Source organism: Mycetomoellerius zeteki, unplaced genomic scaffold, assembly GCF_001594055.1.
Source record: "Mycetomoellerius zeteki isolate Tzet28-1 unplaced genomic scaffold, Tzet1.0 scaffold198, whole genome shotgun sequence".
Lineage (NCBI taxonomy): Eukaryota > Metazoa > Arthropoda > Insecta > Hymenoptera > Formicidae > Mycetomoellerius > Mycetomoellerius zeteki.
In genome coordinates this window covers 90,578-162,666 of record NW_017256936.1, presented here as the reverse complement: position 1 = coordinate 162,666, position 72,089 = coordinate 90,578, and the positions used below count along the sequence as shown (strand labels likewise).

The window sequence follows — 72,089 nt, the reverse complement described above, 5'->3', positions numbered from 1 at the left end:
ACAGGATTACGTGCGGCGATTTAATCCGCTTCGACGGCATCATACCCCTTCCGCCGACGTGCGAAATGCAGTCTGACAATTGGCGATCGTAAAAAAAACTCAGTGGGTGCTTGCGAGTCGAGGATTATGAACAATACCACAGCGATGGAAGGAGCATCCTACTGGACAAAGGAGCGACGATTCTTCCGAACGAAGCCGGTGATCCCCGTTGCTTCGTTTGCAATTATTTTTTTTCTTTCCCTTCCGCCCTTTTCCCTTCCCCGCTGTATAAATGGACGTCGCGATTAAACGGGCGGACGGGAATTGTTCGGACTCATCGCGGCCAAACAAAAGCCGCGTCTCGTATTTTTATTTTCACTCGATGCTCGGCACGTTGTTATCAGGTGGTGGCAGCGATGGCGGGTTCAGTTCGGCGCCGCTATAGAAATGAGCTTGAGCGGTAACGAGAATGTGTAAAGTTGGAGCTGCGTAGCTTCGTAGAATTTTGTAAACCATTGACCTCTTTTTTATAGCTCTGTGTTATATTTAATTTGAATTTTCCTTTTGATGTAAAAAAGTAAAAAATAGAAACAAACGGTGAGGTTATATAAGGTAAATGTCCCAGTAGCCAGACGTTTAAGCGTTAGGTTCTCATAAATAATACAATTTATAATATCAAAAAGGTTTTTAATATAATTTTGTATTCATCTGAAAACTCAAGACTCCCTTAAGCAAGGAAAAATTATTTAAATCCACTTATAACAATTATTAATTAAAATATTTAAATAAATAATAGAATGCGTCAATGTATCAGTGATCGGACAAGCCGGTCGGACACCGAGACGTAATTGTCCCAGTGTCCGACCACAATTGGAAAATTAATATACTGACGAAAAATAATAATATAAATAGATGTTTAATGACAAAAGACAACTAATTCAAATTGATCTTTAAGGTAAAAAAAATATTTGAGATTAATATTAATTTAAATAAATAAAGTTTTGTGTAACTGTCCAAACATAGGTAGGTACTGTCTGATTCCAGTGACTAGACATGTACCTATGTCCGGACATAACCTATGTCCATTTACATGACACTTTATTTATTTAAGTTAATATTTGTCTCAAATACGCTTTTTAAAATGTAATATTATAATTTAATTGTAATCTTTAAATTAAATTAAATTATAATACTGTAATAAAAAAAGCATTTGAAATTAATAATAATAAATTTTATGTAAATGTCCGGACACTGGGACGTTTACCTTATATATATTATAGTAGAGAAAATTCATTAGTGAGAGAAGAAAATTACATAGCACGCATATATGAATTATTTGTCTTCGTGAAATCTTGATTGTACGATTTTTTGTTTTCTCAGATTCTCAAACTATTCTCTAATTCGAGAATATATAATGTTTTCCACTTTTTGATATTAAATAATTTCGTAATTAATTTAAATTTATGAATGCCCAAATTATCTTCATGTTTTCTAATGCGTTTCGTATAAATCCTTTACCTCGTCGACTTTATGGCACCATGCTTTTGAGATCCACGATTTAGGAACGAAATTAAGGTCAATGTAAAAATGGAACTCGATTCAATTCCTTTCATCGTGCGACTCTCTCGCCTGCGCGTAGAGTCACCCGCGTCGCTTATCTACTACGACTTAATCCTTGAGCGACGAGCTGTATTAATCATTAAAACCGACAGCCGCGCAGATACGAGGCTTTTAGCGATGAATGGCGTCGACTCGACCTTAAATCTCAAATCGCTCGTAAGTATCGCCAGAAACTTGCAGACTGTGCGAGGCTTTTAACTGCCGCATCCCGCCTTTCTGGCTGAATACCGGACTCTCTGTTCACTGTACCTCACTCCGTCCTTCACTAAAGCTCGATCCTATCCCTTTCTTCATCCTTTCGCGCGATCGCGAGATCGGTAACTTTGGACTGAAACACCTGACCTCGATATCTCACTTCTTTCTCTGCCGATTCGCCATTTTGCTGCCAGCGGTAGCTAAAAGGGATTAAGTTACAAAGAAACCGCGAGAGAAATTTGAATCTTCATCCTCTTAACAAGAAGTCACAAGCGAGCATTAGCTTCGTTGCGCCTGGAGGCTTTCATATGAAATATGTTTATACATTATTGAAGATTATCTGCTTATACCGAAGGAGTAACCACTAGCTGAAATATTGTCCCATAGATTACATGATTCCATATGATTTCATCTAATTACAAATAATTTTTTTCACTGTATATGAAGTCATTTGGTAAAATATACGATTTTATTTAATATTATACAATTATTTTTCGTAGTTGCACATATAATTATCGGATTGTACATAGATATTTCATATGAATTTTATAATGATTTTGAGGACTCGGTCCTACGATTACATTAAGTGGTTACATGGAGAGAAACTATTTTTATAGTACAGCTCACTTAGACGAGTACTCTCTAAGGCTATATTCCAAGATTGACTGCCTGTACTGAAAATCTATAGTGCACGTAATGTAAACTGTCGCATTTTTAGTGCTGACAGTAAATTTGGAATACACCTAAATCTGAATCAGTGGATAATCACTGATATCAGTGCCAAGTATGCTACTGGTAATCAGTGAATTAAATGTGAGATTTCTAACCTAGCTAATCTTTATTATGTGATCTAACTAACCTTGTTTCAGTGCTTAAATTCAATGAATATGGTATTGGAAGATTGAAATTAACAATGCAAATATCAGTAGTAACCTTGTTTTAGTTATATAATGCTCAAACATTTTGTCTTTTTAGTTGAACTTCACTGATTATCAGTGCCAAGTATGCCACTGGGTAATTAGTGACTATACCTACTAATTCAGATTTAGAGAGTATAAAATGTGCAATCGTAATATTTACAACGCTCACACATTTATAGAAGAAAACAAAACATTACATTGTGAATGAAATAGAATTATATATGTATTGTAGAATAATCTCATTCGGGGAAAAACTTTTAACTCTGTGAACAAAAAGAGATCAATCTTTTTAGATAGAATACATTTCGAACTGGTTGAAGTGCTTGCTAACAGTGATATAAACAAAGGCTCGATTTCATTCAAAAACGGTGAGCTATGCCGAGAGACTCATTCTGATCGAAATCGGAAAGTCGAATTCGCGGTATCATCTGATTGATGTGGAAGATTAAGCCGCGCTATGTATGTCAATATATCTATGCGATAGTTTTGCCATCGAATGAAGACACGAAAGAAATCACCAATTCCTCTGAATAATCTCTTTTTATTAAATATAAAATATACACAATATAATATATAATAGATATTATAAAATTTAATTATAATTTAATCTTTTCATTTTAAATAGTATAAAAAATTTATAAATATAAAATTTTATCTCTTTTAAAATCTTACTACTATTACTATATAATCTGTAATATGAGTTAAAACGTGAGTAAATTAATAACTTTTAGCAGACTCTTTACTACAGACTTTTAAAGACTCCCATCTTTCGCAACTCGCAAATCCAAACTTAAAACTTTAAAACAATCAGACATGAAGGCGCTTTCAATAGTCGCTCCAAGTGTTTAAAATAAAGATGTACCTTGAGGTAGACGTTGGACAGAAATAAAATAATTGGTTTTCTGCGCAGTGTACAGCATGACAAGAATATTCGGTTCGGTGCTCTGTGAAGACTTAGGTCGGCAAGAGTCACAAGCATTACAGTTTATAAGCCCTGTTTCTCCGTGCCTCTAGTTAGCACGAAGCTTACAGAAGTTCGTAACAACTCGCTTAAATGGCGTCCTCGCAGCTAATTCTTTCGGTATCGGCTTATAGGTATTTCTTCTGTTCCTCGCCTCGTGACAGGGATCGCTTATTTCCGCCTGTTACTCTTCGTCAAGTTCGCGTTACGCCTTGCACAAAGGATTAGTGTCGCCGTGCGGTGATCTTTTCGCCGGATATCCCGTTATTGTCATAGCGTAACCTTCGATTTCTCGTAAAGGAGTAAAGCAGGAGTTGCTGCTGGTACAACGGCAACGTTTCGTAAATATTTTGCCAACGTAAAATTGTGTTATTATTCAAGCAGGAAGTTTATGGCAAGTGTACCTACTACACAAACGAGTATCGATCTAAATTGTTGTAATAATGATGTTGTGCCCGTAGCGAATATACTTAATTTAATTCTTACGATAATATGTTGCAATAATAGGGAGTTTTTGTAATAACGTGAATCCAGGTACGGTGAACGCTAAAGTCACGTTATCCTTTTCTTCATTAGTTCTTAAGAAGAAGATAATTTAGCGTTCTCTCTCTCTTTCACCGTATCTGGATAAATGGTATTGCAAAAACTTTCTAATAATAATAAAAACCAACCGTACTACTCTAGTTTACCTTTCATTGTTTCCTTTTCGTTGTTGCAGATCGATGGGCCAACAAGGAGATAAGGACCAGGCCATCCTTGAAGGTAAGGATCTCGTTCTTGTTTCAAGTCCTTTCAAGTCGAAATTCAAATTTCTAACTAACTCTGCAAGAGCTAGATATCTTGGTAAACTAGCAAGCCGCATTGGAACTCGAAATTACTATTGTTCTCCGGTCTTCACCGATTCTCGGCACACCGATTATTATAATTAATTATCGCTACGGTGAAAATTCGCGTTCTGTCGACAATTCGCGTAAATCGTGTACATTCGGTGCGCAGCGCGAGAAATCGCATGAACGCACAGATCGCATTAGATTCGCTCACTCACGAAAAGCTGCGAGGAACGACAAAAAGCCTGAGAATTAAGCTCGCGAGACGTGGAAACGCAAGCTTTGTTGACATCGTCTGAAATGTTGATGTGAATGCGGGTGCAACCTAGCACAATTTATTTCAATGCAGCTTTAATTTGAAATTTGCAAGGGCTTCTATATCAAAAGTCGTAACAGTGACAATAACCGTCATTGCGTGAATAATTATTCGTTCTAGTTTGCGTTGTCAGATAAGTCGGTGAATATACTTCGGTTTCAATTTTTACAGTTTTAGAACGGAGAATCGACATCTGTCAAGGAAAAACGCGTTATTGTACACGACTCGAGATGTCCCAAGCGTATATCAAAGATTGCTTGTTCGACCGTAAAATTGAGTAAGAAAGATTAGAGTAGTTATTAATATAGAAACTTTTTACTCAACTATATGACACGATGTGGTTACCGACCCTTTTTATCTATTATAAACGTTGTTGTGTTAAATGTAATAATATTAGCACATTTTATTCGTATCAAAAATAAGTATCATCACTGTGATAATTAACAGAATTTAATAGGAATTCAGACTGATTGCATTTAGACTGTGCTTTTTTCGGAATTGACAAATAATTTAATGATCTGCGGAATCGCAGTCGAATTATATTCTTTGTCCCTTGTGTTCTTTGTTTTGTCTCTGATATATAAATACAAAAAGTATTTAAATATTTGGCAATATTAGATTAACAAATCAATAGTCTATGAAATAGTTAATAAATTACACTGAAAATATATGTCCAAAGGTCTTTAATTTGTGAAACCATTTTACGTTACACTTGATATAATTATCTATTTTTAATATTCATTTCCATATCTGTGTTAACACCCCTGTCCGCTAATCCAATTAATTACTTCATAATCCGTAATTGTATATGAATGAAAACCGCACTAAAGTAATTATTATTAATTATATTTCAGTTATGTATAACATTATTCAAAATTGAATCTCTTATTATAGATACAAATATCTAAAAATGAATGTCCAAGCTCAAATATTATTTGCATCTGGTAATGTGTGCACAACTTTATTCAAATATAGGAATTTCAGTCAATCATCGAATATTTAGATACTAAACAGATGACAGCAAATTTGAATTAACAGATCCTCATATTCGACTAAATGAGGTTATCTAATTCTAATATTTATAACATTTATAAAACACATACCTGTATATTAAATATTCGATTAAAATTATAATTGTTATGATGGAAGTTTGACGGAATATTTACATTATTCTCTTCAGCTACTAATTATTGTATCTCTCATCCATTTATTTCCTTCCATATTTTTATCTCTTCGCGAAAATTGATATAGCTGATGCAATTCTTTCAAGTATTAAGTTTTCTAATCTGATAAATATTTTTGTAATAATCTGATAAATGTAATTGCAATAAACGCAATTTGTCTGATGATATTTTACTTCGAATAAGCCGAATAAATCGTGTATAAAGAAGTATGTTCTGCTCGTACATTAATTCGTACGAGACACGATCGTAATCGTATCTCTTGAATAAAATTCAATATTTCGATAATGTATTTTCAATTTGATATCGAAATTTGCCAAGATATTTCAAAAGTGACTACACTTTTATATTTTACGCATTTCAAATTATATATTGGGTGTACAAATAAGTTTTAAAGCGTTTTTAATGAAATTTAATATTTATTTAGAAACGAAAACACATTCAATTATCAAAATAATCTCCATCATTATCTATGACTTTTAGCCATCTTTCGGGCAGCTTGCGAATTCCAGAAGAGAAGAAGGTTTCGTCTTTCGATGCGATAAAATTATCCATTTTCGCAATTCTTCAAATGCTCGAAAGTGTACACCGGACAAGGCGTTTTGCATTGACCGGAATAAATGATAATCAGAAGGGGCTATGTCTGGGCTATACGCCGGGTACGGCAAAACTTCCCAACCAAGAGCTAGCAACGTTTCCTTTACAGATTTGCTAACATGAGGCCTGGCGTTGTCATGAAGCAAATGCAAACTTAATGCATGCGGCACCCACTTTCCTTCCTTCAGAATCTTTCCCATCTGCCGTAAACGAATTGAAATATCTTGTTGCGTTACTCCAAGTTGCTGTGCAAGTTCGTTTTGTGTTTGACATGAGTTTTGATCGAGTAATACTTGCAATTCATTGTCTGTAACTTTCCGAGGAGCACCACTACGTTCTCTATCGCTAACATCAAAATCATCCTCTTTAAATCGCCTAAACCAAAATTCACGTACTTTTGAATACAACTGACTCCAAGAACAGAACAAATTGATTCACATGCTTTAGCAGCGCTTTTTCCTTGATGAAATTCGTATCGAATGCAGTGTCGAATAAATTGCTTGTCGCTCGTCATTTTAAAACCATTTAATTTTGAGGTTAAATTTCCAATTTTGTGAAGTCAATTGTGTTTTTTAATAGTACACATTAAGCGCCACTACATATCAAAAGAGCGCGAAAATATTTGAATTCTAAATTTAAATTATACGTTACACAAAAAAACGCTTTAAAACTTATTTGTACACCCAATATATTTAGAAAAGAGAAAAGTGATAGAGCGGTATTATAGACAATATAGATAGCTAAACAATTTAATTTAACACAGAACAACCGTACATATATGATGTATGTGGAGTATTAATAAAAGCCTCGTGATTTTTATTAAATCAAGATCATTAGGATATGGAGTCTGCCGACTTTTGATTCTGCCTAAAATGGAAACGCAGTCGGGCACAGATACCCCGTATATCTGCACATAATCTCCAAGTTACAAACTCTATTAAACGAGAGAATGGAAGAGCGACTGAAGGATTAAAATTACCGAGTGTCTTATTAAAAGAAGAGATTGCGCTCTCACGCTTTTCCCTCGATCAAATAATACGGCCGTTTGCTGAGAAAAACTTTTGGGCTTCATCACTGTCTCTAATTAGGTCGATCTTTTTGATAGATCTTCGAAAATTTTCATAGATATTTAAAACATATGGTATTTACTATTTATTTTTATAAAGTGATTTAACGAGTTAATTAACATTGCCGATGTTTCACTCAACAAAACAGTAAAACTTTTTTTTGTTAAAGTAAAATGTTGATTTAATTGCGATATGACGCGTATGTAGCTACATCACTTGAGCATGACAAGTACATCTGCACACAGTTTTTGCGCTTCGGTCCTGGCTTTAATTCGTGCATTCTCCTTTTTGTTACACTCGGTGGAGAAGCGACCCTTAATTACAGCTGACCGAGCGGCGATTAAACTCTGCTAATTGTCGACACCGATGACGCCGGACTCTGATAAGCGCTGCGCCACTTTGCGTGCCTGCATTGGTCCGGATACCATTCTACCTAGCGTTTCATTTAGTCGCTAAACGGAATGTGCGTTTTTTTGATTAATAGGGTAATATCTCTCTGAAAAAAATAGGCTAAAACTATTAGATTTAAATCTTTCTATCGTAAGAACACACACACAGAAAAAAAATTTGTAAAACCAATAGTAACGAGATATTTACTAAATGTAACATAACGTCGCTTGACATCGTTGAGTTTAAATGTTACATCCAATTGTATCATGGCTTATTTTTTATTAAATACAACTTTGTTATTTGCGTTTTCCTATCGGCGTCTACTTTACATCATTAAGACAATATAAGAATTATGAAAAGTGAGATGTGATCTCTTTTGATATTTTTACGTATGGACCGCATTTTATGAATACAACCGAACTTTTTACTGGACATTATAATTTGACCGAATTTTCCGATAATTTATGTAAGAGTGTTTGTTGTTTTACATTGAAAATGACCCGATTGGTGTCGAAACGTTTGTATAATATACGATTATTAAATATCTTACATTATAATTGGCTCGTTGCTCTTCTTTTATTTATTGATTTATTCTAATTGAGCCATATTAATAATTATTTAACATATATTTATTCGATTTAAACATAACTGTCTTATTTTGAATAAATATTTATTTACTATAAATAAATATTTCGTTAGTACTATTGGAGTAAATATTTATTTAAAATCTGCAAATTTTTTTTCAGTGCACATTTACCTTAAAGTCTACAGAATAGCATCTTTGAAGCTTATTGTATTTCTCGTGAGAAATTTAACTGTGCGATTCAAGGTATAGAGATATGAGCCATAGAAAAAAAGAGACCAGAAGAGACCGAAGGAGGGAAATATGATGGTGGGCATCATGGACGAGAGATAGCGTTATCAAAATTGCCTTCGGGAACTCCACTAATTTTAACTAACAGTGGAAATATCGCAAAACTTTTGAACGGCGAGCCCTCTCGCCAAACAATTTATCTTTCTATCTCTACAGGAGGTAGATAGAGAGAATAAGGGAGAGAGACGTATAAGAGAACGAGAAAGTTGGAGGGGAAGAGAAGAGACGAGAGAAAGAAGAAGACAGTTTCGTGCGTCCTCGTCTGTATCCTCTTACTTATCCACTCGCTTTGCGGTTAGGTTGGATGGGATGGGATCGAGGGAGAAGGAGGACTTTAGTACACCTTTAAAGTACGGTATAACTCTGGAAATTATAGCACGCCACTGGCGCAGTATGCTCGGCGTTGGCAACTTAATAAGCCGATAGGATACGATCTGCGCGCGCGGGGAGACTCGACCGGGGTGGTGTAAGCTCTCTCGCGCTAATTATTTGCGATTATGACTTCGCTGGCGAAGTGATCGCGCGTGTTGATACCTTGCCCCGCCTGTTATAAATAGCCTCACGGCGACATTTTATTTCATCAGATAGTTTTTCGTCGAGCATTAATCTCGTTTCGGTGTAATTTGTGGAAATACAGTTCTCGCTGTAAATAAATGTCTTGTACAATTATGTTAAAATCTTCTCGCGATAATATCACGAACCAAGTTTTTTAACCACTTTCTTGTTTCATAGTTAACGCATCAATCCTGTTCATCTTTCATTTGTTTTATGCAATATGAAACATAATTGTAATACATCAAAATTGTTAGATCGTTATTTCATATATGATTATCTCACAACTATAATTTTTGCCATTTATCCAATGTGTATCTAAACTTCCATAATTAGCTCGTTCGATTCCCGAGAGAGAAACTTATCTATCTACATCATTATTTTATTATAATGTGGTACCTATCATCATCGTATCGCGGAAGAGTGAAACTTTGAGTACCGTAATTACCAACTCGAATTTCCCGTAAGGGGCGATAAAGGGCTCGTCGAACTTTTTCTACCACACATATACCTCGATGTTACGTGCGCGCCGTAACATGGCGGGTTAACGTTTACCACTTCACCTCCATCGTTCCGTCATCCTCCGTACAAGTGCATATCGTTGATATAAACGGCTACTAGATATGAACCTGACGGGTTGCATTAACTACACGCTATAAGAAGGCCTATTGAGTTTTGCGGCAGTTTATCGCGACGTAACTAGAACGGCTTTATGCTTCGTTGATAAGCCCACGGGATGATGGCGCAAGTCATCTTGTTCCCGCGTTATCGTCGCGACAGTTGGACGAACAGACGGAATCTTGTTCTCTCCTGACAATTTTCGTGACAAGCTGAAAGTGCAATATATAGTCTATATATAATATATATATATATATATACGAGGGCGGTTTGAAAAATCCGTGCAAAGTTTAAAATATGGCACCACCAATACGTATCGAGATTATTTTTAGTATCCGGCAACTCTTGGAAGATCACACACTAAAGTGTGATAGATACACTACTCTGTGTTTGGCGTTTATTTAAATCGATCAAGTACCGTGATTTGCGAAAAATGAATAAGAAAGAACTTCGTGTAGTGTGATCACAAAATTGTTCGATTTACGCTACAAAGTCCAAATTTGGAGAATAGGTAGGATGCGAAAGGACTTCGTAGAGTAAGTGATCACACTACACGAAGTTCTTTCTTATTCATTTTTCGCATGGTATTTGATCGATTAAAATAAACGCTAAACACAGAGTGACAGAGTAGTGGATTTATCTCACTGAAATTTGGTGTGTGATCCTCCAAGAGTTGCCGGATACTAAAAATAATCTCGATACATACTGGTGATGCCATATTTTAGATTTTGCACGGAGTTTAGTTTAGAGAATAAAATAATTACATAATTTAATAATTTTATAAAATATAATGTTTAATTATTATTAATTATTATTATTATAATGTTTAACGTAAATTTTCGTATAATTTGCTTATTGAAGGAAAAAAACGACGTCAATTGATTGAAAATGTGGCTATATATAAAGTTTTAATTATTTATCTCACACTGCATAAACGCAAACTATTAAAGATTAAAATTTAGGTATTTTTCCAGTTGCATTCAGTTCGATCTAACTGAACGATTCAGCATTTGCCGTTTAGCACGTTGCCAAGAGTCTTTTTTTACATTAGCAGTTGGAGTTTTTAGTAGCTTAAATTCGGGATTTAATTGAAAGCTCGCGTGGAATTCTACCTGCATACCTAAGCGATGCTCGTCGCTGAACTTTTTTAATCTGAGTAAAATGTTTACGAAACGGTTTGTAAGCGGTTTTATGTCTATTTTTTTGTTAGAGAAAGAGAAACGAGGGAAGAGGTATATATCGAAAATGAGAAACAGGGAAGAGAAAAAGAGACAGAGAGAGAGAGGATAGTGATTATGTCTTTTGATGACAGTAAACACCATGCAGTGTTTCATGCAATTTAAAAATTTTTTCGTTTGAATGAAGTAGAAATATTCATGTATAGTGGTTAAAACAAAGAGGAAGCCATCAGATATGTTGGCTTCCTCTGCGTTTTAGCGGAAACTCGGATTTATATTAAATCCTACTAGCGGCTTGTGTTGATTTTAGTATGGCGCGGCCGGCGGTCGTTCGGTTTGCCGTAGGAATTGCCTGAACTGAAAAAGCCAATCCGCTTGATTGCGGCTCCGAAAATGTCCGCTCGCGGTGGCCCGTCTCACAAAATTCGATCGACAGGCGACGAATGATGGAAGCTGCAAAAGTTTTATTAGATTATTTCACGCGAAACGTCACGTGGTTTTATCCGTTCATTCATTTTGGGCTCATCATAAACTAATTTAATTAGGCGAGGAATTGGATTATTGTCTCTCTTCCATATTTCCATATTGATAAAAGATAAACCAATAATGTTTCAAGTATACGTTATATATATTATTATAACAATTTATCTGAACAATATTTGTCTGAATAATATTTACGATGGTCAATATCGATGCGCGAATATGATATTTATAAATTGAGAGCTTGACGTGCTAGGGTTTTATGCATATTTTTATCTTTCCGATCGTATCGTTCACAGAAATCTGGAAATTGTTGGAAATTGTTAATTTCGCTAAATTACATTTTGTCATTCATTAATGAACGGACAACTTTATTAAAAAATCCTTCCGCCAGAATGACTTTTTAATTCTTTGACGCTTTCTAAAAATTTTAGATAGAAATCAGTAGGACGCTCGGGCGCACATTAATGTGCGCGCAGACACACGCGACACATTTTCTATAGCGAATCACTTTGCATGTTGCCGATGTAATCAATTCCTCTCGAGACCCACCGAGTTATTAATCGTCATTAGCAACGACCTTTCCTTCCTCTTCGCTTCTTTCGAGAAGGGGAAACTTCAGCCAGACCCTTTTCCGTGACCGTACTTGGAGGTACCTACAGCGTTTGTTGCGCTCCTCCCATCCGGATGTAGCTATCGATTTGCTTCTGATTGAAGAAAAATGGTGGCCATTCTGTGTGTGTCTCTCCGGAGATTGACTTCAGGTCACACAAAGCACGAGAGTTCTCCTACCTCTCTGCTTTTTTCGCTTTCTGCAGTAACCTCCGTGTCTTTTTTATTTTAATTCAGAGACTCTCTCTCAAGAGCCGTAATTAGTTGGAATCGTGACATTTGACGGTCGCATCGTCATCAGTCGTTTGATTTCCCTTATAGTTGATCAAACTCGCGTTTGTCGCGACGTTAGAGAAAGTAATGTCACCGTATAAACGTCGATTTTATCCTAATAGTTGCTTTTAAACGATCGCGCTGCAAATTGTGGTCACATGCAGTGAATGAGATGTACTTACGTTTGCTCGATGCAGGTCTCGTTTGAAGCGGGCATTACGGTCGGAAGTTCCGTACACGAAGTAAAGTAAGTAAAGGTAGTTACGAGATTCTTTAATAACAAGAGGAAGAGGACGTTCCTCGGGGGAGGAAAACTTAATTAAGTGCTAGTGGTGAGTCGGAACTTTTTTGCGGCCGTGTAATAAAAGATTATGCTAACATAAGGTATACAGGACTAACGAACGGCGAGTCTCGCGTTGACTCTCGTGCGCGCGCCACTGCCGCTATCGCTTAGAGGAGAGCGAATTAAATTACGTTGCCAGCCGTATATTTTTTCTCGGGACGCGGATTGAAACGTTCGTTTATGTATTTCGCGACTAGCTGAGGCTGTTATATCACGGAGGTTAGGTTACTTTTTACCGAGATGTAGGTAATTTAGGCCACACTGCAGATTTATATTCGCTATGCTTCGCGTGTGATTCTTTCATGAAGCTCCATTTGATTATTTGCCCCATGCGCGTTGTCTATTCTGTAAACAATTTTCCGTTTATTCTTTATCGACGAACTCTCCGAACTGGTGCACACGTTGCAATAAGTTGAAGTGAAACAAGCATATATTTGTTTCACTTCAACTTATTGCAACGTGTGCACCAGTTCAGAGAGTTCACCGATAAAGAAGAGATGGTTTACTCGCATCGTTTCAGCAAAGAATGAATGCATAATATATACAGGCAAGAATATAAAGAGCGCCGCGTAAAAGAAGAAAGATACTGGGTGATTCGAAAAAAAATATTTTGCCGACAATATCCTAAAACTTTAATATCAAATGAAAATTATTACATCAATACAAATTCTCGATTAACGATTTAACGATTACAAATTGAGATTGACCGTAGTAGCGGTAACAACTTTGCATCAGACGAATTTATCGGATCGACGTACGCATCCTCAGGTTAAATTACAACGTTAAGAAGATCAGAATACCGTTGATAGCATCTCTCTCTCTCTAGGCGGATTATTATTATTATTCCATCGAGCCTCGCATTATTATGCGGCGGGTCCACTCTCTCGTCGCATCGCGCAATGTTAGGTAATCCACATTGCTCGGACGCTAGATCGCGATTCGCCATGTAGTCCGAAATTATGCGCGCTATCATTTCTGCCGGTGAATTAATGTAAACAGCCACGATATAATGCCCGAACGGCCGCCGAATAGCATCAATTATGTCGGCGCGCGTGTAAATAAGTGCCGAGCGCGCTACGAAAATTATTATAATATATCCATGCGACAAGCGCGTTTAATTGCGTGGCGCGTTTGTCGCATTCGTCAACTTATTATTAATCGCGGACCTAATGTTAATTATTCATATCAGATATTGTTTGACTACTACGATATATTTTCTGCATGTTCGATCGCGCTGACCCAATTATGTTATTCAATTTGACAGAGAGAGAGACTCTCTCTCTCTAAAAGAAAGAGATATTTTTTATATTTTTTACATTTAATGTATATTTGGTCTCAATAATGTCATAATTTTTGAGAAATTCTGAATTAATGCTGTAAAGAAAGACTATATTTTAAACTTCCTATAGCTACGGTGATGTGTTAGAAAAGTTTTATGTAAAATTAAGTATGTTATTAAAACTTTGCGCTCTTAAAAGAAATTTGTTGTAAAAATTAAACTTAGTAAGAGTTTCGTAATCAATTATATTGATATTGGGTTTATCATATTGTGAGAAAGATCTATAATACGAATAATATTAAAGTCGCGAATATTAAATCCACTATATTGTTGTATTTGTGAATTTTAACTTTGGACATAATAATTATTTTTATTCCAAAATTCAAATATTTCCATTTAGAATTTTCTACGAGATTGACATTTTTACTTCTTTACTTAAAAAAAATTCTTTATGAATTTATTAGTCAGTAATACCTGTTAAACTGATTATTAATTTCATAATACCATTAAATTTTAATTTGGCATAAAAACTGTATTTCAAGATCGAATCAGTGACGCGTGATTCAAAAGCATAAAGGTGAAATATATTATAAAATTTGCAAAAAATTATTATTGTACATAAAATCGCACCTGATGGTCAAAAATGTTAATATTTACTTATTCGTCTTAATAGTTGGACTATTCCTTTTATTACGGAAATTCTTTTTATAACGGAAAATTTTCTAACAATATATCTCATTTTGAACAAGAATAAAGATTTTTCCGATATTTTAACTGTAACATGATAAAAAATACTTTGAAAAGTACATTACATTACAAAGCTGTTACTCTGTTACAGTTTTAATATTAAATTTCTCAAAATTATAATATGATACAGCATTTTCTAGAACGGAATTATATTCAGCTCAAGAAGAGAAATTGCAAGGAATAATTATTTTCTTTTTTGATTTCGTAAAAAGGTTCTTTTTAAAGATGTCAATGTGCTTATTTTCCTAGCACGAAGATTACATGTCCACGTAATGAAAACCAATGCATCGAGCGTTAGATACGCGTCAGTCACAATTTCTCACGCGACCTTTATGCATTTTTTCTTCAATTTCAGAAATTCTTTATCGTGAATGTCTGGAACGTGATGGGTGAAACTGTTTGCATCGGGTCCTTAATCGTCACAGTATCATTGTATCGCAATTGCACTGGCGTCCGTTTCGTTGCATGGCCATCGGGATTAATAATGCAAGCAGCTTTCGGCGTGCGGGGTGGACGTCAGAGTCAGCGAGAGAGGCGGGGTATCCCATTTTCCCGAGAAACTCCGAAGTGCCCTGCTTTAACATGCATCTCGCGGCGTAAGTGCGGCCCACGTGAACGCTAAACTGCGTACGTGCGAGTGCTTTTCCGTCGCCCAGGTCGACAACGAAAGTTTTCCCGCCCCCAGATCGAGCAACTTCGCGCACGGCCGATGCGGCGCATTAACGACTTGATTATCCGCGAACTGTCGTTGTTGCGTATCTGCGCGCCGAGCTGCATCCGGAGTTCGCGTTCGCGAATAGCGGCTGTGGCTCTTTGAATAAACCATGAGATCGCAACTTCACAGTGCGCGCTAACTACTATATGATACTATACTATCGGTTATACTATCGATACTTTACTCACACAAGTGGCAATTATGGCGTTATTGCTTTAGTTATATTATTCCGAGTATTATAATTGCAGAAATATCGATCGGGATTACAATTATTTTGATTTTTATAGAATGTATGGGTCCTCGGAGTGATATCCTGATCGATAGTCTTTCAACCGTGGGCGATTAGATCGCTCCTCGTCACGACGAGCGCCCGGCATATTTCAGAATGATGGATCTCGTGAAAATGGTAGTTGGGCCGGCCCTTTTTCGTTACGGCGGCGAAAGAGATTGATACGATTACGTACAATTCGATCGGCGCGATCGTGATAAAGTTTCAACCATTCGATTGACGCCTCGATTGGTAACTTGTCTGACGATAGCATAATCGCTTTTACTAAGCGAGAATTGTTCCCGATCATTGCTCATTTAACTTTCGAACGCAGCAAATAAATTTATTAAGTCATCAAATAATTAGAATATAATAATGGAAGATAATAACATAATTAACTCTTAATACACGATGATTTTCCGGTCCTTTATCACACACGAATCACGTCCCAAGTTAATTTTCATTTAATTTTCATTACAAGTATATATACAGGGTGTAACTGAAATAACGCCCACTAATCATATAGTGCTATTCCTAATAAAAAACTGAGACGAAAAGTCCTCTACCATTTTGCAATTTTCATATTTTTTTTTAGTTATCTAATGAGCAAAAAGTCTAAAATCGCATAAGACAGTTTTAAGGGGATCCTAAAGCCGTCTGTATTACCGACTAAATCGTAATTTTTGTATTACAAATACTATTTTTTTTCTCTTTCACAGATTCGAAGATCCTTTTCCAGGATTATAGTATACATATTAATACGTATTTGTGAGGTGGAGTTTATATCGAGAACGATAAAAAATTTTTCTTAAGATTTCAATTTCAAAATTTTTTGTCGTTTTCGACATAAATTCCACCTCACAAACACGTATTAATGTGTATACTTTAATCGTAAAAAAGGATTTTTGAATCTGTGAAAGAGGAAAAAAGTATTTGTTATACAAAAATTACGATTTAGTTGGTAATACAGACGGCTTTAGGATCCCCTTAAGATATCTTTAAAAGTTCTTTAAGAAAAATCTTCAAAATATTTCACAAAGAACACGAAAAGATATCTCAAAATTGTCTTATATATTGATTTTATTCGTTTATTCCGGCAATATTTAGAAATTAATATCTCGTTAACTATTTCGAAAATTGCAAAATGGTAGAGGACTTTTCGACTTAGTTTTTTATTAGGAATAGCACTGTTTGATTGTTGAGTGGACATTATTTCAGTTACACCTTGTATACACAAATTATTAAGAGATTTTTTAAATATATTTTAACATCAATAAATAAAATGAAAGGCTACGAACCAATTAAAATTAAAAGAACATTTAATATTTGTACAATTCGCAAGTATCTAAACCAAAATGAGTTCTGATAAAAGAAAATGTAAAATTAAAATTATTTTGGTAACGCTTTTTAATTAATTAAAAAGTTTAATTAATTAAAAGGTTAATTTTAATTAGCTCGTAGCCCTTCATTTTATTTATTGATTTATTCTTATTGAGCCATATTATTAATTTATATTTTTATATACGCGGGCGAAATGAAGAGTTACTAAAATAATTTTAATTTTACATTTTCTTTTATCAGAACTCATTTTGGTTTAGATACTTGCGAATTGTGCAAATATTAAATGTTCTTTTAATTTTAATTGGCTCGTAGCCCTTCATTTTATTTATTGATTTATTCTTATTGAGCCATATTATTAATCTATATTTTAACATCTTTAGAAAGTGTTTATAAAGTTGTATGTTAAAAAAAAAGAAAGGATAGAAATTATTTAGCTCGATGCTCTTATATTTTAAAGAAAAGAAATGGATAGGAATAACGAATAATCCAATCGTATGTATTAAGGGTTAAGAATGTTTAGTGAAGCAAACAAACTAAATTCGTCTTTCACCCGTGTCGCATTAGTCTCGCGTATAATTTTCTCGTCGGTCGTCAATCTTGATTAACATCGATATCAAAGACGATTCGATTTCTAGAAAGGCTGCCACTGCACTGCCAAGAACACGCGGCGATTCAGGTCACTCGGCAAAGCTGCTTCGAGCCACTTGACTGACAATGCACCACCACGCGCATTGTACTCGTACAAAAGATTTTTCACCATTTGGCAATTTTAAATCGGCGCAAGTCGCCGGGATGCTAATCGAACTTGTCAGGAACAATTACGTTTAATCGAAGCGGTTCGTCAATGGAAACTGTCCATTTATCGCATCGATTTACATACGAAATGTATGACTTAAACAAATGTCGATACGAATTAAATGTATTTCTGGAGATTTAGCTCTGTAACTGAATTTCGATAATAACGAAAGGAGGATAATAGAAATACACAGAATTTCATCGAGCGGTAGGCGAGAGAGGGAACATGGATGAACGTCTATTATCTTTATGGGAACAATAGGTAATAGGCATCCAGCCGACTAGAACAACCCTCTTGTTAACTATGGTACTCTCTCCGGAAGAGGCTTGACGCGGACATTATTTCACCAGACGGCCAACGTTATTTGTTGCGTCGTCGACGGGAGAATTCCAGAGACAGAAGGATTTTCCTATTATCCATTCCTGTCTATCTATCGGTTATACAATGTTCCATTAATTTCGCGGCATCGAGTGCGCTTCGATTGTCAGTGATTTACTCGGGGCTTTTTACCATGTTATACGGCTATCTCATTAGTCTTTCGACAGAATATTGTCGCGCAATCACACTACCGTCAATCGTCGCAAAATCGTTTATTCGTGAAATTTTTGCAAATGAAGATATTTCGAATTTGAAGGTGGTAGGTACTTTTAAGCATATATCGCAAAAAATTGGAAATACACGTTGAAATAAAAATCTCACGTAATTATAAATAGTAAAAATAAAAGGGAAAATGATACTTTGAAATTAAGAGTTTTCCATTGTAAGGAGATTATACGCTACGTGGTATAAATATACTAGATGATTGGATTATATTTTCATGGAGAAGAACGTGTGTACTATCTGATTTGCGAATATATTCGGTATATAAATGAAGAGCAGAATTCCAAAATGCATTATGTCCAAAATTTCATTTTTTTAGTTAAAAATGGCGTAGTGTTCAGTGTTGAAAGACTCATACTATAAGCTACTCTGAGATGTTCAGAAAGCATTTCTTCATCGTTAATTTATATGCTGAAAGAACATAAACATTTCGAAGTGCATTATGTTTTTTAACTAGAGACAAATAAAATGCATTTATATAACATTTTTAGCAATAGTTTAGCAATTTTGTTTAATATTTCACATCCTACTGATTGACATATTGTTATTTTCTGTAAAGTGCGTAATTTTCTTGTGCGCGGAGTTTCTTTTTTTCTCGTTTTCAAAAAATTATAAATTTTGGACAAAATGCATTTTGAAAGTTTGCTTCTTAAATATTCACACTATAACTTCCTGTACGCATCGTGGCATATTCCTTAAGGACGTTCTCTGAAAAATCCATTTTTTTAAGATTTTTCTGAAACTTACAGAAAAAGCTTGTTTTAGTGACCTAAACATGTGCTTTAAAACTCAATACCCGGAGCGGGATCATTTTTGCGCTTGTGCTCAACCTAAAGTTTACTCGCGTCCACGCAGTCGCCCCCATACACAGAAAATATAAGTTGAGTACCACTCCGCTCTTTCGTTCCGCTTCTTATGCGTAGAAGCGCAAAAATGATCTCGCTCCGGATATTGAGTTTTAAAGCACATGTTCAGGACACTAAGACAAGCATTTTCTGTAAGTTTCAGAAAAATCTAAAGAAAATGGATTTTTCGGAGAACGTCCTTAAATACCACTATTTGTATGCTTATTGATATTTAGTGAAACTTTGTGATACTCAATTTTAATTTTAATTGTTATTTGTTCAAGAAATAATCATTCATATGTTATAATAAATACTGGCGATACATTTATAACTCCGAATACTTCTTATTATACGTATATGTGAAATACATACGAGAAGCTTTGCACTTCCTAAAGAAAAGTACCAAATAAATTTATAAGGATAGTACCGCCAATCAAATCACTATTATCATTAAGTCATTATTAAGTATCTTGTATATCCCGTATCTTATGCTAATATACCAGAAAAACATTTATTAATATATAACTTGAAATATCATTTCCATTTAGAAACTATAATACCTCAACTTTAGAGGCACCGTATGATACTTGCTTAAGAACGTAATGTCACAAGCTCAAAATCTCATCCTTTCGAACTCACGACGCGAATATATGGACAGCTACGAATTGCTGTCTGACTCGCGCGTCTCGCTCGCGATTTGCCAGGACTAATTGCTAGCGAGAGATCCTTGTACATCTGTCACAAAGTATATCCAACATAGGCATTACAAAGTCGGACAGGTGTCGTTACTCACAGTAGCAAAACCAACGGAAACGCCCGCTGAGAGAAAAGGACGAAAACGGGACCAACAGAAGGATGAGGGGAAAAAGAATAGAATGGATAGAGTACCTACTCCCATTTATTTCGGTCACGAAGGACGCGTGCTCGCACGCGTGCGCGCTTTTGCGTTGGTGTTCCTTTTTCGTGGTACGCTGTAACCGTTGTATTTCTCGAACATCGAGGATCCGATCAAACTGACAAAAATTCAACGAACAAAAGACTTGGATTGTCCCGCCGCGCAATTGTTCTTCCGCACAGCCATTTTTATTATATTATTTACTCGTACGAAAGTCCCGTCCTTTTCTAACTGCGATAATTTGGATTGTTTAATTGGTATTAAAAATGAGTTTTAAATTTTTATTAGGTTTAATTATTAGTTCATTTCTGCAAAATTTCGCTTGCTGTGAAGTTTTGCAATTCATTGTTAAGTAATACTTACATTACGCTTTCGCGAATTTTATGTCCATTTACCAGATCGTATAATAGCTGCAATATTTAATTGATATTTAATCTGTTCCGCGAATTTCTGCCATATATTAATCATCCTATTAATTAGCGTGAAATTCCCTTTATCGAAAAATTACCGTGAAATCTAGTAATTTATTGCTTATTACGTGTACGCGAGAATGCTTTTTCCAGGTCGCGACGCGGTAGTTTAATTTGTTTAACGAATTATATAAGCTCGAATATCTATTTAATAGATATTAATAGCTGTGTTAACTTTTGATATCTTTTTTTCTGTGCTAATATTAAATTACATTTCGCGATGCGGATCAACTTTAGTTATTTTTTATAAATTAATATACTTTTATGTGCGTATTTTAAAAGAACTTGCGTCCAATCGTCAAAGTTAAAATTTGTTTCCGCGTAAACCACGAATACAACAGTATAACTAAGGTTTGTCCCATTCTTCCCCGATCTTTGCATGTTGCACATTCGACCCAATGCGTTATTGAATTCGGCAGGGCGCTTTTCACCGAGGATACACACAGAGGAGAGCGCGCGTGTCCTTTTCAGGACACCGCGTGCACTCGCGGGTCTATATCGAGTTTCCCCGGCGCGGAATTTTTCCAAGTATAATGCCGTAAAAATACAGCGGCAAGCGACGTTGACAAAGTCATGAATAATGCAGCGGCTCTCGCGAAGGGATGGGTTGAAGGGGAAGAAGAAGAAATGAGTAACAGACAGCGGCGCGGTGGCGGGAAAGTTCCTCCACTTTCTTCGGGGTCTTTCCTCGTTGCATTTTCTCTCGCCTTCTTTTTTTTTGTCACTGCGCCCTCTTCACCGCGTGCTTTTTTTCCCTTTTCGTCCTACGACTTTCCTCCAACCCTAGTCTCCTTTACGCTGCGACGCGACGGACAGAGTCGTCTGCGTAGGTCCACCCTTTTCTCACCACTCGCTTACTCGTCCTGCAACTTGAAGAGGGATGACAAGAGACGAGAAGAGGAAGACAAGACGTCGACTGAAAAGTAGGGTAGAAAAAGGGACGCAAAAGTACCCCGAAGGTGAAGTGGCGGTTCTTCTACTATACTTTGTGGTACTTTCTTCAAGAATAAGCGGGCCGGAAAACGAAACCACGACGATGAAGACGAAGAGGAAGACCACGGAGAAGAGCAGCCGTTAATGCGGTTATCGGGGAGCCTGCAGGCGATTTGTCTCTGCTCGAACGAGTCGGCGACGAGGACGAAGATATAGGCAACGACGACGCGGCTTCGCGTTTCGTGATGCTGTCTCGTATTTCGCAACGCTAGACATGTTTCAAGGGACACTACTGTTTTTATCTTATTACAGTGACGACGCGCGGCCGGATGGGATTGGAGAGTAGCGAATAGGATTAACGTTAAAAACACCTGTCTCGTCGAAAATGTAGTGAGTGAACGCGAAGGGAACTGCTGCGACGGCGAAAAGTTTCTCACTAGCAATTACTGTGAAATTATTAATTACACTTTAGCGCGCTTCGAGCAAATCGTAGTATAAGAAAACACCTCTTCCATTTCACATAACATTATCATGGCCATATTCACTATTTCTTATTCCTGCCGTTGTTGTTTTCTCACGTCGAATACGACGTTTCAGTAAATATTCGACGACGTGATTTCCACTCGCGCTCGTACAACGAATTCGTAGTTGTGGAGAATCGACGATGTGAACTGCGTCTTTGAGAAACTCGCAATGTCTGCAACGTTTGCCATTTCGATTGTATTTCTATTTGTCGTGCTGCATTCGGGATGGTGCTTTTCTCGCCTGATGATATCTCAATGTTCTCTCGTTCTTTATATCTATCTAATAAAAGATCGTTTTAATAATATAAAAATATTGATGTACATCAGCGTTAACTGAAAACATATTTTTGTCGTCTTCGTATCTTGGTTAAAATTATTAAAAGGTCAAAGTGCAACGACTTGCGTATTTCTGTCGATTTAACGCACGATATGCATATCAACGGAATCAATATTTATTATCCGTACATGAATACACCATGCGGTCAAACAAACTTAATTAAACGCTAATTAAATTTGACTGCGCTTATCGCGGTGACGATAAACTCAGCCGATGAGATGGTGCATAACAACGGAATGAAAAACGCTCAATGGCGCGATTTTCGCGATTCGATTTCCGTTTAATTACAGCGGTATCGATCTCTCTCCGAGAAAGAAACCGAGACGCGCCCGCTTATCAAACTTTATCGTCGTCCTCCGGTTTTCGTCTCGCGCGGCGATGAGATCTCACGATCGATCCCCGTTTTGTCCCGGCGGAACAAATACGTCGGCGCCGGAGTTCGCCGGAAGTTTCGACGTAGAGATTGTAGATGGGTCTCTGACAAGGAAGGAAGTTTGTGAGCTGGGAGGGGAAAATCGAATCAAGTTGCTAATTTTTGAATCACGATGCGTTTCCGTAAGCGGAGCGCTCGCGTCGATGTCGATGTAAATTCTTACACGAGCGCTTTTGTAACGTGCAAGAAAAGAGTATAAAGTGACTTCTCTATCGAATACAAGTTATTTTATTCTGTTCGAATAATTCGTTCAGTCGCTCGTGCGAACGTCTCCAAGAAAATGAGATTTCTATCACAACGTGAACAGGTGATATTAACTTTTGATATGTAAAGCATTTCTACCGACTCTCTCCCGTACGTGATTTTATTATCTATACGAAATATCTAGCGAAATGTCATTTCCGCGCATGTCGAACATTCGGTATTTCGATAACGTTATACTAGTTTAGGTATCTCTCTTGTCCTCGGTGAACCGACAACGATCGTACCCGACGATCTATTGTCCGACACATAACTGTCGGGGAACGGCGAGTTGTGCCATCAGCAATTGTCGGAAGTCGAGCGAGCATCCAAGTTTAGGTGAACGTGGAAACTCTTCGAATCGATCGTCGATGTCGTCACGGGAACAAATACAAGAAACTTCACGAGACACCGAGCCAAAGTGTCAGAGGGAAAGGAATCGAATTAAAAGGATATGTTGAGGGAACAGGTGCAAGGAAGGAGGGACGGGAAATATTACTGTCCGTTTCATCCCCCTTTAATCGTCCACAGCTCGTGACTGTTTAGTTAATGCGGAAAACGTGCTTCATCTGCTCCATTTAGGGTCGCCAACTACATTCGTTTAATATGCAAACCGATTCGACACCGAAGTTCGTCGGGTCAAGTGGATTATCCAGCCATCTTCACCACTGCATCCATTTTCTGTGAGCCGTTCGTATAATTGTGGTATCATCCTGTAAGGCAAGATCGACGATTATTGAGTCTCAAATGAAATGTCTATCTACAGTCATGCCGAAAATATTAAGGCAGCACGTTACTCAATTAATTCTGTCAAATTTCGAGATACTATTTCTCGCTTCTTCGATTTAAATTCATCAATCTCGATTAACCTAAAATTTTTCTCACGTCCAACAGTTTCCAATCTTAATGATTTCGTGAATTCCATTAGAGGTATTCGCTACTTCAGCAGCCGTGAAGTTTCTCTTTCTTTTTCTCCTTATGTCTTTGCTACTCCCTTTCCATTCACTCCTGGTGCTTCTCAAGCGTTTCGTCGATTCTATCTCGAAAATATACTTAAATTTATTCATTCGTTTTGTCGGTCCCTCACTCCATTAAGATATTAAAGCGACGTTTGCTTGGTGTCTACCTACACAGGTGAGAAACTTTGCCATTTTGCACCGTTATAAACGCGGGAGAATAGAAGAGCATGTTGGAAACTTGCTGCGGTTGTGTATTCTACGGACAGGATGAGCCCCACAGTTCTTGGTGAGTTCTCCTTTTGATGATAGACTCGAGCAGATTAACCGTTTGTGATATCTTTGTCGATTAAATTGTCGTAAACAATTTGGAATATTCCTTCCTGATATAACTGTTAGCTCTTGAAAACTTATATTATTATATTATCTTTTACACAATATATTAAAGTGCAGATATCATAATTGCAGATCGCATAAGTTAGACGAAAAATCGGATCCCTGTTTTTTTTTATTAAGATAAAAAAGCCTTTACTTGAACGTACGATTTGTTTGTAAAGTAGGATGTTGAGATTTTTATAAAATATATACTTAACGCGATGCATGCCTGTCTTTTGAAGAATTAATTTCACTCTGTGATTCTCTTTAATTAAACATCGTAAAAATATCTAGATGAGTTTTCAGACGTAAATTCTTGGACTGCAGTAAATTAATAAAGAATTATGCAGGACGTTTGTTTACTTTGGAAAAGCATAACGTGTAATTGACACAAAAGCATTGTTACGAATTTAATTAACAAACGGGGTTAATTATATTCATACGTGTCAACAACATAGCGTAGGGCTTTGATGTGATTCCTTGTACGGTAACATGAGAAACATTTAAGTCGTACATGACATAAACCCCGTCGTCACGCACTGAAAATCTTTGTTAAAATATGAATTCATTGTTAGCAACGAATACAGAAAACATTTTCATTTCTATTATATGTATAAAGATCGCAATTAGAGGATTTTATATTCGACTCTAAACGATTTTTTTTTATCTCGAGAGATGTTACATCCAATCTTAAATTTCCAGATCCCTCTTTTATTTGACGATAACATATTCATCGTACCATGACAGTTATAAATAAATGTGGCTTCATAAACGATTCCATACACGTGTCAGTGGTCCTTTCACAAGAAATAGTACGAAGCGCACGAATTATTGCGCGGTCACTCTGAATGGATCAAACAAGCTTCTCTGAAAGTGCCGCAATTTCTCGACAAGCGGACAGAACAGAACGAGGACAGATTCGATTTGTGACAATGAGACATACCGCTTCGTCTCGTACGAGAAAGACAACATGTGTCCAGAAGATATCGTCTCGCCGTTGAAAACATTTCTGAGTCTCGTAATTACTTAAGACTGTCATTGCTCTACTAATTCATCCTGCAATTCCCCTTTGTATAAAACTTTTTCTTTTTTATCTTTTGTTCTATTGCCGTTTCGTTTAACGACGGGATTCTATCTGTGGCGAGTTTCGTTCGCTGCGAATTTTCAAGAAAATACTGAGATCCGACACACACACATAGCTAATTATTTTTTCAAGTTTACTTATATACTAAGCAGACGGTTGCGCTGGCAAGCTTCGCGAGTATGCGGTTGCTTTGAGTGACGCGACAGCCAAGAGAGGGGAAATCATCATGATTTTATACTGTATGCACTTTGACCATTTAACAGCACGTACGCGTCGTGACTACAAAGAAAAGCACTTCGCTACTTTGAAAGTCTTGCCGAGCCAACAGCATCGTGATGTGGAGATTTTTATAGAACCAAGAATCTACTAACGCAAGAATTGGTGTAATAAGAGATAAAGCGAAAACGCAGGATGAAGTAATCATATATAGAAAGCGTAGCACAAATCCTTGATTTTCAAATTCGTTGAAACTACTGAAATCTAACAACTATGGAATTTAGGATCTATGGATTCTATGATCTATGGAAGCTTAGAGTTATAACCTGTAAGATCTGTTGGAACGATCTCTGTGGAACTGAACTTCCATGAAGTTTGAAGTCTGTAGAAACTAAGATCTATAGAAGTTAGAATTCAAGGAGAGTTAGAATCGGTGGAATCTCCAATAGCTACAGATCGCTAAGAATTATGGAATGTATGATCCATGGAAATTAAAATTTACACGCATTCTTTTAGATTCATGGAAAATATGACGTCGTGCGGATATACAAAAGAGTATGCTCGATCGTTTGAAACAGCCTTAAGCTTCAACTATAGAGTACGGCGTAGGCCTCGCTCGCCAAGGTAACTTTGGAAATTTCGTTATAACGTTATTCAAGCGAGTTAGCGTGGGTGTCGCCAAGTTTGACACTTTACCCCGTATTCGCACCTGACACTTAACGTTAAGTCGGGTCGTCTGAACACGAGACCCTTCCTGTGTTTACGCTCGCGCGACTAACACGTAGAACCGCATTCAGTGCCAAATGGGCGGCCTGGATATCAAACTTGGTTTGTTTACATCCGTTGCGTTTGACACATGATCAGCGAGACGTCTCTTGGCGATAAACAGCGAAACTTGCTTCCGTTCGTGCGCCCATAGATATCGCAGCTTAGTTGACTGAAACTTTATATTGGCCTCACTTCAATATTCAGTGATTCTCTCATGGAATTTCTCGCCTCCTTAATTATAAATATAAATGGTTGGCGTAATTCACGCGTAAAGAAGACTTTACGTAAATTCGTGCACGTAGTGACGTATGCAGAGACGTGGTAATGAAAATTTCGCCAAGAACTTTTGGGGTTAACGCGACTCGCATACGCCGAGAATTCTCGTTTCATAGGAGATCTACAAGACTATTTCGCTGTTACTGGGATACTAGCAGGTTCTCCTCCTGAATCTCAGTAGTATGGTAGTCCAGGTCACGGCACGACGCGCGAAATTACAAATTCACCACCGTAAGCGTATTCTCCTCGTTCAAAAGGAGCATCGTGCCATCTCTGAGCGTAACTTATTTACGCCACCATTGTTAGACGAAACAGTTGCACAAACCCGCTTGTGAAGCTTATTACTCCAGGACGAGAGTACTCCGTTCTCTATACAACCTCTTAGACACTGGATACTATTAGATCCTCGTATTCGTAGATTCACAGGAGTCTTTAAAACTATTTGTTTTAAGAAAAATGTATGATATCTTTAGATTTCTCTTTGGATTCTAGATACGCAGATTTTATGCTTTAGGTATCATACAATCGCTCGGATTTCATTGTTACCTTCGATTAAACAATTGTTAAGTCCAAGTGATAGTGTGTTCTGATATACAATACATGATATATTTTTGATGGATTGAATTCTGTTATTTCCTATTCCTATTGTGTGTTTTTAAACTGTGTCTCAGGCTTTAGTTCTATTATTTACTAATATATAGCTTTCATAGCTTCTTTTGAGTCCACAGTCTTTTGTCAGAGACGATGACCTCTTCTGCATATATCCGCTGATCTACAGTTTTTAACGCTGGTTGCGAATGGTCTATTAGAAGAGATTGTCATGACAATGATATTCTTGGTGATTTGCCGTTACCTTCTGAGAAGTAACGATCAAATAAAATCATCTGATGTGTGTTCTGGATTTGAAGCCGGATTTTTGGGATAGATAGTAGAAGTGCAACGATCTCTGTGCGCCACGATCGCCATATCACAGGAATTAACTTTCACAGCCAATTTCTTTTTAAAATTCATAGATGAATTTCTGTTGATAAATCACCCGTTTACATCTCGATAACATCGATATTCATACAGTTAAAAATTTCGGAAATTCGAATAGAAATAAGAATCATCCGTTTTAGACACATAAAAACACGAAACTCGCTTCTCATATGATTGAGCAAGTGGATATTGGCCAGTCGATATAAATAAATATATGTTACAACGGGCCTGCAGCCAAGTTGCACATTTCGGCCAATTTTGCCTATCGTCATCCCCGCACTCCTTTTGTTTCGTGGCATTTAGACCGTGCGCGGAGATATAAAACGTTCGAACTCAGGGATGATATTAGCCGTAACTCATACAGGGCACTATAGGGCTATAGGACTTTGAAACATATTGCCTCACATTCACTGTTTACAAATTTTTATTATTATTATTATTATAATGTTAGAAGTTCAAAAGTAACACGTATTTCAAAATAGAACACGTATAATGTTAATTAAATTTGCATACACTGAAAAATATCAAAAAAATCATTTTTAATAAATAAATTGAGTTTCTAACATAATAAAAATAATTATAATAAAAATTTGTAAACAGTGAATGTGAGACAATACGTTTCAAAGTCTTATAGCCCTATGTAATATCAAAAAAATCATTTTTAATAAATAAATTGAGTTTCTAACATAATAAAAATAATTATAATAAAAATTTGTAAACAGTGAATGTGAGACAATACGTTTCAAAGTCTTATAGCCCTATGGTGCCCTGTATGAGTTACGGCTAATATCATCCCTGAGTTCGAGCGTTTTATGTCTTCGCGCACGATCTAAATGCTATGAAACAAAAGGAGTACGGGGATGACGATAGGCAAAATCGGTCGAAATGTGCAATTCGGCTGCAGGTCTGTGTTACAATATATATTTATTGGATCAATGTACATATTTCAAATTTTCTGCACAGAAAAAGGATAAGATACGTCACCTGTAAAATTTCTATAATAATAGTATCTATTTGCACTTAATAATGGGAGCCGTTTGTTCGCGAGATGCCTGTTGATCTTTCCTCCTGTTCAAGGTAAATCAAAGAGGATTTGTAATTTGCTTTATTACACCGTAAATAACAAGCGTTGCTATGGATGAAAAAACAATGCTGTTCGGCTGGCTATGAAGGAAATGGCGGATCATTTCGCCAGGACTTAGTCAGTGAGGTAAAACTTTTTATCTTTCCACCTTTATTGAGGCGTTCTGCCTTTATTGAGTCTTCAATCATGGCATAGTGCATAAAGTAGGATTATGCTAACAAAGACGATATATGAGACATTTTGAAAGCGCTAGTCTATATTAATATTTTACGGAAATTCTTTTGTTATGATTTTTGCTGTAACAGATAGATTTTTTCGCGTGATTTTGTCTTTCTGAGCGTTCTAGGAATTTTGTAACTTGTCTTGTATACTTGTGTGTAATGTGTTATTAAATATGTAGTGTATTAATAAGTATGCTATTACGTATGTCATATTAATTATAGCATGATGTTCGGAAAAGAAATATGTGAATCTTAGCTAAAATTTAACATATTGATTTAAATATGAATCTGTTTAGTCAAGTCATGTCGCTCTTCTTCTAACTATTCGAAGTCAAAATTCAAATTAAATACAAAATTTAAATTAAAGCTTTATCTATCACAAGCTAAAAGACATTAGCTTAATAAAGTTTAAATTCAGTTTAAGATCGGTTGAAATCATATTTTAATTTTTCTTTTGGGAAGTCATTGCCGTGGCTGCAGATATCGCGTTATCATAAATTATACTTTGCTGTTTCATGATCTCTTTCAATTTTAATATCTATACAACTTGAAAATACATAACAATTAGATTTGCAACAAAAGTCTATGATTTCTTTGAATTTCTAAGGAGTACATTATACAGATAGTTCCGTAGTTAAAAAAACACATGTTGATCTTTTCATGAGATACTCGATGAAATTGTAGCGAGTGCAAGGCAAGATTTCGCGGTTTTAGACATCTGCACGCTCCATCCACTCCAACGAATTAGAAACGGAGTAATCAGTCGAAGTTGGTGCACAGACCATTCAGCCCTTCGTTCACACACGCGCTCGTCTATTCTTCTGCAGAATCGATTAGTCGAAAGTAGCACACAAGCTGCCATTAACGCAAGCAGTGTGTTGCGTTCGGCTAGCCGCACAGCTTTTCTTCGTGTTGTTTGCCAAGAAATCAATAGCTCTTACCCGAGAGCTTCTACGAGCAGAGGTCGTTCGTAGGGTGAACGAGCATTATTCAAACGTGGGCATTTAGTTCTTGCTTCCAATGTTCTTGATTCTTGAAAATCGCAATTTGTTTCCTTTAGTAGATATTTTTCGTTATTTACTGTATATATATATATATATTTTCGTCATTAGTAGATATCACGTAATATTTAATGTAAGATGTCTCTATAACGTCTGCGTAATGTATCGTGCGGCGGATTATTCCAATGACGCAAGTAGTTACCTAACCGACGATGTTCCGTTAAGAGCTTAGAGACTTTCAGTATTAAGCTTGCAGGAGAAGCTTGGCAAGTTGAGCTGCCGTCCTGTACTTCCTCATTTAAATCAATATGAAAATTGACAAAGTCCGCGCGACAACGTTTCACGGTAGTTTCCCGACGGCACACTTAGTTACGTGTAAGCTACGAGATTCATTTATTAAAATTACATTGTTAACTATCATCTTGTGCAAAGGAATGAGTGAATTCTTCGAGCGATTAAAGATTAATTACACCTTTTAGAGACTCTCGATTGTCCGAAATGACGTGCGTTGGCGTCACACAAGTTGAAGAAATAGTTTACCTGTCGCGCGCGCGCGCTGGTCTTTAGCTAGACTGTATACATAGATTGGTACATATATGTAGTCTCTTTGTCTAGTCCCCTTTGACGAATTAAATATATAAAATACAATTTTCAAATACCGAAATACAATTTTCGGAATATTGAACGTTCGCAAATTGTTGCGAACGTAACACCCATTGTAGCACGCGCGGCGACGTGGTTTCTGATTTCTTGTTCCTTTTTGTATCTTTTTCTTTTTTCCAGCAGCGGGGCGTCGGCTGGCCAGAACGGCGTCGCGGCGCCTCCGCTTTGAGTTTTCCAACCCCTACAATTCCCCGTACACCCCTTTCGCCCCGTTTACACCGCCGGCACGACGCGACGTGGCGCACAACAAACGGCGTGTGATATGTTCTCGTATTCCCCCTTTCCTATCCTTTTTCACCACCCTTTCGACGAGACGTATCGCTCTTCCCATACGTGGTAAACGTATTGGTTCTTCCAAACATTTCCCTATTCCTCTGTGGTTGTTTCGACTTTTGGTGAAATATTTTAGGCATACCATTGGCCATGTGATATTCGTTATATCCTGTCTGATGTTTGTGTATGTATATATTTTAGTCCTACTTTGAATCTCTTTCAATCTCAATTAAACCTTATAAACCTGTTTTGTTCCTTGTACAATCAAATAGGGCCTCTTTTAATATTACTTAATTTACAGCTTCTATTTAGAAAACTTCTTTTGAATCTAAAAATAGGAAATCTTGCAATAACTGCCATTTACAGGCTCAACGTAGGAGCTCAATTCATTAGATTAGAATCTATTGTAAATCTCTAGAATCTATATACGTCATCTTTAGAGTCTACATACGTCCTAAAACTAAGGTTCAAAGTAGGAGCAAAATTTCGACTCGGGTAGCGGTTTTAATATTTCGTTATTTAAGCATTTATTATGGAAATGGTATAAGTTGAATTTTGGAAATGTGATGAAAAAGAGTGGCATCTCGGCGATTTGAGTTGAATTGGCATGCGCGAAACCATTTTCGGGAAAGTCGCTATGTGATCTCTGTGTATATTAGGGAATGATGACGCCGCAGGCAAAATTTCACCCGCGAACGAAGTTTCGCTACCTCGAATAATCTCCGTAGAGGCGATTCGGTCAGACTTCGCGGCAAAGCTGTTTGCATCCGGCTGCATATTTCACACGTCGTATGCTCCGCCATATTTGCATCGCGGCCTCGTAATCTCGTTGAAATACAACCGACCACGAGACAGGCACCTCTCGTATTGTTGCTCGCTAGTTTGCCGTCCCGAGTCGCTTATTGTCGTTCGTCGTCTCCTGTGGGAGACATCGAATCCAGGGCAGGGGATGAGGGGATGTTCGCGATCGTAAAATGACGACAATGAAGGAAAAAGCGTTGACAGCATCCGACAGCCACGTTTGCATTCAAAGACTGTTCGAGGTTTAACTACATGCATCCTTTGGGATTATTTAGAGCCTAAGCCGATTAAATTAAAATGCTTTTTTAAATTTAAAAACTGTAGGAACAATACATAAAAAGTATGCAACACTCAGTGTGTGACTCGAAATTAATTATAATTTACTGTGAACTGTATCGGTGATGATGTTGAGAAAAATGCAAGTCCATGTTACTGACGCAAAACCGAAAATAAAAAAAACGGCGTGTGAGAGAATGTCATTTTCGTCGACGAGATGAGCACAAAACAAGCCGACATACCGTTCACGAATTTTGTCGGAACACCCGACGAAAACTTGTATTCGCGGACAAAAACGTGCACGTCGACTAATTACGACGCTAATTTAAAAAGTCTTGGCGACGTTAACATTTCTCATTAAGAGAGTAACAAGCTCGTAGTAAAAAATAACGAAGTCGTCGGCCGAAAATAACGAAGTCTCCGTCTGAAATTTTGTGGGACGTAAACTTGCCCCGGTATTATGATGCGATACCGACAATTACTATATTGTTTTACGAATAAAAAGTTGCGCATATCAACTTAGAAAACTTCGTTGTGCGATAAACGTGCGAGTATTTATATGAGAAATAAATTAACTTCTACGTAAAACAATTTCGTAGATTTCTGTTTCACTCCTCTATTGGATTACCAGGAACGATATCCGGTTTCCTAATATATTTCCGAGGATAGTTATCGAATCGATAACTTGCGCAAGATATATGGGGGAGGGGAGAGAGAGAGAGAGAGAGAGAGAGAGAGAGAGAGAGAGAGAGAGAGAGAGAGAGGAGGGGAGCGAGAAAGGTGCACATTTCATCATTTTATGATCCGTCCTCAGCTCTCACAACGCGACCGCTGGCGGGTCAGATTAAATTGCATCTACGCCGACTAACGGGCGCATTAAATCTCGTAAGCTCCGCCTGATGGCAGATTCCGCAACGAGTTACGTCCGCACGAATTTTCAGACGTCGACGATATTCGCCGTCGGCTTAACGTCGAGCTACGTCAAGCATCGCCGGTGTCGTCGCTTCGTTGTCGTCGCCGATGCTGCAGCTGCTTGGCGATTCAGCTCGCGGAGGGGACCAACGACGCACGTAATAGGGAAATGCGTCGACCTCGTAGTGCCATTCCAGACCCTTTCCCCGAACCAGTAACCGCAAAAGCGAAGGATGGTTCAATGATGATTCAGTAATTTCATGGCTCGACGGAGCGAGTCCCGTTAAAAGTGATTGCCGCCGGATGTCACGCGTCCGCTTTTGATCACCCAAATAAGATCGCGGAAAGACGGCTTGAAACTCTACGATTCGAGAGACGGGAAGGGATGATTTATGAGGTGCTTTAAGATAAAATCAGTTTCTTCATATTCGTGAAAAATTGTGTATTTAAATCAAATAGATGTTAAATTTAAGCATCTATTTGCGAATATATAAAAATATTGCGTCTTCTTTTAATAATAATAATAATAATAATAATAATAATTTATTGAATGCAGTGGTAACACAGCACATTTTCTTATTTTTATAAAAATAGAATATTTTTAATGTGAGATGAAATTAGAATTTGTAATATGTCATAATATTAAATATAAAATTTATATCATAATATCAAATCATAAATTCTACGTTGTATATATAATGTTAAATCATTCAAATACATATTTAGTTATTTTACTTCCATTTTAAAACGCGAGTTTCACGACGGTTATTTGTATTTGTGAACATTCCGCAGGCACGTATTTATTGATGTGTTGTATCAAGGAAAGAGAATATTTATTTGCAATTCCGTGGCAATTAGCGGTTTAATTTTAATTTAAACGAAATATCAGTCCACAAAGTTGACGACAACGAACCGGCGAGACAGTTGTTGTGTGGTCACTCCACCTACTAGTAAATAACGGTAAAATTAGCGATGCACTATTATCTCTATTAGCAGTATTAGCCATAGTTATTAGAGCAATTACGGGCGTAACATAATGCCTATTTGCAAGGCGCATTCGAACGCGATTGCGACGTTGGTGCGCGCGTTGTCCTTAACGAACAATGTTTTCAAAACAATTAACTGATAATTTGCGTCTCTCTATTAGTTCGAGGTCTTGTTTAATTTTACGGCAATTACGTCATATCATGTCCTCAATGATGGCATCAACTACAAAACGAAATATTTTTCTGTAATACTGTAATGTTTAACATGTTAAACATTTTGATTGAATCACATTTCCAATTGAAGTTTCATTTAAGCTTAAATCAATTTCAAAATTAAAATAAAAGTGTTCTTATATTTTTATAGTTCGGAAACTTAACTTTCTTTAACAGCTTCTTTTATAAGCGATAAACTGTCGACAGGTTCGCCATCGAATGTTATCGCCGTTCTGGTCAGTTTCGTTTCTACAGTCTGCGATTTCGAGAAAATACGTGACTTTTCGTTCTTGGATCAGCCTGTATATTCGTGATTTATTACACGGGTATCCGTCGCTCGATTCGCGTTTGCGGACATTATCGGCGGCTTGTCGTCGACGAGGCATTTGGCCCTTTATTTCCCGACTTCGCGGAAGGAAGAAAAATAGACGGTGCTCCTCGTGGCGCCCCGGGATCGTTACTTTCCAGATCTCTCTCGGTGGAAGACGGTGGAAAAAGTCGGACGCGTTTTCGCGGCGCATCGATTACGGTATTCGGTAATTTTGTGCTCCGTCGGAGCGAGCTGAAAAAAATATCACTGCGCGTTATTTCGACGCCGTCGATTCCCATGGTGGACTGCTCGACTAGAAATGGAAATCGAGATGTGATTGTACCCCGAACTGCATTCGAAGTCTGATTTGTTACTGACGAGAAGAGAATTTGTCGATGATTTCGGGAGATCGATAAATCGTCAAAGTTATAAAACACAAATAACATAATAGAAAAATAGAATAAATTATAAACTAAACTGCTACACTGAAAGAAAAGATTGGCTGCTGCGGAAAATTAGATGATAAAATATGGCATAGCATTTTTAATTGGCTGCAGCAATCAATTTTTGGTTGTGTTAGCCTATCCGCAATGTCGGTACAGAATTTCGATAGGCGAACGCAATCAAAAATTGGCTGCTGCAATTAATTAAAAATGCTATGCCATGTTCAACCAATCTTTTTTTTTCAGTGTACATAAACGAATAAAACGTCATAATAAAAAGAGGACAAATATCTTCCTTTGTTGAGAAAAAAAGTCGACAAGAGCCGCAATCTTTTATCTTTCGTGTCTTGTCACAACGAGAGTTCAGTGCTGTCCAAATTTAGTGAAATTTCCATATTGAAAATTTGTGTTTACCTAACAGAGGTCTGTCAAAGCAAGGGAGAAATGTGTCCGAGAGCTTGGAGAAGGGTCGCTACAAAAGGAAGGGTGAGAATGGGAGGTAAGGATCAAATTCGCCGTTCGATTTGTGACTGATCGATCGTGACGCTCGGTAATTCTACACTTCGTTGAAGCGGCTTCGTGTTAACGAGAAAGGAAGGAAAAAGTTCGGATATGCGTATTCTCTTGCATCACATAATGAAAGTTACTGTATTGAGTTCAAAAAGAAAAAGAAATAAAAACAATGGAACATGTCTGTTGCGCTTTTTAAAATAAAAGTGTTTATAATATAGCGCAGAAAAACATAGAACATACGCGACTTAAATATGCATAACTTAAGTTATGCAACGTTATGTAAGCTTTTTTAGCTCGACTAATGAAACTAAAAGGTTGATATTAAGTAAGTTAATTAAATGTGGTATACTTGACGATACGATTTTATTTCTTTTCTCTGCCGTATTATCATAGACTTATTACATTATAAGCTGAAGATGAAGTCTTTTTCGATTCTGATACTCTTGAAGGATCGATTATGTCGGATTCAAATGACGTTAAAATACAATTCCCTATCGTTGTGTGCTTCTTCCACTACTCTCAAAGAAATAAAAGCTAATCGTAGTTAACTGAATTAACATAGCCGACGTTTTAGTAGCGGAAAAGTCGTTCGGGATATTTTCGCAATTTAAAGGAAAGATAATTATATTCATAACAGCTAGTGTACTGTTGCTTATGTAACGGATGTAGAATATTTTCTGAAACGTCTTATGTAATTTATAAAAACTCACACGCTTGACTGCATTTTATAGCACAGTTCTCCTCACAGACTTTACTATTAGGTGTAATAAAATTAAGTTTTAAAAAATCTTAAAGTCATAGAGTTAAATGTTACTAGAATTTATTGTAACATTTTTATACGTTATTATAATACTGGATGCATCATATAAACTGTATACCTTGACTATTAAATTTAATATTGAACAGACGCGCACAGTTTTACAAAAATTAGTACCGTCAGAATGGATCATCTTAAACCATTTATGACACAAACTTTCAAAAACAGTAAATTCGTCATAAGTTTTACGTATAATTCTCATGGCTCTTTTTCTGGTTATAAATAAAGAACAAACAGTATAGCGAACATGTACTTTAAGGCTCCATAATTAAAGCAATTTTAAATTTAGTAGCCAAAGCATACAGTTGGCATGATGTAGAACAAACACTATAATAGGTAACATATAACTAAAAATTTTATGACTCCACTTTTGCAAACACATAAATTTTAATTTTTGAAAATATTTATAATATGATAGACATATGTATATCTTTAATTTCGAATCTTTCTCGACAACATTTGCGGAGCTATTGTGAAAGGATGTAGAGCGTATTCTATTTTATCTCAATTTTTCCTTATGTATTTTTGATCAATATCTAGCAATTATATCGACAAATTTACCTATCTGCTAACTTACTTTCACGATCACGAGGTTGAGTCGGGAAGGGGCTGTTCTCGATACTCGCCTACTCGATCTCGAGCCTTTGTAAGCCGCGCTGTAAGTCGAGAATGAAGGTACCAAAGACTGCTTACCTTTACCCCGCCTGAAGAGGCAGGAATAAGAGGGCGAAGGGGTTCCGAACATGCTTGAGGAGACGGAAGAGCCTCGGTCTCAAGGAACTTTAAGAAACAATCGCGCACAAACTATTGCAATTTTTATTTCAGCCGTTGTATTTTCTCGTACAATACTTGATATTAAGTTTATTACGTTATTAGATTACGTTCTACAATTTCTGTGTTCTAAAGCGTTTATGAAATAAAAACAGTGCGGCTCAGCATAGCTCTTGTAACTTGAAAAGATAAAATATAATCGAGATATCCGTATAAATATTTTTACTCGTTTTATTGTTTTCTTGGTTATATTAATTGTCGATAATATTGATTTCTCAACACATCTTCTGAACAAGTAATTAAATATATCTATCCGCTCGTAAATGTTCTCGATTGGTCGGAGATGATCGATGAAAAGATTGGGGAAAATTCTTTTGTCCTTGTGGCTTTCTGCTGCGTTCCTAAGTCGAAGACGAAAATATCGAATGCGGTCTAAAAAGTAATACGCGATTTTAATTTTTTCATATAGGGTTCAAATAACGTTCAAAAACATTTTCGTAATTTCTTTCTCTCTGTTTCTTTCTCTCTTTCTCTCTCTCTCTCTCTCTCTTCCTATTTTCCATTCCCTGTCTTGTTCAATTTCCTTTCTCACTCTCTTCATCTTTCTCACTATCTGTTCTCTTTGGTCGCGCAACCCCCTTGTTTCTCGGTAATTAAACGGGGGTCGATGTCAATTAAATTATTCCCGCCGTGTTTCACACGTGACGTGACGGTTCTCCGAGAGATACCCTACCATAATCGATAGTCGCTCGATTATTCATTAGTTGTAAATGTCACGGTATAATCGTACAATAGTTGTTAAAATTGATTTATTGTGGTTATTTGCGTTTTAATTATTTAGTTTTGATTTATAATATATAGATAATTTTAGCATTGTAAAATTAATGTACTTTATGCGTCAGTTGTTAAGAAATTCAAGTTTATCCCCTATAAAAAAGTTTCAGAAAAAGTGATGAGCGGGCTATTGATAATCATTTCCATTTCATTGTGCGCAAATATAATAGAACATTTCAAGATTTCAATTCAAGATTTTTAAGTTAACGCGTACGTTTCAATTGTCACAAATGTATTATTCGGATTATTCCTTTGCTGATAACATTTAAGATGATTTAAAATGACGATTCACCATCTCGAGTGGATGCTTTCAGTGCTGTTTAGCTTTTCGTCTCTTTCGCCTCGTTTCCATTTCGCCAGCGAAAAGCATTTCTTCGAGAGCATTTTGCGAACATTTCCTCTCGCCAGAATAGTGATAACAATTACTAAAATATCTTGGCATGACTGCTGCATTTAATTGAGACATTATCGTTACGGTTTTAACAATCGGAGAAGTCATTTAACCTATTCTTAAAAATATATTCAAATGATTCGCTTGATATATTTTTTTCTTTCAGAAACGAATGATGTTTTTATTGAAGTTAATACGAGAAACGAGTCTTGCGTAAATAAATTGATATAAAATATTAAATTTTTTCATTCAAAGGAAAACCGTCGATTGAAAAGTTAAAATGCGTATCTATCCAAGCCTTCGCCCGATACTCGACTTTTTCATTTTCAGTCCTCATTTCCATTTCGAGCGATGGAAAAAGAAGCGTATTCCTCCGTTTCGCATTCGATATTTACTGCCGACCGCGAGACGCCGGTGCAATTTTAAAGGAGCGCCTTTAAGGGCCCTCCTTCGCGCGCCCAAAGCGAACACCGGTGGTTTACCGGAGGCTATTTTCAACCCTCCGGGTTCGACATTTCGCATCCCGATGAAAACGTTTGCCGACTAAACGAGACTGCGATTCCGAAGGCGAGCACAAAAAAAGTGAAATGAGGGAACGAATGCGAATGAACGAAAGAATGAATCTTCCGTGTCGCATACCATCGTTTTTTATGTCTTTTCACATTTTTCCGTGCGCGTTGTTTCGCCATTTATGCGAGTTTGCGTTTACACAGCATCAGGTATGCATAGAGGCAGAAAGTAGCTCGGCGGTAATTTGCAAGCACGTATTGAAAAGAACGTGATCCGACGAAATAATCGTAATTTCAATTTACATACAGGATAATTCTATAGATTCGTAAAATCAGTGATCTTATAATTATATAATACATACAGCGCGCATACGAACACATATATGTATGTACATATATCAGATATCTAATACATATTATATATTGACTCAATTCTGCATAAATTATAAAGAAATTTGCATCTTTTCAGTTTACATTTTATCTATATATTTGTGCAGTAATCGCAATTAAACTTAAATAGTAAATTACAATAAGAATAGAAATACTTCTTCTATCGATAGTACAAATTATATGCAACGCATGATATTACTAGAACTGTCGACTAGTGCGTCGATCGTATCTGTGCGGTTTGCGTTTTCCAATGCCGCTTTCGACAGCGATTTTAAAGAAAGTAAGAGAAAAAAAATTGCAACTCACGCGGTGACTACGACGAGGGTCAGTTGATATTGGATTCGAAACGAGATCGGCAATATCCTTCAGGCCTCTTCCCTTTGCATTCCTCGATGGAGAAAGGTTTCCTCTCAGCGGGCATCTTTGGGATAAAGCCACGAGAGGAGTGGAAGGTTTGCATGCTACGTTGCACGAACGCGTTCGATATTCCGATATCCTGATATGGGGAGTGTTTCTCCTCGCGACATCCTCGCCTCCTCTCCGGGATATACACCCTCTTCATGGAATTTATTATCCGCTCTCAACCTGCGCTCTGTGCACTCCCGCCTCCTCTCCCCTCTCTACGCTGAAAACCCTCGGGGATCACCTTCCTGAGGATTCGGCAGTTGCCATACCGCGATGGTGGCTGTTTTTCCACGAAACTTTCTTCAAAGAAGCTCTGATCCAGCTAAAGACACTTAATAGTCCTTTCGTTCGCGGAAAAACCTTCGGGAGAGCAAAATCTCGTAATCGATTGTCGTCGGTATACATGAAGCTGATAAAAATTTTACACGCAAAAATGGTTTTCTTGAAACAACTTTACATTTACGAGCGCTTTTAAGATCTAACCATTCGGATCTATCGGTGAGTTAATTTTTGATTTAGTAAAATTATTCAGTCTGTGAACTCGTAATGAGTCTTCTGCGAAGTATTTTAGATCCGAGCTCGTATACTTATAATCATTTATTACATCCAAAGTGCATTGTTATTTATCGGCTTGTTCGTCTTATTGTTGCAGAGATCCACCTCTCGATATTTTGCGAGCTGATGACCTCGCAAGCAGTCGTGCACTCACCTTCGCATCGATTCGATCGAAGCATCGCAGTCTCCCTTCAGCAACGCTGAAGGGCCACGTGGTGGTGGTGGGTCAGCGAAAAATGCGATAGAAACGAAGGGATTCGACCACGAGAGGACGAGGAAGAAAACGGGAGGGTTTGTTGCCTGATGAGAGAGCACCATGTGCTCGATCGTACTGGTCTGGCGTTGGAGGGCTGCCCTCTTCAGCACGATGTTGCTGCTATTGTCCTGGGGAACAAACGCGGCGGAGGACTGCCCGAGCATGTGTGCGTGCAAGTGGAAAGGCGGGAAGGAATGGGTTGAATGTGCGAACCGTGATCTCAAAGGATTACCACAGGGTGCTCGAGAGGAGACGCAGGTGCTCGACCTGTCGGGCAATCATCTGGTCAACCTACCAGCGGAATGTTTTCGCGCCCTTGGTTTGATCAACCTTCAGCGGCTCTATCTGAGCAAGTCCCGAATTAATCGGATTGCCTCTGAGGCGTTCGTTGGTCTGGTCGGCCTAGTAGAGCTCGATCTATCTGAGAACAAGATCGAACAGGTGCCTACGGATACGTTTGCGTCTTATCCGAGTTTAATGAGGCTTATATTGAATGGCAATCCAATCAGGGAAATTCGTCAAAACGCATTTCTTCGTTTGGTGCATCTTACTAATTTGGAGATCAGTAAGTGCGCGATAGAGATTATCGAGCAGAACGCTTTTGAGGGTCTTCAGTCGCTAGAGTGGCTTCGACTGGACGGCAATCGACTCACCTACGTGCCAGATCACACTCTGCCGCTAGGGGGAAATCTCAGAGGATTGACTCTTCACAACAATCCGTGGCAGTGCGACTGTAGACTGAGAATAATGCAGGCCTGGTTGAAGGAATCAGCCCCGGCAGCGCCGCAAGAGTCTGAACCCATCTGCGATTCTCCGGCGAGACTACATGGCAAACAAATCAAGAGTCTCAAGATCAACGAATTAGCCTGTCTACCGCGTATCGATCTTCAAGATCATTTAGATATTTACGAGGGCGGAAATATCACTTTAAGATGCGATGTTCATGCGGTTCCGACTGCTAAAGTCACTTGGTGGTTCAACGGAGAACCGTGCGAGCTACAACACGAAAACAATTCCATGGCTAGCAGTATTTCTACATTTCCAAGGTAAGCGAATTTTCTCAATCTCTATTATAGATCTTCAATAAAACTTTATCCATGTTTCTTTTGTTTCGAAACGTGTTTCTCTGCATCTATTTTAGGTACATCTACCGACAACGAGGCGGGACCAACATGAGCAGCACGCTGTTCCTCTACTCGGTCGAGTCGCTCGACGAGGGCACCTACAGCTGTATCGCAGAAAACAGCGCGGGTTCTGCGGTGGCAAATCTTTCTCTTCGTGTGCTCTTTCGCGAGAAATCCACCGTGGAGCCACCCTCCGACAATCCCGGTTCCGGTTATGTAGCCGCAATTGTTGCTGGCGCATTGGTAGGCACCCTTCTGGCACTGAGCTGTTTGGTGGGTAGCGTGATATACTGTGCGAAGAAGCGTCGTCGCGATCGGAAGCGCAATTCGAAGGCGTTGGTGACGCAGAGCAAGTCGGTGCTGCCAATCACGAAGGATACTACTAGCAGTTCCTGCCGGAAAGGTAACGGTAGCCTGATCGGAAGTCTTGAACATCAGCAGATGGTCTCGTATACCGAACGTGAGATCAACCGTACGGCCACTTTGGAACGTCGGGAACACACCAGGAACAATCACTTAGATCGGGATGCGTATTCAGTAGCGAGTCCAGTTGCCAAGTATTTAACCGAACCTGATCTAATCAATGAAGTACCCGAGAACACCGAGGTGAGCTATGGTCAGTTGTACGGACGGCATCATCAGCGTGGCGGCGTTGACCGACAGGTCTTGGAGTACGATTCGGGCTATCCATTGCAGCCTGATCTGCGACCGCCGCCGGTGCTGCCACAGATGAGTTACTTGGATCAAGATGGTTATCCGCTCAATTTTGGTCTGCCCAAGATCACTTTTAGTACTGCTAGCACTCTACCTAGACTCCGACAACGTATGACGGAGCCAGGCTCGGCGGCTGCACCAGCGGCCAGATATTCGCGCGAGGCGGAATTCCTCGCAAGATCACCGGGGTACGATCCCATTTTACCACGAACCGATGCTAGGTACACCGCCGAGGGTTATCCCTATCCGGTGCATCAGCATCAACATCAGCATCAACATCAGCATCAGCATCAACAACAGCAGCAACAATCGCAATCACAGACAATACAGCCACCGCTATCAATTCAACCGGTCGAGCAACCGATTCAACAGCAACTGCCCATTCAGTCGCCAGTATCGCCAGTCGCTGTTTTTCCAGAAGTACCCTTTATACCATCACCTCCTGCGGCTTATAGAGGCGAAACCACTCCGTTATCGCCGCGGTCCCTTCTCGGCAAAACTGCTCGCGAGGCCGCGGCTGCAGCTGCCGCGAGAGCGGAGGAGCTGCAACCTCCGAATCATCCGGAAAGTCCTGATGAAGGCTACGTAGGAGACGCTATGGATGTATGAGGAATGCGAATCGGACAATAGCTTAATTGTCTGATCTGAGAAGTGCGGGAAGTACATCCTGGATCTGAATAAAATTCCGAAACTGTGAATAAAATTAATGTATATGCTTTTTTGAGTTTATTCTTATTTTTTATTTACTGGGTCCGTCTTGAAAAAAAAGATAGGATTTTGATTGATTTTTTTTGCGGAAAATATCACGATTACAATTTTTTTATGAAAGTGATCATTTTTATATGATATCATACAAACTTTCTTCAAAATATGTTATACTATACTTTGTAATTATTATTTATTATCCAATTTCTGCTAAAAATGATGTTATCTTGGGACAATAATTTAATTTTAAGAATTTATATACGTTGTATAAATATTTGAATATTTAAATCATTTTAGCCACGTTTCGAGTATAAAAAATTTATTTGAGAATAGAAATGTTCATCATCTTTTATGTACATTTATATATATATTTCTGATGAAATTACCAGTCAAGAGGTAAAATCTATTCTCATTTTTTTGCTCAACATATTGATCCAGCAAACAAAATAATGACATTTATATTTGCATAAAAGTTTGCGAATAGTTTTTATAATCTTCTTCCACGCGTCAAGCATAAAGACCTAAGCGAACAACGAGATATCAAGAAGGAAATCTGTCCTCGTCATACTACCAGATTAATTCGCGGAGAATAACAGGGTCCAGGATGTGATTGGCGGAACAGGGCCACCCGAGACGGCATGAACAAAGGACTCGTCCTGGCGATGGAGACGTAATAGATTAATCAAAAGGCATGTCTCGAATGTCGCTGTGGTGCGCAGTCCTTGTCAGAGTCGGGAAGGATGGCGGAGATATTCGCTAGAACGCGGTGATTTTTACATTCGCGTATTCGAAGGAAATCGACTCCGAAAAATTTACGCGGATCGCGTTTAAATGCGGAGAGTGCTTTTTCGGACACCAAGATGGCGACCGGATTTATTTAAACGGCGTGTCGCGTTTGTGAAATACGACGACGTCTTTTGGACACGATCCAAGGAGAAACGTCGTTCGGTCGCGTTGAAAAGGAACCAAGATGGCGTGACTGATCCTTAAAGTGATAGATAAATGTTTGGCGGACTCGATCGAGTGAAACGCGCCTTATGGACCCCGAAGGCGCGCTTTCAGCATCGCGAACAAGAACGTGATTGGTGCTCAAAGCTCCTCTAACGGAATCCGCTATGAAAATGTGAAATTAATTAAATTTAATTATTCATGTTGATCCCGCGACTGACAAAGTCCGCTATAAACAATAAGTCCGAAAAATGAACAATATGGATGTAAAATAATAATAAAAGGAGACTGTCCTTTTTAATTATAAATATTATGGATATTTGTGAGAACTTTTATATATTATTTGCTGTGTCTCTTGTAACATAATTAAAAAAAATTGTGTTGCAGAATTATTATTATTATTATTATATAAAAAAATATATAATTTATTGCTGTTGTTTTAACGTGTTATGATTGATATGATCTGGTCGCTTCGATATATTCTTAATGGCTCTTGGATTACTCCGATATTGTTTACACAGCGTTATATCCCACACGTGATACGTGATACGGGGTGCTCGTGACTCGGAAATCTGCTCAAGCCATTTTTGCACTCTCCCCAGTAGCACTTTGTTTCATACGTTTAGAATAAACGTCATCTTTATTTCTATTGAGAACTCTCTCGATCCTGGCATTTTAAGGTGGAGATGCAACTGTAGCGATTCTGCTGTAGTGATAATAATGTTAACTTGGTGTTTAAGACTGGCGAATTGTGCGAGATTAGGAGTGCCATAATGGCACTCGACCTGATGTACAGAGACCGTTGAACGTACAGGATGTTCTGAAAACGGTGTATACCAGAATCGGATTATGGAGCGAGGAATTACAAAAGCACATTTACTTCAAAAAGAATTTAATTTGGAAAAATTTTTTAACGCAAAAATTACATTTAAAAAATCAAGATTTTAAGAAACTTGAGAATTAAAAATTCTGTTAAAAATTCTGATTTACTTAAATAGTTCTTACTTCGTTGCTTCGTTATAGTTAGATTACTTATTTTACTAAGAAAAATTTTGCAAGTGTTAATTCCAGCTCTTTGGAATGGTATACGTCTCTTCTAGGACGCCCCGTATATCTATATACATATACGTATATATAAATATACATATATATACACAGACACACAACACGGATAGATATATACATATTATATGGCGCGAACACTGAAAAACACTAAACGGCAAAAAATCGGTGAAAGTAGTTAATTTTTTAAAGGTGTCTTTGCGAGATGCGATTCGAGTTGGCTTCACCCTCTTAAATCATCGATCGATCTACAATCGATAAACATATAATGAGATGAAAATCATGCAATTGACATTGTTTCTACAACTAAGTGTAATATTTGTTCAAGTTTGCGAATTTCAACCATTCAAAAAAACACTGATGAGTTGATGACAAATTATCATAACTGCAAGGTAGCGTCGGATGTGACAGAAGAATGCGCCCCGAGAAAGCATCGAGTCCTGGAGGGTCCTTTCATCGTCAGAAGTACCCGGCGACGAGGAAACTGGTTTCCTTTCCGTTACTGTAATCACGACGCGATTCACGGATGAACAGTGTTTGCTTTCCAGTCTAGCGACTCGCAAGGATATAGAATCCTGCCTGTGTCCTTTAAGCTTCGCCGTCGAGGTAACTCGAAATTTGTCTTTGCCTTCGAGTTTCGTATATAACAATATTTCATCTTGTTCCGGAGCAAGTAATTTATTTACATTTTGAGAAATTTCAGGCCAAACGAGAATGTTTGAGACAAGAAATGTAAAGAGAAATTCTTAGTACGTCAGGAAATTAAAAAATTGTTTACTTTAGTCAATTAAAATTGAACGTTTCGGATTATGTTACAATTTAACAAACATTTTTACAAGTAAATTAATAAAACAGATAATTTAAATAACAGATTGAAATTAAAATTTTCCTATGTTTGAAATATATAAGTATTAATATATAAAAATTAATATATTTTAAAGGAGAACGGTTATAGAATTTGAAACACGAATAATCGAAATACATTTAAATTTGATTGTATGTTTTCAGAGTCGCCAACTTGCAGAGTCGAAATACAAGTTATATCGAGTTGTGAACGTAATTTTACGCACTGACGAAATTCTGCAAAAGGAGTTCTATATTTGTTGTTTCATTTAATTAGAACTTTTTAAACGAGCTTGCCAACGAGAATAACTTCAACCTGCGCGGTTAATTTTACGAATTTCGATTAATTGCCGTGAATGGGCAGACTATTAGGCCGTGTTTTCGGAATAAAAGCACAGCAAAAATGTGATATTTAGAATTTTTATAAATGTTTATTCAATTTTGAATCTGTTAAAAATAGTTAGTCTCTATTGACATTTTGAAAAAATTTTTTCTTATTATATAAATCTTTTTTTGTTATTTCTTAATATTTTTTCATATATTATATCTTAAACTTAGGAAGAAAAGGAGAGATATGAAATGTTGCTTAGATATTTAAATATTACATTTTAAACGTTGAGAAGTATTTGGAAATGAAATAATTAGAAAACTCATATCTTTTCATGTAAACGCCATTTCCTTAAAGAACTTCCTTAAATGACCTCGCTTGCGGTTAAATAAATAACATCGTTAAATCGAGTTAAATTACACGAGGAAATGCAATGTACTTTCTAGAGAAGAATTTTTTAAAAATAATCATTTCAGTTTGTACATTAAAAACATTAGTAATGGATGATTTTATATTTTTTAAAAAGAACTGATTTTTTGGGATTGTATTTTCATAGGTAAAAATTTTTCATAGACCTCTCTAGGTGCTTCATGCATATTTATTTGCATCGGTTAAAATCTGGTGAAAGGAAAATAAAAGTCCAACACATTCGAAACAATTCCTTTTTCGTGAAAAAATTTAAACTAGAAAGTTTGATTTTTTTTTTTAGTTTTTACTTCGACGCCGTGCTTTCAGAGATTCGTTTTTTTCGTAGATAAAAATTTATCATCGCAATCTGTCGCTTTCTTCTTTGTGTATATTTATTTTTGTCGAATTGACGAGCGAGCGGTTAAACGCAGAAACAAGAAAAACACTAGCAAAGTTTAACGATCTTGCTCGCAGGCGATATTGCATTCGCTGGTTTGCGGCTCGTCTGAGTTAAATGCATTCCTCTTTTTCCGTCGATCCCTTTTCTTCTTATTTATTCCTTTTCGCTTGCGCGCACTAATTATAACTGCGGTCGCGAGCTTGCAGTAACGATCTTGCTTTTTTTGTAGAAACGCGTCGGAAAGCTTTTCCGGATTTTCCTCGAGAATTCAAAGAGACATGAGATACATTTTTCGAAACGTATTTCATAAGAGAAAATTATACGAACAGAGTTATCTTTTGGTACAGACAATTCTCGATTGTTCCAATGACTTTCACGACTTTTAATATTTTCCGTGTAAATGGAAAGCTACAGGAACAAAATTCCGCTCTGATAAATCGGTCGAATTAAATTTCGCAAGGAAATCATACGCGTGGAATTTCATCGTATAAAGGCTTAGCGTCCCGAGATCGGTCGTGAATATTAATCGGCTTTCCTCTCACCGACTCTCGCGCAGTGAAACATTCGTGCCAGGGAAAATCTCACGAGGAAGGCAACCCGTCCTATTAACTTCCCTCGCATTCACAACGTGCTGCTACGATGCTTTCCAGTAAATGTAATCACACGTCGATGCATTAATCAGCCGCTCGGCGAAACTCATCGTAACTCTATCCATCGGATATGCATGTCAGTTAGAAGTTAAGGACAGTGACGTCGAACGATAGGATTTCTTGGTTGAATAGAAAATGCATCTATTAGAAATTACTGTATTTATTTGTTAGATTTAGATTCCATATTTAAATCTCATTGTGTTTGGCAACGTCTGTTTTAAAAGATTAAATGCTATTCATAACGAAGCAGAGATAGCAAATAGCCGATTGATTTTGTTTATTCATTCTTTTTATAGCGTGTTTTAAATAAAAAATATTTTACAAACGCGTGAAGATCATTTTCTGTTGTGAGATCGATCAAGAGAAAGTGTATGTGACGGGAAGATAGCGAAAGATGAGAAAGACAAAGAGAGAGTGAGAGGAGGAGGAGGAGGATGGAGAAAATAACATTAAGTATACACGAGAAAATGAGGGCCAAAGCCACATTCGAATCGATCTCTTTCGAATCCACCCATCCTGCCATTCCACTTCCCTCTTTCCACGTAAACCACCCTCCTTTTCTCGACCGTAAAACTCCCGCGAAGAGTTACGACTCTCCGACGCTTGCAGCACAATCTTGCATATATGGACAGGCGCACATATACACTCATTTACGTACTTACACATATACAAAAAAACACACACATATATATATATATACACACGCGCACAGTTTCAGGTACACATGATGTTCCGAACGATTGAGCAATACGATTTGTATTACCGTGTATAACGTAATGTATTCGATTCTGCACATGTCGTATGTACTTTGGATGTAGCGAAGGATTTTTCACGACTGATATGAGATTAAAGGAATAAAAATAGCTTTTGTATTAAAAGTATTGTTCTTTTTTTATGCGAGCGTTTACATACGTTCTTCCGTATTCCTGTCTCTGCTATTGTTTCATGGAAGAATTATACAAGCGTTCCTTTGTGAACAATCTCGGTCATCAAATATTATAATGATACGAAATTACGAAAAGTATTCTGTATAATTTCTACATTTCTTATTACAAATATTTTATTTTTTTTTCTTAAAGATGATTTATTGATATTATAAACACTTTAGAATTTTCAAACCATCATCAAAATTATTATACGAGAAAGATATAGATAAATATTGCATATATATATCAAAGATGTGTGTTAAAAATTTATCAACTTTTTATCTATAACTTTTACTTTGTAAACTATTTTTAATTTATCTTTGTTATTTTATAGTATCACATTTATTTGAAAATTTATCACATTTATCGCAAAAATAAATTTAGCCATTTGTATCTATTTGCATTATTTATACAATTGTAATATAATGATACTCGGTTATAAACAGTAAGACAATCTTGTAACGAACACGTTTAACTGGTCGTGAAAAGATTGTAGCATAACTCGCAACTTGTACGCTTGCAGAGGAAATCGTCCGGGAGAAGTGTGGCAAAATAAAAAGATTTAGGAAAGAAACGGACGCGACTCGAAAACACGCGCATAATTCGAGATATTTTTGCTGTTCAACTTCACGTTGTACGATTTCATGATTTCCATCTAACCCATTGCTATTTAAGGACATCAGACTTTTCTGGTTATACGCCAAGGAAAGGGGACTTTTGACTGTAGACATTACAAAGAAAAACTATAAGGTAAGCTTATATCCGGCATCTCCTCACAAAGATCTTCTCTGAGAAAACTTAAGACAAGAAGATAAGAAGTTTTCCTCTCTACTTATATCTATAGATCGCAGGTAAGTCTAATACATACTGTTCTATATAGATAGGGTACCTACATATTGATATTATCGTATTTCCTGAAGAGTAAAAAGATCAAACATGTTTTTCTTTTGGTAAGATTTCCGGAAATATACATTCTTTTCAAGATACTATATTGTTAAATATTTATATATATATGTATATACTATGTGTGTGTGTGTGTGTGTGTGTGTGTATATATATATATATATATACGTATAATTATATATACGATGATATGCTGTTTTATGATTTGTCATAAATAGCTCTTTATATAAAAATAGTGATGTTATAATCAGGTCTAATTGCATTTACAAATTTATTTACATTTTATCTTTTATAATATTTTATATAATGAAATACATTTTCATAATGAAAAACACTTGAAGATATTCTATTTAATTTCAACTTGAAATCAATTTCTTTATAGGAGAAGTACTTATATACTTTTCGACTCTAATAAATTATCAAGTCAATTTCAATAAAATATTTTCAATTGTTTTGTTATAAATGTGAAAATATTGGTGAAAATAATATCTGCATCTCTCCTACTTAAGTAAGATTTATTTATCATAAAAAAGAGATTGATAAGCAAAATAAGTAACACTTTATTGCATGGAAATGGAGAAAAACGATTTCGAAAGTGAGATAATGAGAAATTATTGAAATCCAGAATGACACACCTCGTATTATACGCGGTGCAATTATTTGTTGCTCCGACACTAATCGATGAGACGAACCCACTTCGTAATTCTCTCGCGAGATGAATCCGATGTTTTATTAATGTCGCGGGTAGAGTTTTAATTATAAACACACATATATATATATTTATATATACCGAATAGAGTATCATGCTTAAAACGTATTGAAAGAGATGTTACCGTGTAATATTAGCACGTATAATACACGTGCATCTGCTAATGCAACTGAAAGTTTAATCACAACTGATAAGCTAAATCATAATAAATATTTTATAGCGAATATAATCCATTATAACTGCTTTCGCATTTGCAATGAAAGCATTTATTGTGCAGCATGCTTTTAAATATATTTCCAGCCTATACATACACGCACCTCGTTATGTGTGCATATACGTACGCGTTGTGTTGCATTTCCCACAATTCCAAGAAAATATTTTCGTGAAAATAAAATTCATAATAGCAATAAAATTCAACAGAAATAAAATTCACGATGTGGAAATGAAATCCACAATTGTGGATCGTGAAGGCGTCCGTAGGAAAATGTCGCAAGGTTCCAATATGGTAAAACTCCGCCATAATCAATGTTCTTTCGTTTCAATGCACCTCGAAAGTTATTGAAATTTTATGCAGTATTTATTACTTGACAAAAATTTTATTTAATTAAATCGAATATATAATTTCTTGTTTTTATGATAGAAATATTTGTTCATGATTTTACAAAGTTACGTGCATTCAATAAGTTTATACATTCCGAGAGACGCATATCTTATTGTTTCGTTATTTCATCGGAAAAATTTTACGTACTGAAGAAATAAAATTCACGGCTGTGGAATGACGACGTAACTCACTCGGGAAGAAATGTCACGAAATTCGCGCAGTCGATAATCTTTCTCTTCACGGCAGACTGAATCGTTTTCGTCTTCGACGGTTGTGTGCGACGCGAAACTCCTCTTCGCGTACCGTGAAAATAATTGGACAATTTTTGGTCGTTACATCGCCAAAGTCTTGATCTCTCCTTTCCTGTCTCTTTCTCTTTCTTTCTCTTTCAAGGATTCACGCATATTTGAAGAAACTTTCTTGGAGACTCCAGTCCTCGTAAGATCCGATACTAGTTAAAGTTGTTCGAGCGAGCCACGTTAATATTCTGACAAATGACGAATAGGACGAGTTGCGCAAAAAAAAAAAAAAAAAACAATTATTCTGTGAAATAATTGGATCGATAGCAAGAAAATCACTGTAAATTTTGCAATATTTAATGACTCTTGTTATAGTTTATTTGGCCAATTAAAAAAGAAGCTATACGAGAAGAAAATTGAGAAAATAAATAATTTGTGAAAATCAAAGTGTGAGTGTGTGATTTAATTTTATATAATTGTGTCTACACACAGTTTGAACAAGGAACGTAATAATAATATCATTGCACTTATGTATTAGAAATAATTAAAGACGTTTTGAAAATTAACAAGTTAGCAGTATTTAAAAAATTTATTATTGCTTACTATATACGAATACATAATTGGACGCGGAATACGCATTGTACACTCTCCTTCAATATTCATCCATTATTCTGTAGAGTACAGATCTGCTCTCATACGCATGATAAAGGCAACATGCAAATTTGTAAACAAATGAAATTACAATAACCGTTCAAATTCGCATTAAATTGCTCTGCGTTAACATAAAATTACGAATTTATATCTCTGCATGTCCGACATTTTGGATGACCGCGATGCCTGCGCTTATGGAGAAATTTCATAGATTTATGATTAGGCAAATGGACATCATAATGTGAATTGTGCTAATGTAAATTCTGCATTAAACTTCGAAAATTTTTAGCATAACGAACGTGAGTGATGCATACAAGTTTTTTGAAATTACGATTCTGTAATTTAGTCGTTGCCTAATTTTGAAATCAATATAAGTGTTCTCTAGAATTCTGTAATATAAATTTTATTAATGACATTTTATAGCACTAATGCGAGCAACAAAATGTCGACTCGCAACAAATTTGGCCACGCGACGTGACGACTGGAAATCTTCCGTAATAATTTCTCGGCGACGCGGAAACGCCGGCAGAGTTTTATGGTGCAATCCCGACGGCCCCCTCGTTCGTCGCTCATCGCTATGAGCTATTTAACCACCCTATCTTTACGGATATTAAATCTCTGCTGGAAGCTGAGTTCGTTGTATCGAGTAGTCGAAAACTAAGTGGGCTTTCAACCATCCGGAACGTAAAGCGTCCTATCGTCCTATAACTGCGAGACTGTGGGAATTGTAAAGTTGCGATTTTTAATGCGGGCGCTATAAAAGTGCCATAAACGAGAATTACACGGAACTAAAGTTACAACGTAAATGGGCTGTATAAAAATTGTTTATTTATTTAATCTTCTCCGCGTACCTACGTTTAATGAACTATATTCTGATGGGGTCTATATGTTCTACAAAGGATTAACCCTTCGAACACATGATTTTCCTTTTTTACACATGTACACGATGGATCATTCGTGTCTGTATGAAAAAGATGATTTTGCTGAAGTATAAGTCTAAAAATTTAGCTATGATGCAGATCTAAAAATAATTTTGTTGGGCCATTGAAATAATTATGTAGTACACTCAAACTAGTAGTTAGAATGTCAAAACTTTTTGCAACATTGCTTATCATGCTTGAGATTCTCACGTAATTATTTTGTTGGTCCAACAAAATTATTTCTAGATCTGATCTGGCTAAATTTTTAGATGTCTCGGCAAATCATTTTTTTCATATGGATTAATTTTTATCACTTATACAAAAATTATTAAGTGATTTTTACATAGATGTACTTTAACATCTTTAGAAAGTACTTGTAAGGTTGTGTATTATATATTTAAAAAATGGAGATAATGAGAATGGAGATCATATATTATTTAATCAGATGCTCCTAATATTTCAAATAAAGGAAATGCATAGAACACGAATGACCCATCGTGTATATTAAAAATTAACCCACTGTAAAATTGAGCTAAAAATTTTGTTTAATTAAAGACTATTAAGAGATACACAATATCAAGATTCTTTGTAAATTCAGTGATTTATCTACAAAGATTGTCTAAATGTCTATCGAATTGAAAGCATACTTATTTATATTAGCTATACATCTTTATAGAGAAGATTCAAGAGACGGAATATGTCGTTTTACTTATTATTTGACAGTAATATTGGAAAGAAAAAGGATCGATTAATAATTTCCAATAATCGCATCGACTTTTTGTCTTCAATGAGAAGCTCGAACAATTCTATTACGATTGTTTGTAATAGAAACACCAGTTTGCTTCCGGTTGGCCAACACGCCGGAAGTCGGTTAGCAGAGGTTTAATGTCCGTAAAGAAGTTGAAAGGTTAAATAGCTCGTAGCGAAAGGGTTCGAATGCCGTAAAACTCCGAGACGGAAATCTTGTATCGATATTCGTTCACCGGCGAATCGAGTCGTTTCGAATCGTCTCGGATCGCTCCAACGATCACCGGATGCGTCACAGAAACGAGTCAAGCGAATTTCGAAACGATCGAACAAATAGCGAACGCGTTCGAAACTTTGCAGTGTGATGATATTGCTGTCATTATTACATTATCAAAGCGCCGCCGGTTACGCCCTTTAATATTCCATAATGAAATGAACTGCAATCTGAATACCAATATCACTGGAATATAAAGTACGTGCAAAATTTTAATGAAATTATATAAGCCTCAAAAAGATCATTTTAATTATGCGTTAACTGTGTGCAAAATTAGCGATACAATTTGTGAAAACGATAATAACTAAACGAGAAAGCTGAAAACAGTATGGGAGAGTAAACTTATTAAATTCTCCTCTCAATAAGGTTTTTTTCGTTTTCTGTAAAAAATTTGCTCCAGTTTGTCGGAGAAATGATCTGCTTCGATCTCACCGCGAATATATTAAGCGATTCTGATGTCGCGAATTATAAACAGGAAATTAAACGGCACGTTCCTTGCGGTACGGCATGCAAAGTTTCCCTCTACCGTCAGGAGACTACGCCTCCTTCAATCCCTTTACTTCTTTTTGTCTCCCGATTCGACGTAAATGCCACCGACTGATTCCAGGTAACGTCGCAAGCGGGAAATTAGAACGCGAGTATATTGCACGTGGAAGTGCTTCGTCCTTATGCTCGGGGCGGAGTTCCTCGTGGGACTCAATTACGAACGCCGTTCTTAGCTCCGGCTTCGCTCAGTGAAAGATTTTTCCAGGGCAACGAAGCAAGTTTTCGCACTGAATGCGCCACTTAATCCCGTGAGTATGTACTCACGGTGAACGTGCCGTTCACTTCAAAATTACACCCATCCTGCATACCGATCGTTTATGGAATGCTGCTTTATGAGTTTAGTCGATTCCCAGTTAAGTTGAATTCACCAACGCGAATGAAAAACTTTACGATTTTGAACTATTCGCGGTTCAAATATTTTTCTCCTGTCTGTAATATAATTATCGTCTTTTTCAGAATATTTTGTTTTTTGAACATTCGATACGAATGGATAACCTAATCTTCTTTCCAACTATCGTCGTTTTTTTATCGTAACGACTTTGCTCGCGTCCATTTCGCAAAGTCGCAGTTGATTCGTGCAGAATTTTACGAGTCGACGAAACCTGTAAAGAAAGTTTTCAGATGGAATCCTTTTCGCCCTCTTTCGTTCCTTTCGCCTATTTCTTACTTCGCGGGTCCTCCAAGGCTTCTTCTTTTCCTATCTAGCCGCAGCCTTTTGGGAGATGTCGTTATCGGCCTTCCCTTCTGTCGTTCCCTTGCAGTAAGAGCGAGATATCGGTTGTTCCTTCTCCTAGTTTATGCTTCTTGTCGGACGCCACGTACTTTCGAGGAGTTATCTAATCCGTATTCGATTCGTTTCCGAGTTTTTGTTCCGTTTATCATTCTTGTTAGATATCTCGACACGAATAGTTTAGAATGAAAACACCATGATCTATTTTCCTTTAGAAATTGAGATTTTTATCATTTTATATACGTCTCTATGTAAGAGATCAAAGAATTTTGAAATCATTTTGTGTGTTTCTTGCAGTGAAAGGATTGGCCTCCTCTCTCAGATTGACTTCGGTCAGAACGTAATTAGGTATGCGAATATATGATTGGCGAGGAGCGCCAAGTGAGTTACAGAGACTGCAAAGAAGATGATAAGTCATAAGTGGATCATCCTGATAACGCTTCAACGAACTTGGTTTCGAGGTCGCCATTTGAAATCCCCTTTTAGACGCTTACCAGAAACGATTCCAGAAAACAATCGTCTACTTACCTTTTATTTCTATGAGAGATTTGAACAGTAGACTAAATTTCCTCGTTAAATTTCCAGCGACGAAAATTTTCTGAATCATACATCTCAATAAAGGCATCGCAGCGAGACTCGATTGAATGTCGACAGAGAAGTTTTCGAATCGCGAAATAATTTGATCATCTACTTATACAAATTTATTTCTCGAGGCTTATAATTTATCTACTTTTATGTGAACGAACTACTTACGCGTATATACGTGGGCGGTCTGATAAGTCCGTGCCAAGTCTAAAATATGACACCACCGGTACGTTCAGAGAAAGAAAGATAGGGCGAGAGTGAGAGAGATTTTATTATATTCCAGACCAACTCCTCTTAAGAGGCGTACTAAAATATGTGTGCACATATTACTATATATATGCAGCATAGAATTTATATAATCTATGTCTACAATTAAATAGATAATAATTACATGGGCGGTCTGATAAGTCCGTGCAAAGTCTAAAATATGGCACCACCAGTACGTATAGAGATTATTTTTAGTATTCGGCAACTCTTGGAGGATTACACACCAAATTTCAGTAACATAGATCCACTACTCTGTGTTTGGCGTTCATTTGAATCGATCAAGTACCGTGATTTATGAAAAATGAATCAGAAAGAATTTCGTATAGTGTTACCACAAAATTGTTCGATTTACGCTATGAAGTCCTTTCGCATCCCCCCTATTCTCTAAATTTGGACTTAGTAGCAGAAATCGAACAATTTTGCGGTCACACTACATGAAATTCTTTCTGATTCATTTTTCGCAAATCACGGTACTTGATCGATTCAAATGAACGCCAAACACAGAATAGTGGATCTATCTCATTGAAATTTGGTGTATGATAAGTTGTTGCCAAGAGTTGCCGGATACTAAAAATAATCTCTATGTACTGGTAGTGCCATATTTTAGACTTTGCACGGACTTATCGCCCATGTAATTATTATCTATTTAATTGTAGACACAGATTATATAAATTCTATGCTGCATATGTATACAGTGATGGGAGAAAGTTCCGTAACGGTCAAATATTTTGGAAAATAATGATTATGGAAGAAAATGTTCAATACAAAAGTTTTAGTATATCAAGTAGTCCATTATATTGAAATGACTTTCATGTGACCTTGAAGGACACCGTGAAGGTCAACTTTGAAATCTTAAACGGAAACTCCTATTTTCTATTACATATTCTTAAAGTGTCAAGACGTTTCCGAAACACTGGTTACAAACCCTTTTTGCTTGAGATCTTCCTGAGTTACGAACCTTCAAAGTTTAAATATCGCCGGCGCGATAGAGATTCAATATAACCATATAATAGACCATTTGATATACTAAAACTTTTGTATTGAACATTTTCTTCCATAATCATTATTTTCCAAGATATTTGACCGTTACGGAACTTTCTCCCATCACTGTATACAGGGTGTTCAGCGTAACGGTCTGCACGATTTTTTAAACATTTCCGACAATTAAAAAAAAAGGTTGACAAATGATTATCCATCTATTTTATGCGGGCTACAACATGCGATAAAAATAATTAAAAAAAAATTTTTTTTAATAAAAAAAAAGTCAAAGTGTCATCTTGAATTTTTTAAATAACACCATACAATTTTTTTTCCATATTATTGTAGAGATCTTCAAGACGAATTCAACGCACTATCGAAATTGTCACTTTCATTGATGTTTTATTGATTTTATTGATATACATAGACACATAATATTTATCACAAATACTCGATAGTGCGTTGAATTCGTCTTGAAGATTCCTACAATATTATGAAAAAAAAATTGTATGGTGTTATTTAAAAAATTCAAGATGACCTTGACATTTTTTATTAAAAAAATTTTTTTTAATTTTTTTATCGCATGTTGTAGTCCGCATGAAATAGATGGATAATCACCTTTCAATCTTTTTTTTAATTGTCGGAAGTCTAAAAAATCGTACAGACCGTTACGCTGAACACTCTGTATAGTAATACGTATATATGTATACAAATATTTTAGTATCAACGCCTCTTAAGAGGAGTTGGTCTGGAATATAATAAAATCTCTCACTCTCTCGCCCTACCTTTCTGTCTCTTTCTCTATTTTATTCTCGCGTTTCTTCTTGTGGCGGTTACACATCAAATAACATGTTTGTAAACTTTAGATATGTTTGCACATATACGCTAAATAGAAAACCAAAACATTTTTGCAATTCCATGCAAGACATCGTTTTCTGGAACGCAATCTGTCCGCGAGCAATTGGTGAACTGTGTGTGTTGGAAACTGTTTTCATTCGCTTTCCTGGCTCAGAAACGGATCCAGCAGAAATGAACAAGTCGTATGGAGAATTGCGGAATTATGCCGGGTGAAATTTTCTTTCGAGGAGAAGATCATTTTGCCGCAATTGCTTCTCGCAGCTTTATTAACGTTATTGACTATTTACGAGCTACAATCATAAAGTCAACAGTTCGTTATGAATATAATTTCTTTTGCGGATTTTTAATAAAATGTAGAGCTTGTTTATATATTCAATAGTGTTAAAGAAAAGTTTAATAAAATGCAATATTAAACACGTATATATAAATAGAAAAATCACTGCTGCTTCAATAACTTATTGATGAAAAATTTGCATAAGTTTGATAAAAATTCATGTCTTTCACACGATAAGACGTTCAACAATGTCAGAGAAAACCGTACTCTATCTGTTCGCTGTACCATCATCTACGGAGGGTGCTGCATAATATCTTCTAGCGAATTTCACAGAATGGGATTCCATTGCGCGTTTCTGCGAAGGAGTTCTTCGAGGAGTGTTCTTTTGACGACGAGTACAAATTGTCGATACATAAAGCGATTCGTATTACGAAACTTTTTTCGCGTCCAATGTGTAAATGTCAAGGAAGTCGTTTGGGGACCGGTCGAGACAAGTGATACACGTCGGTGAGCGATCAAAGACGGACAGTTATTTATTGCCGTTTCTATCCAGACTTGTGAGAAATGTAAGGGACGATCTACTCTTCGCACTCACCACGATCCTGTCCACAAAATTCAGTTTCACTGGTAATTGTACGTGAAACCATAATTCAGTAATCGCACCTCTTGTACCTTAAATGGCCATGTGTCCACTTAGATTAAATAATTTTCGTAACTTCTATTCTATTCTAGATTTATGTAACTTTTATCTTATATACATATTTTTAGATTTTTATGTTTATCTTTCCGTTCAAATTTTCTAAACTTTTCCTTTTGTTTTGTAGTCTGAATTTCCTTATTTGTTAACTTCATTCGGCTTTACTGTTAGTATTATAATTGTTGTTGTTACTACTAAAAGATGGTTGTTGTAAACATATTGTTTAAAAAATGTTAAATTTAAATATTAGCTTATTTGGCTAAACCTATGTCTAAATTTATTTCCAATTGAAAGAAACTTCTTTCTAGAATTACGAGTCAGTACTCAACATCGACATAATGCGAAAATTACAAGAAATCCCGAGTCGAAATTTTGCTTCTACTTTGAACCTTAGTTTTAGGACGTATGTAGACTTTAAAGATGATGTATGTAGACTCTAGAGATTTATAATAGGTTCTAATCTAATGAATTGAGCTCCTACGTTGAGCCTGTAAATGGCAGTTATTGCAAGATTTACTATTTTCAGGTTCAAAAGAAGTTTTGAACTAAATAGAAGCTGTAGATTAAGTAATATTAAAAAACGCCCTATTTGATTGTACAAATATCAAAACAGATTTATAAGGTTTAATTGAAATTGAAAGAGATTCAAAGTAGGACTAAAATTTCGATTCGGGATTACTCACAAGTCAGCTATTCATATTCTTTCAAACGACTTGATAGTCCCTTATTGATCCAATGCATATCGAATTATATCCTTAATATTTCACTGAGATGCAGGTGTTAAATAAATAAAAACTTTTAATTGGACAACGCATTCTCTCGTGAAGACTCACGAGATCCATTCGCCAGGGAGTCAGGCGTAATCAAAGGAAGTTATAATCCGCCGTGATAGAGAGCGTGGCAAATAATACGACTGAAATTGGGACGAAATTGGGACGAACAGTGATCGGAAATCGGCAAAAAATAATTCGTTTCTGTTGAAAATGAAGTCGGGGAAAATTCGGAAGTAATTAATTTCTCCCGCTTTAACAAATATTTATGGAATCAGCTCATTTTGCGATATGGATAATTAATACTGATTAATTCCGTTTGTTTCTATCTCACAGTCATAAAGAGATTTAATTGCTTTACTTTTATATGTTCCACTATGTTCTATGTGATGAGAATATAATGTATTTAATTCGTAAAAAATTGGATGATTTCTTGAAAGTTATTGGAGGAAGTCTAATTACTGCACCGATTAAGCTTAAAGACAGGTTCTCTTTCGAATTCGCCGAAAGTAGAGTTCTATTACCGATTCCCGCATTTTCAGAACACCCCGTGTAACTCTTGCAAGGAAACTATATAATCGAGGGAAGATATCGGACTAGGACGATGTAGCGGAAGATTAAAAAGTAATTGGACGAGGCCACTATTCACCGGGACGGAAGCCACAATGGATGCCTTCTGGGAACGACTTGAAGCACGAGAGGGAAAGGAAGATGAAAAAAAAGAAGAGAGAGAGAAAGAGGCGTAAAGAAGAGGAAAAAAGAGAGTTGCCTTGTAACTAATTTAAGAAAGTGCTCCGACACGAGCGAACGTATCGAATCCACGCTCCTGCTTCCTTCCAGTCGACGTTCACTGACTACTTCGTCTTTTCTCCTTACGCCGCAAGAGAGGGCCAAGAACGAGACGAAGCTCCTATCACCGAGAGTAGATTCAGAGGACTCCGCATCGTAAAGTCAATGAGAGTTCTGTCCCTTACATTTTTCAAGGGCCGGATCGAAGACGCGATAAACAACTGTCCGTCTCTGATCACACTTGTTCCGATTCCCTCGATAAATCTCCGAACGTCTTACGGGAATCTTCAGTGACTACTTGTATTCGCATTGAAGATGGGATGTTATCTAGAGGAAAGTGAAATACAAGCGGAATAAGCAAGGTGTTTTTCTTTTCGAGTCAATTATTTTTCCCGTCAAGATCTAATTACCTCGATGTTCATCTTTGTCCCAGTGATTTTTACTTCGTTAAATAATTAATGAATTCCGTCTAGCAGTGGTCTTACGATTTCTCTTCTATCGTTTGAAAGTCGAAATCCAGTTTCAATTGCTACCTTCAGCGTTTTTCATCGTTTGTTCTTCTGTTGCCGCGTCGCTTTGTATCCAAAAATTGTTGCCGACGGCACCATTTTCGCAACGTCCAGTCACGCTCTTGGGAATCCTAGTCGTTTCGGCTGGACTCGCTAGTAATTTACATGCCCGCGCGAGAATTGGTTCTGAAGTGCACGTAACGTCAGGCAATGTCGAATGGTGCCAGAATTATTCGTCGACGCCGCGCATCAGAGGATCTAATCTCTATTCCGCAACATGCCGGGAATGTCCTGCAAGGATCTACTAGCGGTTAACACAATTGCATATTTGATGTATATAACGTCAAACGAATTTTACTTTAATAGAATGATAAACTGATATTATGATAAAAATCAAATATTTCTGAAAGAATAGAGAAAATTATTTTTTAAGTTATTCTTTCATTAATCTCAAGCCGTACTTTTATTCGATAAAATTTTGAATTATCAATTAGTTACAATTTTATTAAGGGAAATTTAATTTTGTATTTTATTCTGTATTCGAGACCTTGAGAGATGTCAAGAATAGAATTGATTCTCAGACACTCTGTATATGTTGTCGGTGAGAGAACGATGGATCGACCGTTTGAACGTCACGGAACAAGCACTCGCAAGTATCCCTTGAGTACGACGACGCTGTTAGGCGCATAATCAGGCTGTCGAAGTCACCGGCGCGATTTAATGAACTCAACAAGCGCGTCGTCGAGGTCTTTGTACATTACGACCAGTCGAGGCTGATGTCAGATCCTTACGGATATAGATGGGTGAATAGCTAAATAGACAAATCTGTTTAGAAGAAGTTTTTAATTTAATGCTAATAAAGTGTGTGTAATTACTATATATACGTATATATAAAATTTTATTTCACATAAACATACAAATATATGTATATTTTTTGAGAAAATATACTTATAATTACGATATATCTCGTTGTTTATCAATCATACAGGAACATTTCAATGAAAGCTAAATTTGATTTAGAAAAAAGTCTGTTGAAAAGAATGACGAAACGAAACGGAAGATTTAAGTAAATTTACGATTAAATAAAATATAAATTTATATATCTCCAAAAAATTCTACTGAAGCTAATAGAAAAAGTTGGTATACTTAGCCAAGCTTCATATATTAGTTATTTTTAATAAATGTCTGGCTTGTATGATTTTTTATCAGGCATAGAGTTATTCATAGAGATAAATAAAAAGAAAAGGAGGAAGAGAGAAAATGAGAGAAAGGGTGTGAGAAAGAAAGACTTGTGCCAGGGACAGAAATCCTGCAAGTTACGGTCGACCGAACGTAACAAACGGCAGACTGAGCGGGAGAAAGAACCCGACTCACGTGACCGCAGGGATAATCCCCGAACACTATTCCTCCCTATAGATATCGTCAGGATGTACGTTCGGTCGATCGGGTCGACCGGGATAGATCTGTAATAGGGTTCGTCTTCGTGTACTTTGTACTGCCTTCGACCCAAAAATATCGCTGAAAAGCAAAAGTCAGGAGTATTTATTTAGGTTTTATCTCATCATCTTTTTTTAGATATCACAATCTTCATTTTATTCCTTAAATACATTGTCTAAATTCTTCGGAGTGGAATTCCATTCTAAAGAGTAAAAATTGAGCCAGTCTTAAAAAAGTCTTAAAAGTAGCTCAATTTTCCATCTTTAAGAGTGAGATTTCAGTTTAAAAGTTTTAGAGAGCATATATGGGTCAAATCTTACTTCTTATTATTCGATTATAAGTATTCCATCGGAATTATACTTGGAGTTTCTTCTTATAGAAAAATATATCGACTAAATCTCGAGTGTCTGTCTTATATATTTATAGAACAATATTATGTGACGTATATCTACCTCATCTACCGTACCTCCTTCAATTATGGCTGATGTCCTTTTTACTGAGAGCTGCCTGGAATTCATCTCGATGCAATTTCGTCGGATGCGATACCAGCGTCCGACTGGAGCAAACAAATACGGATTTATCGGGGTTCCGCCTCGAGGAAAGAGGATTTAGGGTGAAACGTGTCGCACTTGCCGTGACGGGTACTCCTCATCTTAAGGCCAACAAGTCGTGCCACATCTCTCCTCTTCTCTCCTCTGTTTCATGGATCTTTCCGTATGATGCCTTCCACTTTACCTCGATATTACGGTCACCCACTTTTACTTTGGCTCTCGACGCTGAAGACCTTCGAATCAGGATCTGTTCGATTGGCTATTTTTTATATGAACAAAATTTTTATTATCTTTAAACGATTACAAATACTTTTGATTAAAATTGAATCTTACGACTACAAGTACATAAATTGTAATTCAATTTTAGATATAAATTTTGTTTTATCAGAATTAAATTTTGACGCAAGGAATTAATCGTAATAATTAATGTTCAAGCACTTTATACCTTTGTTTAAATGTTTGGACTTACGTAGCTATTGAACTGTTAACGAAACAAAATCTGCAATAGCTATTGTAAACCGATATACCATATATATGTGGTGCTATTGATATATGAGAAGTGAAAGGGCTAATCTATACATGCCCGCAGGATCTCGCAAAGTGTTCACAACTGGACTGGTGCAGCTCGCACGGGGATGTGCGCGCGAAAGGAATGTTATCCTGAGGGAACTGATGATACGGTTACGTCTTGTCTTTACACACTCACTTAAGGTTATACTTTCTGTCATTGCTTGCAACCGAGGAAACTCTTTAAAGTTCATGCCTTAGGTGGCCTTTGCGCGGAATATTCCTATGTGGCCGGTCTGGATCAAACTGAATGTTTCGCATCATAAAATCATTATTACGTTTTTTGATATAAATATAAATATAATTAATAAAGGAAAAATATTGCCAATAAGAGCCGACACAGTTGAATGTGTGTAATCTAACTATAATATATATGTCAATCATCAATTACAGATGTTTCGACCATAAGATTAGGTCATCCTCAGTGTATAAGTAACAAATATCGGAGTCAAATTAATACGTTGTAAAAAGATAGACGAATAGAGTGTACAGTCATTGAATCATCGTTAGGCTGTTGTCCAAAATTAAAAACTTCAATTGTCGTCTGTCGTATTTAACTGAATACTCAAACCAGAATTTCCAGTAATTTAAATTGAACTCAGCATGACGATGATCCGTTATAATGCGATGTGATTATATTTGTGTCTTGAGAGCGTGTAATTGGTGATTAACATATATATTATATATATTTAGATTATATTTAATTCAACTGTATCGGCTCTTATTGGCATTATTTTTCCTTTATTGATTTAATCTTTGGCCTTTTCAATTTTAATTGTTATAAATAATTTTAATTGTTATAAATAATTTTTGCATCAAATTTGAAAAGTATGTAAAGTCGGCAGAATGTAAATCGGATGAATGTGTTTTATAAAGTGTAAAAGTTCTTTCGCAATAAATTAATATATATTTCGCAATGAACAGTAAGTAACTACTTTTCATCAAAAAGAACACGTCTTCTCGTTCCTAACTCGCGATGGAAAATCTCGCATCACTCTTGCATGGCTCAGCCTCGTTTCCTCCGAACTTGCTTTCCAATTTCCTCGGGCTATAGGAAAACTGCTGATTCCTTCATCGCCGCGAACATCTCGTTCAAATATACTGTATTTATTAATACTCGAGACCGTTGTGAAATTTTAGAACGCAGCCCTAGCGTGATAAAAAGAATCTCGATACTTTTAAGGAAATGAATATTAGAAGCATGCAAGTGTAGCTTGTTAAACAGTTAATTGGTATCCATTACAAAAACAATGTGCTTTTTTATACAAAGAAAAACGAAGGTAAAATCTTGAAATACTTCAATTTTGAAGGTAAAGTAGCTTGCATACTTTTTAGTCTTGATCGCTTTTTTCACTTGAAAAGCTTCTTCAAATGGGTCGGTACTCTTTAAAGATCTTGCAGGCGACGATGATGAAGAAGAATAGGCTTATTGTTAGCTCAAGGAGTAGCCTGCAACTTTTACAAGCTCACCTCTTTCGTAGATACGAGCACTTTGCAAACACTCGTACATCTCGCACCTCAACGCAGATCGAGTCATCTCTAAGCTTCTACTCTCTTCCTTTTCATCTTTTTTTTCCTTTTTCACCTCAAACGATTTCGTGGTGGTCGAAGGTCAACAAACGAGTCTCACATTGAAAGCTTAATTAAAAACGTGAAGACGATTCTACTATGTATAGATTACTGACCCATGATCTATTTCATAAAATTTGATGAAATGAATATGTTAATTGCTCTAATTAATTCATCTGTGTGATAACCAACTTTAATTGCTAGAAATAAATTCGATCATGATATCGTTTGTCTTCTCCCTTTCTTCAAAACATGTATTATCAATAATTTACACTCAAACATCCTGTGTTGGCTCATATTGGCGTTACTTATCGTTTTAGATTTAATTACTTGAGCCTATTTCATTTATTAATTTTGATTTTAATGTATTATCAATTTGTTTTTCAAATTTTATAAAATAAGAGCCAGATTCTTTCTTTCGTCAAATTCGATTCTAAATTTCTCTTTCAAGTCGCGTCCTTCGTCCGTAGTTCGATGCTCGACAGGATCCTGTCGGACGCCTCGTTGCGCCCGAGAAGACGGTGCGCGAAAGTTCGATTAGAGCCGGGAAATTTGCGTGCCGACGTGCTTCTCCGTTCCATGCCAATTCGCGTTTCGAGAAACGATGCTCGCCGTAGAACATTCGGAAACTCTGGCAGATATTTTCATCTTTCGAGAAATGTAACTTAGAGGAAAAGTTTTCCGGCAATACTAAAAGTTAATGTTTGACGAGCAATCATCTGTGCTTTGCACACAGGACATGTTTTTTTATAAGTTCAAAATATTTCGAAGTCTACGAATTTTTATAATTTTAATACAGATAAGAAGTGATTGTGTAATTGAATGCATTTGTGAGATAATTTATATTAATGACTAGATTCAATTACAACTTTTGGTCCGATTTTTGTGTTGCATCTACTGTCTCCCACTTCCTTCTCCTCATTACTGTTTACATCTTAACAAATTGCCTTTTAAAATCTCTGAAAAATGTTCCGTATGTGCAATAGATTTTTATATGAAAAATATATATTATTCAAACAATTCCGATAATGTTTCACGCAGATATAAAATTCTTCCAAAATAAAACGATAAAAACTAGAATGGAACTGCATTCTTTCCTGCGAAATTGCAATTGCTCGTATGAATCGCCATTTACACGCGATTCACGGCCGAAGTATTTCCGCCAATTATAATAAAATTTCCGGAAACTGAAAGTACGTGTGCGTCGTAAATGTAACCGTGGATCGTAAGTTTAAATCAAATATAACTATGAACTGATTGTAATTTATTCTCCTCTTAAATAGTGAGTTTATTTATTTTATAAAATCAACTTAAAATGCAATGTCTAATATCTACATTAGAAATTATTCATCAAATTGAAAACAATTCTTATTATTTTATTTTGCTTATGTATATATGTATATTATAGATATTTACAAAATTTATCTCAATAGAATATCTACAGACACTTGTAAATAAAGTAGATTATGTCTTTGTATATTAAATATTTAAAGAGAATATAATAATTAACGAACAGAGAAGAAACACAATAAAATTATTAAAACGTAAAAAGGTGGCTATTCCGACTTCAGTTTATATTGTCCTAATTTTCTCCACTAGGAATTCAGGTCATAGTTGTTGGCAGTGGCGTTAATTTTAACCACAATCAGATCGAAACACAATTTCTTGAAGAACTTAGAAAATGGTCTGGGTTCTATTATTCAACTAGGACATCTCATGGACGGAAGTTCGTTTCTATGAATTTTAAAGTCGCACCACTTGAAGTCGACGATTTTCCGATCGAGCGGGCGCCCTCCAGCTATGACGAGGAAGGCAAGTCAGTGAAGATATGACGTCCCGCGGGTCTTGCAAGACACGTCACGATAGACAATGATAAGAAGGCACGGCCCGAGGATCGAGGTAACGCCGGGATCGTAAATCCCCGAAACGGCTAAATCCTCTCTCTCGTTTTACGCAGCACAGACCGCAGGGGTTTCGGGACATGCGGTCGGTCCATAACTTTTGGGATAGTTACACGATCCTGCGAGTCTCACGTTTTTATGTCATGAGCAAAAAACGAAACGTGTAAAATGAGAAACAGTGCAACAGTATTATCATTAATATATTACTTGTTTATTAGAAGAGAATTTATGGGTTATAATAAAGAGAAATGCATGTACTCATACTTGGAATGATTACTCTTTTGAGAGAAAAAAATTTTACTTTAACTTATCCTTCTTGTCTAATAATTATTCGGTTTACTATTCGCGAAATAAAAAATTGTATGTTATTGCGTCAAATTACTGCGTTTGTCGTAAAAGTCTCGCGTATTCCAAGTCTATTTTTTCGCCAACTACTTTTTTTATGTGGAGAATTAAAGAAGAGAAGCAGGAAAGCGCCATTAAAATTACACTATTACTCGAATTTTGGAAAAATTATTTCTTCACATATACGTATATGTATACTTATTGTATAAAATATGTAGTTAACAAAAAATATGTAGTTAACACAGCTGACGTTTACATTGTAATCTGATATATAATACACAACGTTTAAAAAAAATATCAAATTGTGATGTGCTTTTTTTAATTTAATAAAAAGTAAGAATATCATAATTTCAATTTAAAGTATACAGTTGCAATGAAGAAATTTACGTATTTATAGCTTTATACGTAAACTGCATAGAATACTCAATATCTTTTATGTTACCAAAATAAAAATTGTTTTGCATTAGTTAGGACCGAAATAGCGACTAAAAATCGAGATGAGAGAAATTCCATTAAGGTGACGATCCGTTTATTAATTTTTCCAACGACTGAATCGTTCCCTCTGGATGGGCTCGTCTGGTCGGCCGTTTGACAAATGCATCACCGATGGAGTAGCGCAACGATACACGGCGTATTCGATTCGGTGGGAAACTAGGATCGGGATGGATGGCCTCTACCGAGCGAGCAGTATCCGCAATTTCGTCGGTGGGAAACGCAAGAGCGCCCGGATGATCCTCGCGTTGCCGCGCGACGAAATGGTACGATGAAATCCACCAGCTAAAGCCTGAGAGTCATAGTAAATATACAAGACCCGTATTTACATTATAGTCGTTACTTGAATCTCGTCTCAAACATATCAAGTAAGATATTCAGAACAAAATTTTCTATCTTGAAATGTGGTTGGAGTCACATTTTAATTAAAGATTCAAATTGGAATTTAAAAGTGAAATTGAAAAGTAAAAGTGTTATTCCTGTCAAACCTGACTTGTAATAGTAATACGCATATTTGTTTTACGCATAGTTTTTTAGTCAATTTTTTTTCAAATTCAATATCATAACGTGTCAGCCATACAAAAAAGTATATAGTATTTTCTTTTGAAAATATACTTTTGTTTTTAATAAAATGTATCTTTTAACGTGAAATTTTTTAAATATCAGGGTGTATATCACGAAAAATTGAAAACTTCAAAGCTGTTTTTATGAATTTATATATAAAAATTATTATAAACTGTTTCACTCTGTATAGTAATTTCTATTAAAATTGTATTGAATTCTATATATGAAATTTTATATATATGAATTCTATATATGAAAACTTCATTGTGATATTATTTGACACACTTGTAGGATTCAAGTAACTAATAAGTAGACATCAAATTAATTAATTAATGTCGATATTGCAATTTATATGAACTATTTACAAAAAGACTTAATTAAAATGTAAACCTGATGAAAAATAGGGAACATCCTTAAGTTGAGTTAAAAGGTGATGCTCTTCAATATTATCGGTGCATCATAAGTATCCCGGCTCTAAGCATCCATAGCCGCTACTGGAAAAGCCGCGAACTCGCGGAATCTCGTTACTTCGGGAAGAGCCATAAATCCACGTCGCTTTTGAAAGCTTCGGAAATTGGCAGGGCGCGTTGCAGTCTGCCAGTACCCTCTTCGTCTCCTCATCCTCCTGCGACCCTTTCCTCTGCTTTTCCTACCCCCAACCGCATTCCTCGACGGAACACATCCTACGTGCTGTGAGGCGAACGAGCGCGCCACTACGTCCTAAAAAGGATCGAAATCCAACTGGAACTGCAAGGACAACGAGCTTGTCGACGCTGTTAGAAACGAGGTACGCGGTATGCTTCGACATCCTGAGAAACTCCAGATGAAGGATATTACTGACGAGCTTATTGCTGGCGTACTAACTAACAGTCGGAGTTCTATCCTCTTCCATTCTAGTTAAATTTAGAGTCATCTTGATCTCACCACGAAGAGTGATTAAATTCGTAGAATACAGCATTTCAGAATTCAGAAATTAATATAGCAGACAATTTATGAAATCAGAAATGCTAATGTCTTGTATTCAATATATGAAGAGCAGAATTTTGGACAAAATGCATTTTGTCCAAAATTTCATTTTTTAGTTAGAAATGACGTAGTGTTCAGTGTTGAAAGTCATCAGCTTCATACTATAAGCTACTCTGAGTTATTCAGAAAGCGTTTTTTTATCGTTAATTTATATACTGAAAAAACATAGACATTTCGAAGTGCATTATGTTTTTTAGCTAGAGATAAACAATATGCATTTGTTTAACATTTTTAGCAATTGTTTAGCAATTTTATTTAGTATTTTACATCCTACTGATTGACATATTGTTATTTTCTGTAAAGTGCGTAATTTTCTTGTGTGCGGAGTTTTTTTCTTTCTCGTTTTCTGAAAATTTTGGACAAAACGCATTTTGAAAGTCTATTCCTCATATATTTATCATGTATGTACGTCGATCTTTTTGTTGAATTTCTTTATAAAGAGATACGGTCCTTTTTTTGAAACTTGAACAATATCGTGATTATCGGTTTAACCGCCTCATGGCTAAACACGCACGAGTACATTGGAAAACACGTGTCATTAATTATATCTCTCATTGCGAGAAGGGCAACGAGCCAGAGAAGTACTTCTTTCTAATATGCGGAACAAAGGCGGTCGCATTGTTAATGTTACTAATTACTATCGCTATTATGGCCATTATCGCCGCTGTAACTTATTATTATGGCTATTATACTAGCGCCAACGTGTGGATGGCGGCCTCAATTCGATAGTTCATTGACGGTTCTGGCAGAGAAAGGGCGACGGTCGAGAGGCGAGTGGATAGGATATTATAATTATTTTTTACGCTCGTTATGTCGTTTTGGAAAAAAACAGGATATAAAAAAAGTTGTAGTACTCTTTCTTTTGCATTACGGGATGATTTCCTTCAGGCGTTCCCTCCTTTTCTTCTCTATAGTGCACGAAGGGATGCTTTCCTGCATCGAATATACACTGGTAATAAATCTATTCGTGCGCAACAGTACACCAACTCCCTTTCGCAGTATTGAAAAACAGTGATGCTTGGTAAATACAAAAAAATCTATACTGAGATTTTCATAGCACATATAAAGTGATTTGTGATATATCTATATTATAATATATAAAAATCATTGATTCCTTTTGTGGCAAAAGAAATTTTATATTAGAAAGAAATGCATTTAGGTAAAAGTCAATATATTACACAACCATTTACAGTAATGTAAATTTAAAACGTGTTGCAATTATTTTGCTTCATCGACAAACAAAAGGAAATAATGAGAAATCTGTGATTCAATCAATGAGACGTGGATATCTTCTTTGAGCACGAGGAGGAGCGAAATGGGATGGAAATGTCCTGAGTTTCCGAATGCGCTTTACATATGTTTAATCGTAGTGGGTCAAAGGCACAACGACGGCTGATTAAATTAAATTTCTGCGGGCGCGGCTTTAACGGCGTCGCCTTCATTCGCAGTTCCCTCGTTCGACCTCGTTCGCTTCACAAATGCGCTCGTGTAGATGCAACTATCGACGTGCGTCGTCGTGATGCTTCTTATTAGGTCGACGTATACGAACCAGCTTGGGAAAAGTATGAATTTCATAAGAAATCCATTTATAAAATATGTAGATTCCACATATTGCCGCTTTGATGTAGACTTCATGTTTTTATGGGGTTATTTAGCTTCTTTTAGTATTAATTCTCTACTTTCTTGTAGAGAATCTCTCTTGAAATCCCTTGAATTTTAGTATCTTTATTTCGTATTATTATTATTTCTTTATTTGTAATTATGGAAATACTTTTTTATTAAATTTTAAAGAAAAGTAATATTATTTACAAATTATTTATTTAATGTTACTTTTACATAGTTAATGTTTACAGTTTAATGTTATTTTTTATAATCTTAAAATAATATAAGTTTTATATTATTTATAGTAACTTAAATAAATATATGTAACTTCTTCTCGAATTCATCTCATGGCGAAAGAAATGTAAAAAAGAAGGTTAAATTATCTTCGATTTTAAATTTTAAATCAAATTGTTACACTTGTTTTTCTTCCTTCCATCGTGAATATTCTACATATTCATATATTGGCAAAGAAGGAAACGATATTCAACACCCGTTCCTCATTGCATTCCGCGTGAAATACTGGCGGTTCGCATGTAGTTTTGATTTATAGGGATTCTCGTGTCTAGATTTCGGTAACGCGCTAACCGCGCAAATCGAGCGTAGCCTGCATACCAATATCCATGCACGCGTTAAAATTTAAACAAGAACTCCTGCACTCCTCCTCTTTCAGTACTGGGAACGCATGGTCCCTGTATATTTTTGCGGCATCCCAATCCGGGATGCAACACTGGCTCTCATAAACGACGACGATTTCGCAAAAGGCGAGCCAGTTAGCGCTTCACCAAGCACGAAACCAATTTTCGAAAAGGGGGTTATTTAATTAAAACAATTTATTCGAGACCTTTTTCTGCCTTCCGCTCCAGCGTGTGTCCTTTCATGCTGTTAGAAAAACTGCAATATCTACGTAGGTGGCATACAGCCAATTCCCGCGATAAGCTTTTAATTATTATTTCCATTCTCGACGAGGTCGCCAGCAAGCCGTGTCGATATTAAGTCGGTTCACACTAAGTGAAAAGACGAAGTTACATAAGACAAAATTGCATTTTAGAAAGATTAAAAATTAATTATTCTTATCGTTTTTATTACGCAAAGTCGCTCATTAAGAACTTTCTTGCTTTTAGATATTATCTTAAGAGAACTGAATATAAGTATTTATTAAAGATTAAAAATTAAAAATAAAAAGTTTGAGGAAGTTTT

The 72,089-nt window shown here is 36.5% G+C and overlaps 1 protein-coding gene across 1 annotated transcript; it reads left to right on the top strand.

Moving 5' to 3' along the window:
- The first annotated feature begins 40,597 nt into the window (after positions 1–40,597).
- On the top strand, positions 40,598–43,173 carry LOC108722148 (leucine-rich repeat-containing protein 24). The gene is made up of 2 exons (XM_018447104.1): positions 40,598–41,729; positions 41,825–43,173. The coding sequence occupies exons 1-2, from the start codon at positions 40,744–40,746 to the stop codon at positions 43,128–43,130; spliced, it is 2,292 nt and encodes a 763-aa protein (XP_018302606.1). The 5' UTR covers positions 40,598–40,743; the 3' UTR covers positions 43,131–43,173.
- The last annotated feature ends 28,916 nt before the right edge of the window (positions 43,174–72,089 follow it).

Coding starts and splice junctions, on each gene's coding strand:
- LOC108722148 (XM_018447104.1), top strand. CDS start 40,744: ATGTGCTCGATCGTACTGGTCTGGCGTTGGAGGGCTGCCCTCTTCAGC. Junction 41,730..41,824: donor AGTATTTCTACATTTCCAAG/GTAAGCGAATTT, acceptor CATCTATTTTAG/GTACATCTACCGACAACGAG.